At 31.1% G+C, this 71,675-nt stretch overlaps 8 protein-coding genes and 1 long non-coding RNA gene across 13 annotated transcripts in view; 5 read left to right on the top strand and 4 right to left on the bottom strand.

Moving 5' to 3' along the window:
* LOC107916962 (28 kDa heat- and acid-stable phosphoprotein) overlaps nt 1-4,553 on the top strand; it is a 5,102-nt gene extending 549 nt beyond the window's left edge. Inside the window, exons 2-9 of one of the 4 annotated variants that reach the window (XM_041075202.1) lie at nt 68-105; nt 1,091-1,153; nt 1,274-1,357; nt 1,449-1,483; nt 2,494-2,579; nt 3,508-3,573; nt 3,771-3,832; nt 4,218-4,553. In XM_041075202.1, the coding sequence (XP_040931136.1) occupies nt 68-105; nt 1,091-1,153; nt 1,274-1,357; nt 1,449-1,483; nt 2,494-2,579; nt 3,508-3,573; nt 3,771-3,805 (407 nt within the window). In that variant the 3' untranslated portion in view covers nt 3,806-3,832; nt 4,218-4,553. Of the gene's footprint in view, nt 1-67; nt 106-1,090; nt 1,154-1,273; nt 1,358-1,448; nt 1,484-2,493; nt 2,580-3,507; nt 3,574-3,770; nt 3,975-4,214 lie in introns of those variants that run through there. The other 3 variants (XM_041075200.1, XM_041075205.1, XM_041075203.1) reach the window with 3 other exon arrangements.
* A 4,969-nt stretch (nt 4,554-9,522) lies between these two features.
* On the top strand, nt 9,523-13,028 carry LOC107917750 (probable E3 ubiquitin-protein ligase ZFP1). 2 transcript variants are annotated; one of them, XM_016847046.2, is made up of 7 exons: nt 9,523-9,669; nt 9,826-9,873; nt 10,748-11,582; nt 11,701-12,062; nt 12,182-12,283; nt 12,372-12,539; nt 12,670-13,028. In XM_016847046.2, exons 3-7 carry the CDS (start codon nt 10,784-10,786, stop codon nt 12,799-12,801), a joined length of 1,563 nt encoding a protein of 520 aa, XP_016702535.1. In that variant the 5' UTR covers nt 9,523-9,669; nt 9,826-9,873; nt 10,748-10,783; the 3' UTR covers nt 12,802-13,028. The 2 variants fall into 2 exon arrangements, with proteins under 2 accessions (XP_016702535.1, XP_016702536.1); XM_016847047.2 differs by lacking the exon at nt 9,826-9,873 and having other exon boundaries at nt 9,542-9,669.
* Nucleotides 13,029-13,187: 159 nt separating this feature from the next.
* LOC107917751 (UDP-glycosyltransferase 79B2) lies at nt 13,188-14,702 on the bottom strand. The gene has a single exon (XM_016847048.2). It carries the CDS (start codon nt 14,666-14,668, stop codon nt 13,250-13,252), a length of 1,419 nt encoding a protein of 472 aa, XP_016702537.1. The 5' UTR covers nt 14,669-14,702; the 3' UTR covers nt 13,188-13,249.
* Nucleotides 14,703-30,113: 15,411 nt separating this feature from the next.
* LOC107917231 (UDP-glycosyltransferase 79B30) lies at nt 30,114-31,477 on the bottom strand. Its single transcript, XM_016846603.2, has 2 exons — nt 30,712-31,477; nt 30,114-30,568 (listed from the first exon to the last, which is right to left on the bottom strand). Exons 1-2 carry the CDS (start codon nt 31,475-31,477, stop codon nt 30,114-30,116), a joined length of 1,221 nt encoding a protein of 406 aa, XP_016702092.2.
* A 1,995-nt stretch (nt 31,478-33,472) lies between these two features.
* On the bottom strand, nt 33,473-35,065 carry LOC107917753 (UDP-glycosyltransferase 79B2-like). Its single transcript, XM_041075193.1, is given in 2 exon segments — nt 33,473-34,790; nt 34,793-35,065. Coding segments are annotated over 2 exon segments (1,416 nt in total). The 5' UTR covers nt 34,976-35,065; the 3' UTR covers nt 33,473-33,557.
* An 8,134-nt stretch (nt 35,066-43,199) lies between these two features.
* On the top strand, nt 43,200-45,033 carry LOC107917073 (uncharacterized). The gene is made up of 3 exons (XR_001689685.2): nt 43,200-43,509; nt 44,288-44,378; nt 44,488-45,033. It is a non-coding gene; the product is annotated as an uncharacterized lncRNA (long non-coding RNA).
* Nucleotides 45,034-46,720: 1,687 nt separating this feature from the next.
* Nucleotides 46,721-49,227, bottom strand: LOC107917977 (ras-related protein Rab11B). Its single transcript, XM_016847437.2, has 2 exons — nt 48,764-49,227; nt 46,721-47,445 (listed from the first exon to the last, which is right to left on the bottom strand). The coding sequence occupies exons 1-2, from the start codon at nt 48,982-48,984 to the stop codon at nt 47,016-47,018; spliced, it is 651 nt and encodes a 216-aa protein (XP_016702926.1). The 5' UTR covers nt 48,985-49,227; the 3' UTR covers nt 46,721-47,015.
* A 612-nt stretch (nt 49,228-49,839) lies between these two features.
* Nucleotides 49,840-53,223, top strand: LOC107917989 (homogentisate 1,2-dioxygenase). Its single transcript, XM_016847456.2, has 9 exons — nt 49,840-50,229; nt 50,436-50,666; nt 51,026-51,105; nt 51,375-51,542; nt 51,683-51,858; nt 51,959-52,028; nt 52,134-52,288; nt 52,469-52,552; nt 52,784-53,223. Exons 1-9 carry the CDS (start codon nt 50,009-50,011, stop codon nt 53,018-53,020), a joined length of 1,422 nt encoding a protein of 473 aa, XP_016702945.2. The 5' UTR covers nt 49,840-50,008; the 3' UTR covers nt 53,021-53,223.
* An 8,795-nt stretch (nt 53,224-62,018) lies between these two features.
* On the top strand, nt 62,019-65,286 carry LOC107918240 (basic leucine zipper 61). Its single transcript, XM_016847781.2, has 4 exons — nt 62,019-63,374; nt 63,457-63,547; nt 63,647-63,773; nt 64,271-65,286. The coding sequence occupies exons 1-4, from the start codon at nt 62,794-62,796 to the stop codon at nt 64,432-64,434; spliced, it is 963 nt and encodes a 320-aa protein (XP_016703270.1). The 5' UTR covers nt 62,019-62,793; the 3' UTR covers nt 64,435-65,286.
* The last annotated feature ends 6,389 nt before the right edge of the window (nt 65,287-71,675 follow it).

Below are 71,675 nucleotides of genomic sequence, written 5' to 3'. Positions count from 1 at the left end.
TTTATAACTTTTATTAATTTCATCTGTTTTGTTTTTTTGTTTTCCTTAAATGTTCTAATGGTTGCAGTTGCTGGTAGCTCTGCTCGTCCCCGTACTTTTAAGAAGGTAAGATTTTTATGCTAATTTTAACAAGTTGATTCACACATGAATTTTGTTGATTCTTCTTGTAATTTGTTTGTTGTTATCATGTATTATGTATCGTTGCTGTATATTGCCTGAAAAGAAGTGTATATGTATATGTATATGTATATGTATATGTATATGTATATGTATATGTATATGTATATGTATATGTATATGTATCTCAATCTTAATAGTGATATCTGTGAAGGAGAAAATACTTAAAACTTTACTTTGACAAACCAAAATTGATGATTTGCTTGATTTTTTGTGCAAATTATGTTGGTTGTCTTTTCATGTAGGGTGGATGCAGGGGCGAAGCCAGAAAATTTGTTTAGAGCAGGCCGAAATTAAATTGTAATTTGTACGATAGTAAAAATATAATTTTTAAAAGATTAAATTAAAATTTTTTCTTTTTTAGGGGGTCAAAGTGCAATTTTGCCTTCACTAATTTAAAATTTTAAAAATTTTCAAGGGCCAAAATGGAAAATTTTCCATTTTGGGGGGGGCGGGGCCCCTGCCACCCCCCTAGATTCGCCCCTGGGTGGATGACAGGTTTGACTGTTGTAATTTCATGAGTTTTGGCTGTTTGGGCTATTTTAAGTCACGTAATTTCATCTCTTTTGGAATGTATTCTTAAAGAGATATTGATATGGAATTGGAATTTTTATGTGTGAAAACTTATGTTTTGGTTGTCACATTTAAATGGCTGTAATTGTCAGTAAATCTAAATTTGACATATATAGTGACAATAAATTAATATTGAATGATTGCAATAAATTTATCACCTAAGTTGATGATGTTTGTTTTGTTATCTTTTTGATGCTTCACAGTCGGTTATGTCGAGTGTTTAATTGGAAATTTTAATTTTCTTTTTGATGCTTTTCTTTCTTCCCTTTTAGGGATGGGTATCCGTTGTAGTACTTCATTTAAACTTGGTAAATGAGATAATATTTATCTTTCATTCTAGGAACAGGCTGAAGTGGAGGAAGAAGAAGAACGGTCTGAAGAGGAAGTAGAAGAAGAGCCTGAGGTCATTACATTTTGTACCTTTTTAGTATAATATAATGGGCACTGTTTCCATTTGCTATGAGTTCTTGTTGTGTTATTTAACTTTTATACTTCCTGTTTGATGTTGGTGATATTATGGCAGAAACGAAAAGGGACCCAAGGGCTTATTGAGATTGAGAATCCAAATTTGGCCAAACCAAAGAATGTCAAAGCTAAAGATCTTGTTGTAAGTTTGACAAATGCTACTCTGCTGCACAAAATCTGGATTTATATATGAATTTATAACTGTACTGAGTAATTGAAATTATATGTTCCAGATGGGCAGAACAACTGAACTATCAAGGCGTGAAAGGTTTGTAATTCTAGTTCTCTCTCTTTATCAAATTTGACTGATCGTTGCTTTATCGTGTGCATCTGAGTCAACTTTTGATTGCTTGAATACTTTTACTAGTTTATAATAATTGGCATTTTGCTTTAGTAATAGTTATCTGTCGTATCACAGAAAGGAAAAAAGAAATTATTATCATTGTTGATTCATATATAGTTCAATAATTCACTTTGTTGGACCAGTTTTATTTTGATGAAGCAGTGTTAACTCTTTCTGCTTTTGTTGAATCTAGAATTGATATAACATAGTAGTTCTTTTGTTGTGCTAAGTTGCATTTGTGGGATAACTTTGAGGCTGAAAAGGTAATAGACTTTTGGACATTAAATTTTAGTCTCTTTTGGTAGGGGAAAGATTTCCCACAACTAACAAATATATGATGTAGATTTGCTATACGTCTAAATCCTTCTAAGTAACTCTACCAACTGCGGGGTTTAAAATTTGTTACCTCAAAGTTGAAAACAAGTCCCATATGCCTATAACTTCCTGGTGTTTACAGACTATATCTTTTATAGTAGCATCATGTTGAATTATAACATCAATACTTTAAAAGATTCCTTATGTCTTTAATTAGAGACCATAGTCAACATTAGTTCTAGATTTTCCTTAAGAGTTTTTTATGCTTGTTACCTCATTGTTGTGCTTTCCTAGATAGTTTATTCTAATGATTATGTTTTTACAAATCTTAACTTCTGTTGAGATTGAATATTTTGTAAACTGGGTTACCACTTCCCAGTTGGAATGGGCTGAAGTAATGAGCAGAAGCCTTTTCATTACTTTGATTGAAACTGCTGTGGACTATTTGCTTCAAAGTTCAAAGTATGGTGGTTGATATGTTAAGCATGTAATGACTGCAGAGGGAAATTTTGTTTGCAATGGCGGTTGATATGTTAAAGCATGTAATTATATATTTCAAATTGGTTATTTCCTTTGAGACCAGCTTGGTTGTGCTCTTATTTTAATGTTTATGACTGCAGAGAGGAAATAGAAAAGCAAAAGGCACATGAACGATATATGAAGCTGCAGGAACAAGGGAAAACTGAACAAGCAAGAAAGGATTTAGGTAACTTAAATTGAGTGGTTGTACAGTATTGTAACCTAAATTTAGTGTTTGGCAGCCCTTGCAAATATTATGATACTTTGACATGGCTTTTTCTGTGTCCTCTGTGGGACTGATTTGATTCTTTTTGGTTAACTGAATTCAGACTTGTAGCTGAGGTTGAAATTATGTTCATTGACTATAGTTCATTTGGATCTCTGGTCAAGACACCGTAGTTTTTAAACGGCGCCTCATTGTGTAGACAATGGCAATTGTCCACGGACTTAAGTGGTTAGAAATGTTATATGGAGCATTGAGGTGTTGATAAAATACTCATATTTGATTGCTGAGGTGAGTATGTAAAGGTAACATGATTTTAGTACCAGTCTTAAAGGTTGCAGGAATCTAAGGAAAGGTGTGTAAGAAGGATAAGATCTTTTCCTTGGGATTTTTTTAAAAAATAAACTGGTTTCTTCCTGCCATAAGTGCTTAAATTCTGAGGTAGTAAAGTGTGTAAAACTATTATGATCTGCTAATGGTGATGGAAAGCTGCACCAAACAAAAGCCGAGGATGGAAAGTCTCTTGTATGTTAGGTTTTCAAAACAGCTATTTTCTTTAGCAATCTAAACCGTCTCTAAGGATGCATTGAGAAGGAAGAGGTTTAAGAGATAAATATTGCTGGTTTTCATGTATAGTACAACTGAGTTGGTTTCTCCTATTTGGTAAGGGCAAACTTCCCTGCAACTGAGTATATAGTATAATATCACAGTATCACCTTGATGTCTCATAAGCGCTGTTGTGCTTTCGGCTAACAAGCTTAACTCCTTTGTTTTTTCCTTTTCCGATGACTGCAGTGATATTTTTTTCTGTTTTGAAATTTAACTAAATACACACCTCTTGTACAAATTTTGTTCTATTGTTTTACTGATTTTTACTTAATTACTATTGCAGAGCGCTTAGCCCTGATAAGGAAACAACGGGCAGAGGCTGCTAAGAAGAGAGAGGAAGAGAAGGCTGGTATGGTTCTTGCCAATTGTTGTCTCATCTTTATATTATAATACGAACTTTTGATTCCTCTTTGTTATGCTCCGTTCTGGTTAGTTATTTACTCCCCAAGTTTTCTGATATAAAAAATTGGCATCAGAATAGGCCTGCACTACATCTGTATTTGCAATATCAGTCGAAGCTGATACTATTTCTATTTGCCCTTACAGTGAGAGAACAGAAGAAAGTTGAAGCTCGCAAATAACCAAGCTGAGGAATCAATTATGACAAGGTTACCGTCAGTTTTTCTCTGTGGCTTATATATAATATTTACATTTGTATACTGAAGCATTTATCCCATAAAAAATTGTTTTGAAGCTTATACATACAATCAATCTTCTAAACTTAATTCTACCTTATTTAGTTTTGGATCATCTCAATACTTGCTTGTCGTTCATGTTTCATGTCGATAATGATCTGTTTGTGCTCAAACATTGAAACATGCTAAAACATATAAGCAAAGAGCATAGATTTGGCTTATGCTTGGTAGGAGGGTACAAAGAAAGTAGAGAAGTTCTTGATCACCTTGTTTGAATTTTGAACATCTAGATTATCACATCGGTACTGACAACTATTAGTACTTGAACAAAAAATGGTTTCATCTATCCATGCAGCAGTGATTGCATTTGGTGGCTTGTAGTTGGTTACTTGGTTGCCAAGAAGGGTTTCTGGGAGAACTTTTACTTGCCCATGGGCTAGTTCAGCCAGGGCCCAGACGTGTAGTTGATTGCTGAAGACCTGATTTATTGAGCTTAGGTTGTAAAAGTATCATGGAAGACCCTGTATTAAAAATTAGATTAAATTTTATCTTTTTTACTTAAAAATGAATAAATTAGTTATGTACACTAGATCAAAGAATAATTTGGTCTTATTTGTTAAAAAATTTATCCATCTAAACTATTAAAAAATGACGTGATTGATAGAATAATTAAATAATAACATATGATTACGTGTATCTCATGTTGGCATACAATGATAAGTTTTTTAACTATAGAAATAAATATAATTTTTAATAAAACAATTAGTTTATTATTTGATTTAACTTACAAAGTTTAATTTACTCATCTTTTGAGTAGAATGAATAAAATATAATATTCAACTCCTAATATAGATCTTCATGACACTTTTACTAGAATTAATTCTTTTGTTTTTGAAAAATAATTGAAAAATAGAATTACTTTTTGATATATTTTATCGATTAAAATAAATTGAGATGAAATTGGACCCAAAGACTAGGTTGAAAGCAGCCCAAGGAATAATCATAACCCTTCTACGTAAGTCACCTAAACTCATTACAGCACTCGAACTAATGCCCAAGTTCATTGATCCTTACTGAATAAAGGAATACTAAAATAAATACCATAACAATGTATACATACATAAGATAAAATAAAGGATAGATGAAGGAAAGAGGAAGTTGAAGATGGGGGGTGTAGGTAGCCTTGGGAAATGGACAAAATCCAGCACAATAAATCCAGCCTTGGGGTTTTTTTATTAGGCCTTAATAAAGTGAAAGAATCTGGTCTCAACTTTGCACATTGAAGCAAATAATTAGTACTCGAAGGTGGAGAAGGAAGAAAGATACCTTGCTAACTACACTTTCTAGTATTTCATTTCTTCCACTTGTATCCTCTTCTATCTCCTTTTCTTTAGCCATCTGCTTAAATGTAAAATTGTATTTTTAGCTATTTTTCAATTTAAGCCATTTTAACATAAAAATTTTAATTTTGACCTTTCAATTTTTAGAATAACAGGTTTTCATGAGTTCTTTATATCTATTAACACATGTATATATATTATATTTAATTTTTTTTATTAAGGTGGTGAGTTAATTAAAACTCTTCTATTTAAAGAATAATAAATATTATTATATATAAAATCTATAAAAATCAATTTAAACCCGAATAAATTTATAGTAATATAACTTAACACAGAACATAAAAACCTCAAATTTGTCATTTTTAACTAAAATTTCTTTTAAAAAATAATATCCATAAATTTTTTTCTTAATGCATATAATTTAGATCCAACATTTGTACTGGATAAGGTTGAAATTGATGTAGGATAAAGTTGTGCAACAATAGAGATGAAATTTAATAGACTTTTTAAAAAGGTTGAATGATTATTATGAATATATATATATAAATCTTTCTTGTCTTGTAGGGTTTATAATTATAAAATATATATATATAAAGAACCCATGGCCACTTCACCTTTGCACAAAATGGCTTAGCTTTCAATCTTAAAATAATAATTAAGCAATTAATCTAGGAGTTGAAATTAATTTTATCAAATTAGTTTCTGACTGGTGGTCCAATCAGTTCCCACTCTAATTAACAAATGCATAATCCCCCCCCATAGTTTATTTGATGTTCCCATCATTACTTCATACAATATTAAGACCCCCCTTTCCCACCTCCTTTTTCTTTTTTTTTTCCTTTAGCATGTTTTTAAATACAGTATAATCATTAAACAAAATATATCATGTTCAAACTATGAAATATATGATGATTGTTTACTTTTTTTTGTTGTTGTTTTTAAACGAATTTGATAAGTATACTCTGAAAATAGGATAAATGGAAAAATTCTTCATTTGGTCTCTTCATAAAATTTAATTTAAATCTTTTTAGTCCTTCTCTCTACTAGGAATAAGGGGAAGAGTTGTCCATGTTTTGAGCTTAAGACTTGACATCACAAGGACTGAAGTAACATAAGTTTTTTTTGTCACTACATTGATGGTAGATTTGATTACGGGGTGAGACATGGCGGGTCGAGTCGAGCTAATGTAAAAGTTTAAGTCTATTTTCTAAGTTCGGATTTAGTTCGGTCAGGAAAATGGGTCTAAGATTTTACCCGAGTCTAACCTAGATTAAAAATATTAAACTCGAGTTTGATCCTACCTGCCCGTATTAAATTTTTTTAGATTATTATTTTTATATAAAAATAAATTTAAAAAATATAATATATTAAACACACTAAAAACATTAAAATAAATATTTCTCAACAAACTAAAAATACATTAAAAAAGTCTTTATACTAAAATAACACTAAAATAGTTATAACTTAGTAAACAAATACCTCTAAAATAACAATAAAATTAACAATAAAACAATGGTTATACAATATTCAAACAATAACAATAAAATAATAAAATGACAACAGAACAACAATGAAACAACTTATTCGGGCTTGGACCAAAAAGTCATACCTGAAGCTTAGCTCATTTGGCTTTAATTTTTTTGTCCAAACTTATAATTTTATCTAGACTCTCTCACTTTTCAAACGAGTCAAACGAGCCTAGACAAATGACCCGGGAGATCCTGCTTGTTTTGGCTTCTTCATAAAATTTAATTTAGATCTTTTTAGTCACTTTCTTTAGTAGGAATAGTGGAAAGATTTCTGTATATTTTGAGCGACTTCACAGCCACAAGGACTTATTTGTCACTACACTGATGGACTTTTTTTTAGTGATTTAATTAAATAAAAGAAAACTTGCATTTTTTTTATCTTTTAATTAAAGTTTATTATCCCTTAGCTTAACGAAATAAAATTATTTTTAATTCCTCTCGAAAATTAATAATTCAATTTAAATCTTTCTAACATAAAATATCAATTTCAAATTTTTTAAAATTTACAATTTTATCTCTGTTTCAACTCCAAATTCTTGATTTTGTCCTTGAATAATGGGGAATAATTATTAGCATGTATAATTAATGGTACATAATTTAGTTTTTGTTTTGTGGTTTAAAAAAAAAGGGATAAGTAAACAAGTGAGGTTGGATTATATCTATTTTATAGGCCAAGGAGTGCCTACAAAAAGTGGGATCTCCCTTTCAATCTTTTTCCTTTTTTTTTTTATTTTTAAAGTTTATAACTAGGTATTCAATTTAATATATATATGCTCTCGGTTTAGCATTTTTTCTTAAAAATATTTTTGGATTAAAAAGTATTTTTGAATTCTTATTTTTTGCTAAAAATTTACTTTGTAAAAACATTTTTTATCTCAAAAATATTTTAAAGAAACAATACTAAATTGATCCAAAATATAATAGAATTTAGAAGAAAAAAATTGAATATCTTAAGATTTAAATTAAACTAAAAATAAGAAATAATTCACATAATAAATTACTTAAAATAAGAAATAAAAGTTTTAAAAATTGCAGCAAAACCTGGGTATTATTGATTCCAATTCAATTAGGCGTTAGTTGAGGATGGACCCACATCCCAAAAGATGTGCTGAAAATTGAAAGCATAATTGCATGGGGGAATTCAAGAATATGCCTTCTAAATATGCAGCCTTTTGATAGGGGTCCCTTTTCCTCCACTCTACGCCATTTCTCCCTCCCAAAAACCCTGTCCTTTTGCCGCCATTTCTATCCCCTTTTTGTCCACTATAATTATTTCCCTATTTTTATATTTACTTCACCAATCTATTTATTTTAAATACCGCCAAAAAAGTTTGATGATTTGTTTTCATTTTTAAGGTTTCAAATATCAAATAATTATAATCATAAAATAAAAAAATGCAATAAATTTTAAAAAATTCACACGATTTTTTGGATAAAATTCAATCCTATTTTTTTATACAATACAAATTTCTAGTTATAACTTTTGACACGAACCCATAAACAAAAAAAATATTTAAATATGATTAATTCATGTTCTCCTTATTATTGTAATAAAATTATATTAATTGAGTTAATGTCAGAAGCAAAACTTAAGGGTTGACAGTGAGCCAAACTTGCCCTAAAATGAAAATATTTTTATTTAAATCTTTTAAAATTTTAAATTAATAAAAATACAATTATATTTTCCCCTAAAATTATAAAAAAAAATTAATACTTTAAAATTTATGAAAACATATACTATTAAAATAATAAATTTATATTTCAACCCAAAATAATTTTTTGATTTTATTCCTAGTTAAAACTAAACACCCATTCAAATAAATATTTACTTCAAATGCGACACGTTTTAATTTTCTTTTATTTTACGCTACACCATTTAATCTCATGAATATCTCTATTTAAACACAGAGCCCAAAAGGAGGCTAAATCAATTAATCGGGTGACTTCACCTCAACCATAAGAGGACAAAAGTTGATGAATAATTAAATAAAATAGTAAAAAGGAAAATAAGGAGGCTTTTTAAATTTGGTCAACAACAATGCACTTGACTTATGAGTTGGACCAACTGCATTTTGGACTTGGTCATTCGGTGATTCACGAGGTCCTTTTCTTTTTCTATTACCAAAGCTTTCATGTTTAAAATCCATTGGTTCAAGTTTTTTAAAGGGAAAAAAGTTTTTATTATTTAAATATTCTTAAAAATATTAATAATTTTTTTATATCAAAATTCATAAATATTTATGAATTGTGTGCTTCTCGAAATTAGGACAAATACAATTAATTTGATGAGTTTTATTATTGTTTTGAATTAATATGAAAAATTACAAAGCCGCCAACATCCCTTAACCTATTTTTATTTTTTAAAATTAATATAATTAATTTAAATTCTTTTAAATAATTTAATGTTTTCTAAATAAATAATATTTAATTTATTATCCAATTAAATACAATATCAATTTGCACCATAGATTTTTGTTTTTGGTTTAATATCACCTGAATTGCATTTTCTTAATAACAGAATTGCCAAATAAATACGAATTTAAAGTTTTAAAAACGTTTAAAGCGTTTAAGAATATTTCTATTTGCAAAAATAAATAAATATATTATTTAATTTAAATTTCTCAGGTGATAAATTGTAATAAAAAAAAACTAAATTCTGTAAATAGAAAAAACACCCTAATTTAAACATGGTTATTATCATTATTACATATGTGTAATAAAAAAAAGGAATTATTACACATGGTATTTTACTATGGCGGTTAAAAATAACCTTAAAAAATTTGTTTATAAAAGTGGAAAATACGTCTTTGTTCATTTCTCTCTCGCTTTTCCTCTCAAATTTCTCTCTCTTTTTTTTCTCTTTATTTTTCGTTCTCAATTATATTAAGTCTCTCAGTTCTCTCGATCTCCCGTTGTTTTTCCCAAATTTTGCTTCGATTCGGTTAGTCTCTCTGTTTTTTGTTTTTATTTTTTTTATTTTGAAGATTGTACGGAAATCATTGAATTCCTAGGGTTCTGCATTGTCTAAATTTTGATTAATGCGGTTTTAATTAACTAAAAGGTTAACATTATTTTTCTTCCTTTGGATTATTTCAAGGTTGCTTTACTCATTCTGGGCTGTGATTTTTTGGTTCATGATTATAAGGTACGGCAAAGTAAAAAAACCCATCCTTCTTTGATTTTATTTTTTTCATTTTTTTTAAAAATTTTGCATGCTGTTAAAGAATTTGGGTTGGTAATTGTTTTCTAAATATTGGGTATTAAAAAATTTGACGAATTTGTTGAAATTAATGTGTGTGTATATATATATATTTCTTTTGATTCGTTAGAAGTACTAATCAAAGGAGGAGCTTGGTAGGATGATTTGTGAGGTTCTCCTTAGGATTGGGATAATTGTGAACAAAAACTTGAAAATATTTTTGTTTTTGCTTTTAAATTTAATCAATAATTAGGAATTTTTATGAACAACTTCAATGTATTTGTACAGGAGGGTAAATGTTTGAAATTTCCCCATTCTCATAGCTTGATATATACGATATTACTGGTGGTAGAAAGTTTTTGATGATTGGTAATTATTTTGAGCCTATTTTGATATTGTAGATTTTCTTTTTCCAAGTTATCATTCAGGGAAATTTAAGGTTAGATCATGGTGATAATTTTTTTTCTTTTTTCTTTTATTATTTTTGATGATTTGAGGAAAGAGATTTATGATACCTTTAGAAGTTTGAGAGCTGGGGAGTTGTCAAAACACACACTTGTTTTAAGGGAATGCTTGTTGACATGGAATTTACTATTTTTGAGTCTCTTGGCAGTGGTGGAAAAATAGTTTTTAGATCATATTAAACTAGTGGATTTGTAATAGCTAAGAGAACAATCTAGGCTAGTTTGATTTTCTCGTCTTCCTTTTCATTATTCGAATTTTATGGATTTACTAGCATTTTCATGTCATGTACAATTACATGGTTTATCATTTTGAACCGAGCTGAGTTTTCTTTTTCTTAATTATTTTCACTCTGAAGCTGCAACAAATTACAACAACAATTTATTGAAGCAGCATGGGCCAAAGGAATATGCGAAGCCCTATTGATTTAGAAATCGATCAACAAGCCCAGGAATACCTCCAGCATGAACCTTGCATCTATTTGGGTGGGACGACGAACTACCCATCACCTGATATCCCAATGACCATCACAGCTCCAGGGAACACAACTAACCTTGATGCGCATCCCTTACCTGAGCATTATGACAACAGTATGTTTTATGGGATCCCCATGTACCCTGGTGTTCAGCATCCTCATCATTCCCCAAATCTTGATCTTGGTATCGGGAGTGCCTCGAACTTTTATGTTCCCTATGTGCCTACCCCTTCATCCAGTGTTCCTATAAATCATGGAATCCCAGACCAGATGCCATCATCCAGCAACTATCGTATCCATGGAGTTTCTGCAGATGAATATGCAAGGAATTGCCACTTCATGGATAACGTTAGAGGCTTGTATAAGAGAAAGAATTCTGAAGGGATCCCAGGAAATTTTCAGCAGTTTAATGCCTCATCAAGCTCTAGCTCCTCTGTTACACCATTAAATACTAGGAACCCTGATGGGGTTGGCACGGTGGATACTGCATCCTTTACTAGGTCTCAATATAGGGGAAATGGCCTTCCACCAATTAGAGAAGCAGGACCTCAAAGAAGTGCGAGGAACAGATTAGGGGCAAATGCAGTGGATCCTGTTTTGATGCAAAGTGGCAACCCTTATTTTCAAGGAAATTACTTGGGTCAACCTTTTCAGCCAACAATAACAGATGGAGGTGCCTCAGCTTGGACTCAGGCTCCTGGTGTTCCTTATATGCATGGTAGTTTCTCCATCTAAATATGTACTTTTTATTTAAAGCAGCATTCATGTAAATGAGCTTGTGTAGGAATATGTTTTCACCTCGAAACTGATTGCCTTGGACTTGTGGTTTTGGACAGGTAGCAATATTGGTGGACCTATGGAGACTAGGCACAGAAGTTCCTCAAATTTCTCACATTCTCCCCTTGACTTTCTGAACCCAAACTTTCATCATCATGTGCCTCCTATCGAAGGAGCAAGAGGCCATGGCATTAATGTCCATCCGCAAGTAGCACCAGTTCCTTATTGCTTTCCAGGAAGTTATGCTTCACGGAGCACCATGAATCCCTCACAGGATGGTTTGGATGTGGGGCGTAGGCATTTTGGACCAGTTCCACCTACTGGTTTTAGGATATATCATTCTCGCCGGGAAAGTGGTGCTTTACCTGAGACATCTCTGAGACCCCGCAATCTTCCTCACCTGAGAGTTCTCCCACCTGATGTATGTACTGATTTGTTTTCTTTTCTGAGATAGGAGAAAGGAAATCATATGTATCCGGCTTTTTTTGGCTATTTTTACAGTTTATAAGTATGCTAATATGTTTTAACTGACTTGGGCAGGGAGTTGCCGTACTTGAGTTCCCAGAATTTTATGAAGAAGTTGGCAATCTTATTGATCATCACAGAGATATGCGCTTGGATATAGAGGATATGTCTTACGAGGTACGATGAAGTCCATCCAATTTTCTTCTGCATTAAATTTTGTCTTAATTTTTACCGACCATTTCCTCGAACTTCAAAATGACCACAGGAGTTGCTTGCTCTGGGAGAGCGGATTGGCAATGTGAACACCGGTTTATCAGAAGAAATGATTAGACGTAAATTGAAAACAAGATCGTATTCGACATTTGCTACAAATATTAATCTGGAAGAGGCGGCACCCGTTGAACAGGAACCTGATTTTTGTACAATTTGCCAGGTAATTAAGAAATCTTACAGCTTAGCTCACGTTATAGCCCTTGTTCAAGTTTGAAGCAAAACTGTTGGTTCATGGCGTCAACATTCACTCCTAACATATGTTATTTTCTATTTCTCTTGTGATTTTGCAGGAGGATTATAAGAACCAAGAGAAAATCGGAACCCTTGATTGTGGACACGAGTACCATGCAAGTTGCTTAAGAAAGTGGCTGCTCGTGAAGAACGTATGCCCCATATGCAAATCAGAGGCATTAGCCACATAATCCAAGGATGTATAAAGCATGGGGTTGACTTAAGTCCAACAAAAGTAATAAACTACATAAAACGGTTGATGGTCTGTTTTAAATATAAATCGATATTTGTCGAGTATTTTGTACATGAACTTGCAGATATCTAACAGACAATCATTTATTTGTTGGCTCTGTAATTATCAACAATTGTACAGACTCCCATTATGAAGTCTCATGCTATTATATTCAACTTTCAACTATATTGCCTTCTCCATTATTTTTCTTTTTCATGTCGAATTTGTCGTATATATTGAATATGTGCTTGAGTATTTGCAGGTCCAGAGTGCTATGTTTCTTGATCTGTGTTAGTTTGGAAATTAAATTTGCTCTTAGAAAGAAGCAGCAATCTTAACATGTTCAGAATAACGGTGATGTCAGTTTTCATGGCAGAACATTACATGCAAGAACACCTCAAAACTATTTACCAAACATCATCGGGTTTAATCATTTTGTTTTGCAACTTGGACTTCATATTTGACAAATCTTGCAGAGCTTGAATGAAATTGTTGATATATCCTTCTTGAAGATCCCTGTTAGATAGCATTTGCTTCAGCTTAGCATGGTTTCTCTTCATCAGATTAGCTGTTTCATTGTCCTTGTCCATCACAAACTTGATGGCTTCACTCAATGACTCCTTTGGAACCTCCCTGTTTTTACCTCTCTCCACTTCCACCCCAATCTTGAGCTCATTCGCCATCAACCTGGTGTTCAAAATTTGATCCCCAATTTCAGGTATCAACACCACTTGGCAGTCACTAAGCAAAAATTCCCACATCGTTCCATACCCACAGTGGTTAACGAAACACCCGATGTTAGGGTGGTGCAATAGCTGCTCTTGTGGAACCCAACCTCCATACACCAACCCTCTTCCTCCAACCCTATCTTGAAATCCCTCGGGCAGTGCTTCTTCAACAGTTGAGCATCCTTGGGGTGGCTTTAAAGCTACCAAAAATGGTAGCCCACATAGCTCAAACCCAAGTACCAACTCCTGGAACTCGTCCTTCTGTAACACACTCTGGCTTCCTAAAGAGCAAAACACAACAGAACCTGGCTCGAACTGGCTTAACCAACTAACCCATTTCTCATCAAGCTGTTGGGTCTTTGTTTCAGGCAAGCAAGGCCCTGACAACAAAACAGGCTTCCCATATCCTCGAGCAACATAGTCGCAAAATGGTCCCTCGGTTTCACGGCAAGTCCTGAAGGCAATGGCATCACTTCCACTCACAGCAGTCCTTATCCGTTCCCCAAACGACAGTCCACTCCCGAAATCCTCAGCCTCAAACAACAAAGCAGCAGCCTCTTCAGCTTTGAATTTCACAGTGGAAGAAGGGTAATCGGGAGGCAATTTCGTCACCTCTTCTACAGTCATTTCTTTGGTTAGCGTCCTGATGTTTGATCCTAACGACATGATCATCGAGGAAACCACTACATAGCATATGGGGTGGATCCCAAGTTGGCGAGCCAAGTCTGGGATCCAAAACCAGAAATCATAAAAAACCATATCAGGTTTTAAAGCCTCTAGGATGCCTTCAACTTGGTCCCTGGTTTGATCTACAGCAAAAGCAAGGTACTTTTGTTGGTTCAGAGTAACAACAGATGTAGTCTCAGCTCCTGGAGGGAGGCCATCGACATGGGGTATAACTAGAGGGACGAATTGAATCAAGTTGGGGTATTGGTTCCTGTTTTCCAGCTTTGGTTGCACTCCTTTAGGCAAAATGAAGGAAATTTTATGGCCTTTATGAGCCAACTTATTTGAGAGATGAAGGAAGGGGATGAAATGACCATATGCAACCCAGGGAAACATGGCGATGTGAAGCTTTGAGTAGCCTGATTTTCCCATCTTTTTTTCTTTTGCTTGCACAATGTGATCCGAGAGACTAAAGATTACAGGGATTCTTAGACTACATATGGAATGTGGATTAGTGCATGCTCCCAACGTGGCAAGTCACAGAAAACAATCCAATGGCTTTTACATGATGGCGAACTGCGCTGCATGCTGACCACGTGGTTAAAAGAAAAAGGGAAAAAGGAGAAAATTTACTCTGTAAAAACAAACTTGGAGTTCTTTATTTTGTTTCCACCATGATAGTTCAAGTCAAGCTTGAAGACGGGGATGGCTAGAGTAATTATATGATCATTTTCTCTTCTTTTCCATTGAATTTTATAAGATGTCGTGCTTGATTATATGCTTTACTTTGGAATAATGAGATATTTGGTCTTTTAATATGTTACTTAAATTTTTAAATAATCGAATTTTTAGTATTTGAATTTAACACCATTTATCCTATGACAACTCTAGCTAATGGTTCTAAAGTTTGACTTGTAGACATGTGAGTTCATTATAAGTAGTGATTTTGGCCCCCAACATAATAATTCTTTTTAACCTCTTTAAAATTTATAAAATTAAAAATAAGTATAATAATAAAATTATATATTTTTTGTTCTCCAAATTAATTATTCAATTTTGATCCTTTTAAATAATAATCTAAACTTTTTTCGCCTTTGTTTCACGTGGCACAATTTGCCATCACATTTGCATAGTCTACCAATTCTAAAGGACTAAAAAATAATTAGCTGAATACTTTTTATTAGCCAAAATAAAAATAATAATTAAACCATTAAAAAACCCCCCAAAATACTGAACGTTTTGAGTCCAAAAATTTTCTAGAAAAAATTCCGTTATTATTATTATTTTTTTATATTACGTTCTATCTTCTTCATCTAAACTTTTAACTTAGAATTTGCGCGCGTATACAAAATTTATTTAATAATAGATTAAAATCAAATATTATATTTTCAATACTCAATATTAGGGGTGCTCAATAAGTTAATTAATCTGAATTAGTATTAATCGAATTAATCGAACTTTTTAAATCTTTAACCGTTAACCAAATTGAAAATTTTTAAAAAGAAATTAATCGAACTGAACTTTTTCGATTAATTCGGTTGATTAACTAAATTAACTGAAATTTATATTTTTTTATTTAAACAAGTATAAAACATATCAAAACTTAACCGAATTTAATATATGTAAAATGTATATAAAAATATAAATTTTCGGTTAATTCGGTTAATTAACCGATTTCGAATCGAATTAACCGTAAATCAAACTTTCAAAAAATTATTAATTGACTCCCGACCGAATTAATTCGATTAACTGACCGATTAACCAAATTAATTTAGTTTAGTCGGTTAAATTAATTTTACCCGAAATTTGCACACCCTACTCAACATGAGTATAAGAATATTTCTAAGACTTTTACTTTTCTTTTTAAATTATTTTCTCCAAGTCAAACTATTCACACTAGTATTTATTTTATGATTTTCATATTTTAACCTACTTTTACTTCAGTTACATATTTAGTCTTTAAGTTTTAAAATTTAACAACTTAAAACAGTGCAATTCACTGCGCAGTAGTCACTTTTTTATTTATATCTCATTCATCAGAATTGATAATCAAGTTCCATTGAAAAATTTTGAAACTAGACATCTCGTCCTTAATATAAAAATTATGACAAAAAATTTAAATCAAACCAATTAATACAATTTTTTTTTCAAATCTTCCACTTTTCTGCTATTAGGTAGCTCTGATCCTTTTCCACTGAAAATTATTTATTTTTCAATACAAAATTTGTATAATGTTTTGGTTTGTTACTATTAAAATTAGACTCATTAAGATTTTTATACATATAAATTTTATCTTCTAATTATTTTTGTATAATTTTTAATGATTTTTCAAATTCAGAGTAGGAGAACCTGAAATCAATTTGATCTTGTCTCACTTAAATTTACTTATCTCATAATCTACAATTCCATTACTTACACCATTTTTTCTATAAAAAAAATAAACTCAATAATCTTGAGTTTCATGTTTGGATTAACCTCTAGCTAAATTTCTATAAATTTTGGTAAATTTTCAAAGTTGGAACTGTTTAGTAAAACCTTTAACATTTACTCTCTTTTATGACTTCCATTACATACCTCTACTTATAAATTCTTTTCGTAAGAAGGATGTAGAAACATACATTTACATGTACTTATCAATTTCATGTAATTATCCTGAATAAACTTAGCATTCTTTACAATCTAATCCTTAGGTAACAAATAGAATTCAAGGGTATTTAGTTTTTTCTTACTAAATCTCATTTCTCTTGCTTCTTTTTACTTTCTTTCACATCTTTGTCACTTTCTCTTTCTTTTTCCCTTCATGAACATGTTAACAACATAATACTTTATATAAGAAAACTCTACTTCAACGTCATTTTCATGCTTTTCAAACAAGATTAAGCCCCAAAAAAAATTTTTTGATGAAACCTTAAGGCTCTTATCTTGTTTTCTTGATTTTAGATCCTAACTTAATTTTCTCTATCCTCCAACTTCTGTTTTCTTGAGTCCAAGATGATATTTATATTCACCATAGTCTTCTTATTACTTTTTCTTCTTGGTGGCTATGAAAATTTATTTGATTTTTGGGTCAACATGGTGAATTTTGATGGAAAGAACTAAATTGAATAACTTTCAAAACTTCTCTCTTTCATGGTGGTGGTGTGAATGATGGAGAAGATGATGATAATGTATTTTCATCTTTTCCTTTTTACTTAACCATTAATTAATAACAAATTTCTTATAATAAAATAATATTTCAACCAATAAAATCTCAACAACAAATATTCACTAAATATTATCATGATAATACATGATAATTATCTTAATTGAGAAATAACCATTTTGACTCTCTAATTCTCTACAATTCCACTATTGACCAATTTTCACTTTTGGCAAAATTATAACTTAGTCTCTTTCATTTCTCCACTTATTCCATTTAGTCCTCATATACCAATTTATTCCACATTTTGGACTTTCCACCTCTAAGGTATTTGTACTTCTGTTCCCTGAACTTTTCTATATTTATTTTTTTACCCCATAAATTTTAAATATTTATATTAGATCCACAATACTTTTCACATTTTTGTGATTTAGTCCCTAATTTAAATTAATACATCATAGTATAATTCTTTGATTCAACTAACTTTGGGATCCATCAGCTTTTTCTACTGATAAATTCTATTTCTATTTCTTTCGAAAATTCTACTATTTACGATTAAGGGAGTTTTAAAATGTTACATTAACTACTAATTTTTAATGTCAAAATTTTTCATAACTACAATTAACCAATTCCATTAATTAAAATTTAGTTCCTCAATTTAACAAAAGCACACATACTCTAAGTAAATAAAATTCAAAAAGTACTTACAACTCTAGCACTTGAATATCACAGTTTCTTTTACTCTATTGCTTTCTCCTTTCATTTTTCACTTGATCCAACATCCAAGTTCCTCCTTTTTTGTCTTCACACACATATATGAGTAGATTCCATAATTAATTCTGACCTTCTTTCCTTAATTTTAACATAAAGTAATTGAACGAGAATGTAATTATTGAAGGGTAGTAATTACACTCTTTTGTACCTTAGATGCGTTTAACTGACAGAGTGTAATTATATTATAATTCCCTGTGTCATATTTGGTAGTACAAATTGTAATTATACAGTTACATAATTTATATTTTTTAAAAAATTATTAGTATCATAAAAATAATTTCTAATCAAATAAAAAAATTAAAATCAAACCATCATATGAATTATGTTAGTCTAAAAAAGTAGTTAATAATACGACTACTATCAAAAATAGCAAGAAAAATAAATATCATATGCAAATCTATCTTATTGTTCTAGTGCGTATTTGTTGAGTTATTCCCTCTTTAATATTTAACATATGCTTTTTACTTTGTTGGTCCTTGACCGAGTTCATTATCATTCAAATCAGAATCTAAATCTGCATAATTAAGATTTTCACGATCTCTTTTTTCCATATACTTTTCGAATTATGGATCATCTCAATTCTACTTATGATTGAAGTTATGAAATATGCAACCTGTTAGTATGATCCGATATTATTTTTTATGCTATACTAAGGTGATGTTGTTAATATGAGAAAATTATTTTTGAGAACAATAAATGTCTTCTCAACCATATTTGAAGCTTTGAATGTTTCAAATTAAAGAGTTTGAGAGTTGCCTAAGGTACTTGCGTTTAGCATCATTCTCTCAAATAGTATCATACCTCATGATATGGTGCAAGAAAATATTTTCTATTTGCATAATTAGCATTGACCTTATTGTAACACCCCTAACCCATATTCGACTCCAGACTGGAGTTACGAGGCATTATAGACCAAAACACGTCTCAGAACAAATTTTTTTCAATTTAAAATCATGTACAAACTTATAATACATAAGCAAATCATGCTTTAAATTTAAACATGCCAATATTAACTATTTAACCACATATTCGAGTTAACTACTGTGCAACAAAGCCATGTTACATGTACTTAATACATATTGTAACAGCCTAAATTTCAGTGGTGTCGGAACAGTGATTCGAGATCACTAAATCCGACAAATGAGTAGAAAATATTATTAATTTAGTGAGTATAAGTTAAATGTGAAGTTAGGAAAAATTTTGAAATAGTGAATAGTGTACTAAAAATATATATATTAAAATAATTAGAATCGAAAACGAGGTATCGAGACATCGAAAATTTTAAATCGAGCCATAAATATTTTTATAAATATTTATGGAGTGTTAATAAGTTAGTATTAAAGTTTCGTCAAGAAATTTTAAAGTACTGATAGCTAATTGAACAAAAAGGACTAAAGAGGGTTTAAAAGGCAAATATACCCAAGGTCTATTTGGGCTGGACGGCAAGGGCATGAAATCAGCAAGAAAATAAGGGGAATTAAGGGCAAAATTAGAAAATTACAAAATTTACTTAATAAAGCTAGGACTAAAGTTGAATTATCTAGATTTCTCTTTATTTTTCTGCATTCTCATCAGCAAAAACACCATGGAAGAGTTCCCTTAAGCTGTTTTTTTATATTTTTACTACAAGTAAGTTAAATTCTTGATTATTTCTTGAAATTTTTGTGTTTTTGTAACTTTTACAACTAGGTCCACTTGTTGAATTCATTAGTTCTTGATTCTATGAAAGAAATTGAAAGTTTCTATGAATATGTGCTGGAAGTATATGATGATTTGGCATGGAATTAGAGCTTTAAATTGTTTATATGCTGATTTTATTGAAAGAATTGAATAGAAAGTGAATGTTTGGGACTTAAATTGTAAAAGAGTTTGAAGTTAGAGTTTTATGTGGAAATTCTGAATTTCAATAGTTATGAAATAACTTATAATTTCTAGGAAAAGTATTAATTGATAAAATTAGCTTAATTGAGGGGTTAATTAAGTAAGGACTGAATTGTATGAACTGTGAAATTTGGGGCAAAATGAAAATTAACATTTTGCACTAAAACAGTTTTGGACAGCAGCAATAGTCTAAATTTGAAAAATCACCAAAAATTGTAGAAATCGAATTATAGGATGAATAAAATATGAAATTAAAGCTTATTGAGTCTAGTTTCTTATAGAAGAAATGGTGTAAGCAATGAAATTGTAAATCATGAGATATAATAAGTTTTATGAGACAATGTCAGAATGATTTCGGGTTCCCCTGTTCTGACTTTGGAAAATCATCAAAAATTGGATAAAAATAATTAAGGGATTAAATTTATATGTTTAAAATATTTAAAGAGTATATTTTCAATAGAAATAAGCGGGAACATCATCCGAATCTCGTACGATGAGATAATTAATTCTTAGTAAAGAAGGGTCGGAACTGTCATGCAGCAGAACAGGGGTAAATTTAAAGAATAAATTGTATTTATTGGCTAAACCAAAAATTATGAAAATTTTATGGTAATAAGATATGTAAGTCTAGTTTCAAGGAAAATTAGCGGATCTTAATTTTGAGTTCTGTATCTTAAGATATAAATAATTTAGTAACTATGACGCAAATGGACAGTTTTGAATATACATATAAGTAAATAGTGAAATTATTGATAATGTTACTTGTTGCATGTTATATAAATTAAGGATGTGGAATGGAGAGGAGGAGGAGGAAAATATGTATGAATATTCAGCTAGCATGGCTAATTTACATGTTTTAGGCTCATGGATTAAATTGAATAAAAGTAAAATTTTATGGGCAATTTTGTAAAAAAAATGTTAAAATGACCAATTTGCATGAAATGGATTATTTTATTATTTAAAATTACAAAATTGAATGAAATTAATAATTTAGCTCAAGATCAGGGAAAAACATGTTTTAAGGATTAAATTAAAAAGTGTTGAAATTATGGAAAATTCTGATATTTTATAGAATTCATGGGTTGTTATCAATTTGTTTGAGAATAACGGCTGGAAATAAGGATTAAATTGCAAGAATTTTATTTTATTTTAACCTAAGGATGAAATCGTCATTAATTAAAAGTTTAGGGGTAAAATGGTAATTTTGTTTAGAGCATTAGTTGAATGTATTATAACATGAAATAAATGAAAATGACGATCAAATTTATTTATAAAGATCCGGATGACTCAAATACGAGACTTGAACGTGGAAAAGAAAAGATATCGGATTAATGAAATATCTGATAAATGAATCGGTAACTCCGGTAATGCTCCGTAACTCTATTCCGGTGACATATTTAGGTTAGGGGTGTTACACATATCCAAACATATATCTTTACATTTCATGCATCGAATATATGCCAATACATTTATTTCGTTAACTAAATGTTAATCATATCATTTTTATAAATTTCTGTACATGCACATATTAAAAACAAAATTACAACCATATTACATGGCCTAATTTTTCATTCACATATACGACATTAATTAATTTATAACATGATCAAATATACTTTTCATACCATCCATATATATATGCGTATAGTCACCTTATTATCAATAGCTATTTCCTAGCTCAATTGTTGAACCAACATACAAGACCCATGTACCAATCAATATGTCAATATTACACACACATAACCAAATCATTTCTTATCAAATAGGCTAGCTAGATTAATAACACGGCACATGATAAAATAACATTATGACAACAAAACATGATCATTATTAGCCATTACCTAAGTATCCAAAATGACCAACCAATTAACAAGTAAATCACATTCATTATTTATCATCACAAATCTTACCCAAATAGCCAAACCACAAATGATCATATCATAGGCATATACATTTATTTTACTTAAGATTAGTCGAATATAAACAAGCATTATATAACTTAAATTTTATCTCACAAAACAACCAAAGTAATTACATACGCTTATGAAATTAACATCTAACTAAATAATCATCTTCATGTCTATACCAAATTTTTCGAAATACAAGATTGAATGTAAACATTGCTTCCATTTATCAATTCACAGAATAAGCTCATTTGCATAGCCAACTTACGTAATAAAACCACACCCAAATACACATCTATCAACCACATTAGTATCATTCAAACCGATTTTATAAAACCAAACATCACACAACATATACCATGAAACATACTTCACAAAATGAGCTTATACCGTGATTGAAAATACACAAAAATAAACATCATTAGCAAGCCATTTTTGCATGGCTACATATATACAAATCAAAATGAACATTATCGAAACTAATCTATACATGCCATAAATCATAAATACAAGTTTTCAAAGTATCGAAATAGCGATCGATAGTGTGACGAAGTTCCTTGACGATCCCCTAACTCGAGCTAGCTTTATAAATCTATAAAACAACGAATAAACACACAAAGTAAGTTTGGAAAGCTTAGTAACCCATAAGCAAATAAATCATCACAAGAACATTCATAATTCAATTCGAAATAGTTGAATCTAGTTAGTTCCATACACATATATAATCACATTTCTCATGTAGTTCATATGATCACATTAAGTACTTTACTTACCTTAACTTTCATAAACATAAAAACTTCACACGTACCTGATCCATTTAGCTCAAATTTCACATTTGGTCCCGACTTGACATTGCCCGTTGAACCATTTGGAATTGTTAAGGATACACGAAAATCATATAAGCTCGTACAATGCCATATCCCGGATATGGTCTTACATGTTATCACATATCGATGCCACTGTCCCAGACAGGGTCTTACATGAATTATATACGATATCAATGTCCCAGATAGGGTCTTACACAAATTATATACGATGTCAATGTCCCAGACATGGTCTTACACATTTTCTCACTTCGATGCCAATGTCCCAGACATGGTCTTACACGAATCACACATCGGAAATCCTAATGTCATGACATCAATATCCTACACATTTCCTAAGGTTCATACGGGGCTTTTTATTTTGTAATTCGATCAATTCATGCTTATAACAAGTCAGCCAATACTCCATTTAATTTCGGCAACATGTGTATATATATACAATTCAATTCGGAAAGTTATTTAATATATACATTTGAATTCAAGAACACTTATTATTTATGAACTTACCTCGTACGGACCAGAACGACTATTCGATAGCTTTTGATTTCCCTCGATCCAAATCTGATTTCCTCTTTTCTTGATTTAAATAAATTCAAATTTAACTTAGTTAATTACAAATTCATTCAATTTCATCCAAAAACACATAAATGGGTAATTTTCATTTTATCCCCTAACATTTCACATTATCACAATTTAATCCCTAATTTAAAACAACACAAAATACTCAAAATTTCAATAAACCATGTTAGGCCAAATTCTCATTAGGTCCCTAGCAACCCATTTATTTCATTTATACCATATTTTGACCCCTTCAATTTGCAAATTCCACAATTTAATCCTTAATAAACATTTTTATTAAAAGTCACTTAATTAAACATAATAATCTATCAACAAATATTTATTTTTCATCATCAAACAACAAAAACATCAGGCTATCATCAATTGCAAATCATGAATACATCAAAAATTTTGAAAATTCAAGCATGGGCTAGCTAGTATTCAAAGCAACGATCTCAAAAACGTAAAAATTATCAAAAACCGAACAAAATCCATACCTTAATTGAGCAAAATGAGTGCCGAACCTAAAACCACATTCAAAGCTTTCTTTTCTTCTCAACTTTCATCAATTAGAAAGATGAACATGCTAAAATTTTACTTACGTTTTATTATATTAACTTATATTACTAATTTACAAAACTAACCTTTATAATTTAATAAGAAAACCATATATTATAAACCCAAAATCGTCCACTCAATTAACTAAGGGTCAAATAACCACTTAAGGGCTTCATAGTTAATTAATCATAGCAAATAAATACTTACACAATTAGTATGCCACTTTTACAATTTACGCGATTAAGTCCTTTTTATCAAATTAAGCATACAAACGGTAAAATTAATTTATGAAATTTTCACACATATCAATTAACATGCTGTAAATACCAAAAATAATATTAAAATAATTCTACGACTTTGGATTTGTGGTTCTGAAATCACTGTTCTGATTTAACTAAAACCGGGTTGTTACACTTATAATATTTGAGATCATGGTCCAAATAGTCTATAGCTTTAATTATATGAACATATATAAACTTAATTTGGAGAAAGACTTATGCTAAGTTATATATATTTTTATAATACGTAAATTAAATAAAAAATAATATATAATCTTTATAAAAAAAAATTTATAAATTGTCCAAAACTTTTATAACATTTCTTATAAATAATATAATTTTTTGACATAACTTTAGAAAGTTATTTTTTTATATAAATAAGTTACATAATAACCCAATTTTCAATGGTTTCGAAAAAGGCAATTCTGAAACCTTATTTTCGTAAATCGAGTCCATAAATATTAAATATAAATATTTGCGGAGATGATACAAGAATATATTAAAGTTTGGTCTAGTAATTTTTTCAAATTAATAGTTAATTAAGACTCAAGAATTAAATTGTAAAAGTTCAATCGCTAAGAAATTTTAATTGACAAAAGGCTTGAGAACCTAAATAGCAATTAACCAAAGGCCTAATAGCCCATAAATAAATACGAGTTAGTGGATTTTGGTGCCATATCCCATTAAGAATTAATAATAAGTAATTTTTAAGTTAAAAAAACTAAGTTAAAGTAATTAGTTAGATTATCTTTAGTTAATTAAAGTATATAAGATTGAGATAATGAAAAATTCCACTATCTTCTTTTTCAAATGACCGTCCACCATAGATCAACAAAAGAGAAAAACCCTTCCAAGCATCCAAACTTTCGGCCTAGGAGAGATGAAGGTATTTAGGACTTTTTCTTGAAATTTTTATGTATTTGAGTTCATGGGAATTTAATTTAGCTAACCTTGTACCAATTTGTAAATATGTTAAAGAAAAGTTGTCATTGTTGATTTCTTAAAGAATTAGTTTTGAAATTGATACATTTTAAGCTTAGATTATGAAAAAGGACTAGATTGTAAAATTAATTTAACTTAATTATTTGTTTCGAACATAAGAACCAAATTGAATAAAATACAAAATTGTTGTGAAATTTCGATATGGATAGGAAGTGGAGGGTACCTAATGAATATATGTGAAATCGATTTTTAAATTGAGGCTCAAAATTTAAAGTTATGAGTATTTCGAATTGAAAGACTAAATTGCATAAAATGTAAAATTTTAAGGGTATCGAAAAATGAGTTTGTGTAGATTCATTCATTTCATGGTGTAAAATGAGAATGTTTAATATTTATTGATTTTATGAAATAATTTTATAGATTAAGAATCGGATCAAAGCAAAGTCAATCGAGGAAAAACTAAAATTGTTAATTAGTCCCTGAAGAATCAACTTGTTTGTGTTTTGATTAGGTAAGTTCATATGGAGCTTACTATTTCATTTGGTAATATTTGTGCATATTGTATTTAATTAATATATGAATATTTGTATATAATTGAAATATCTTGGAATTTGGTATAACTAGCTAGTATCTGACTGAATTGGAATGTTGTATAAAGTTGGTTATTACGTAATAATACAGGATACAAATGCATAAATACGAATGATTACATAATATAGAAATGTCATATGTAACCCTATTTTATAGGTTTGATATTGAAATAAGCGAAATCGATGCCCGTATGAACTTAGTAAAAGTTAGGATTTGATTGACATGCTGTTAGGATTGACCCGATTAAGCAACAAGTAAAAAAAATAGTGGAATAAATTGAGAAATTGAACACACAAATTTAACGTGAAAAAACCCTTATAAAGAGGATAAAAAATCACGGGTAAAGATAATTTTACTATAATGGCAAAAGAACGAAGAGTACAAAAGATGGAGATAAAAACTAAACCCTGAAAACCCGAAAACAAAGAACCTCAAAACGTAAACACAAAATTCTCTAAATGTGTTATTAGTTCTAATATCTAATGGGTGTATTTTCTAAGGCTGTAAAAGAGCCTATTTATAGGCTAAATTTATAGGTCAAATATAATAAAACAATCTAAACTAATCAGTGTTTGATTGAAACAAATAAACAAAGTTTAACTGAAAGATTATTTCTCAAATTTAACTGAAAATAGGAGTCATATTTAACAAATCTCCACCTTGACTTATATTTCCACAACACCATCTTTGAGAAAGCCCGCCACGAACCTATCTTAAACTATGTAGGGAGTTAATTGAGTCAAATTTGTGCTTAGAAATTGGAAGACTTCTAGCCTTGGACTTGTACACTACCAAATCAAAACTAACTCGAGTCTAATTTTCACGAACACAGTGCCCTAACTTTTCAAAATCTGCATCCAAAATAGAACCTCTCTTCAACGAAACGGTTATACCTTTTTCCCTCCTATGACCAAGTTGCCTCTGCTCCAAATGAGTTGACTTCGACTCCATAATGGACGAGGGACGTCCGATTTCACCAGTCACTGTAGAACATTCCAGAATATAAAGACTGCCGATTCTTTTACATTTTAAGAAAATGAGAGCTCCACGAGATACTTTAATGCCGCTTGACTTGATGTTGATTCTGCATCCTTTCAAGTCTAAAATACTCAATGAGATGAGATTCTTTCGTAAATCATGTACATACTTGACATCTGAGAGTGTCATAATCGTCCCATCGTGTATCCTAATTTTAACAGTACCAATACCAATTATCTTACTAGATGAATTGTTTCCCATGAGCACAGCTCCACCTTCAACCGAACTGTATGTGTAGAACCATTCTCTATTGGGACACATGTGGAAAAAACATCCCGAATCTAGGATCCACTCGGACTTGAACTTGGAGTTATCGCTCTTTAACACTAACAAGAAATCATCACCGTCTTCATCGGCCAAATTAGCACTAGTTACAGCTTCCTCGTTACTCTCAGCAGCTCTTTTATTTGGTAGTTTATAACAATCTGCTTTGACGTGACCTAACTTTTTACAATAGTGACACTTTCTGTCTCGTTTCTTTGATGCTACCAAAACGGAAGCTTACTTATCTATCTTGCTATCCAAATGAAACTCATTGTCGAGTTTGTCTCTACTAAACAAGTGACCCTTCACATCTTCGAACGAGAGTTTGTCTCTGCCATAAATCAGGGTCTCTCTAAAAGACTTGTATGAAGGGGGTAAATAGCACAATAATAGCATAGCATGATCTTCATCGTCAATATGAAACTCAACATTCTTTAAATTATTTAAAAGAGTAATGAATTGACTGATGTGATCTCTAAGAAGCTCACCTTCATTCATGCGAAACATAAATAGACGTTGTTTCAACACTAAACGGTTAGCCAGAGACTTAGTCGTATAAAGAGTTTCTAACCTTTTCCATAAGGCGGATGAGGTTTTCTCTATCAATACCTCCTGCAATACTGTATTTGCGAGATACAACTAGATTGCAGACAAAGCCTTTTCATCAAGCTCTTCCCATTTTGTTTTATTTAGATTCTCAAGCTTTTTCCCGATAACAACCTTTTTCAAGCCAGATTGAACTAGAATTGCCATCATTCGAACTTGCCACAGATTAAAATTTTTCTCACCATCGAACTTCTCAATTTTAAACCTTGTTGTTGCCATCTCTGAATAAGCTGATCTATGAAAATTGAACTAGCTCTGATATCACTTGTTAGGATAGACTCGATTAAGCAACAAGTAAAACAAAAAATAGCGGAATAAATTGAGAAATTATACGCACAAATTTAACATGGAAAAACCCTTCTAAAGAGGATAAAAACCCATGGGCAAAGATAATTTTACTATAATGGCAAAAGAACGAAGAGTACAAAAGATGGAGATAAAAACTAAACCCTGAAAACCTGAAAACAAAGAACCCTGAAAACGTAAACATAAAATTCTCTAAATGTGTTATGAGTTCTAATATCTAATGGGTGTATTTTCTAAGGTTGTAAAAGAGCCTATTTATAGGCTAAATTCATAGGTCAAATAATAATAAAGTAATATAAACTAATCAGTGTTTGATTGAAATAGATAAATAGAGTTTAACTGAAAGATTATTTCTCAAATTTGACTGAAAATAAGAGTCATATTTAACACATGCCAATAGGGTTTAGTGCGTGCTTGTACGAGATTTATTACAAATGTTATCGAGGTCCAGCATTTATTGCATATTCTCATGTATTATGTGACACAGGTTTAGCTCGAGTGAGTAATCTGATGTGTTGTTATAAAGGTTTAGCCCAGATGAGTAACTTGATATGTTTATATTTAACTTGGACGAGTAACTGGTGTAGTATAGTTTACACATGTACTCAAGTCCGTTTACTAGGGTTCCATCAAGCGAAATAAGTTACTCAAATCTGGAAATTTAAAAAGGAAATGGAATGAAATTGATGAATCAAATGATTGTTGCATTGAAATGAATAACACGTAAATGATATGATCTTATAGATTGTTAATGGATTGTGTCATTAAAATGAGCTATGTGGATGCGGTATAAGTTGATATGTGTTGTGTTTGTTTTGATGCTTAGTTGTGTATGATTATTTGAGCTTACATTTTTGCTATCGAAAGTGCCATGTTCTAGCCAAATTATGCCAACATTATGGTATATAATTTTTAAAAATTATATAAAAATGATAAATGAAAATTCAAAACAATTTATATATGTCTACTACACAAATTTATATAAATGATAAATCAACATTCAAAAAAATTTATATGTATATGCTACATAAATTTATTTTTTTTCTTATATCTCATTTTTTTTAAAAAATTACGCACATGTTTAATCATAATAATATGTGTTGCTTGACATTGCATTCTTATATCTTGTATTAAAATTAACAGCCGATAGATAAAATGACCTTGAAAATATATCAAACACTAAAGTTACAATAAACAAATTAAATAAAAAAATCAACAAGAATAACTTCAAAATCTTATTAAAAATGATATTTATCTCTCGTGAGAGAAGTAAAAATCAACAAGAATAAATATCAAAATTATACATGAATCTTAACTTAATGGGTAATGCAATGCATGAATATTGACCTTATGCGATTTTATATAAGATATTTTTATTCGATTCAATTTCTTAAATCACTAACAACATTATCGAATAAGTACAATTTTATGTTTATATATTACATACACAAACCATTCTATTAATTCAATACAAAAATAAATGTATGTATTCTTTTATTTAAATGTACAACTGAATCAAAATCAAAACTTCATGTATATATATGAATCACAATTCAAGTTTTCATGCATATGATTATATCAAATTAAAGTTCATCTATCAAATTGCACATTGGAGCAAAGTTCATGTATAAATTTAATATTTATCTCATAATTTTAGTTTTTTAAAAATTTTAAAAAAATTATTTTAAAAAAAAATATTTTTGTTGATGTGGACTTGCCATGTTGGCATCATAATAGTCTATTCAGCTGTCATGAATAGCCACATCAACACATTAACTATCAGAGTATAATTGGTATGCTTTTATTGTTTGAGAGGTTAATTGAGACTGAATTGAACTTATTTAACCCTTAACGCAAAAAAGAAAGATAAATAAATGATGACATTTTTAAGTGTAGATTAGGAACAACATTCATTCCAAATTACATTAGCCTATTGGATGACTTATTTGCTAATGTTCTTGAAATTGAACATTTTCATAGCATCAGTGATGACATAAAGATGAAGAAAGGGTGGGTAATCTTCCACCCACATAGTGGCAGTATTACTATTCAGTCCATTTTTGGCTAGAAAATGAGTAGCATCATTAGATGTCGTTTAACATGGTGAAAGAACCTTGACCAAATCCTTTTGAGAGCTAACCTGCGAGGACTACTCTTCAGTTCATTCCAAATAATGAAATGGATATTTTCTTCTTGTTTTGCAACTTGGACCCTCTATTTGACAAGATCTTGTAGAGCTTTGATGAAATTGTTGATATATCCTTCTTGAAAATCCTTATTAGACAGTATTTGCTTCAGCTTTGCATGGTTTTTCTTCATCATATTAGCTGTTTCATTGTCCTTGTCCATCACAAACTTGATGGCTTCACTCAATGACTCCTTTGAAACCTCCCTGTTTTTACCTCTCTCCACTTCAACTCCAATCTTGAGTTCATTCACCATTAATCTGGTGTTCAAAATTTGATCCCCAATTTCAGGTATCAACACAATTTGGCGGTCACTAAGCAAAAACTCCCACATTATTCCATACCCACAGTGGTTAACGAAACACCCGATGTTAGGGTGGTGCAATAGTTGCTCTTGTGGAACCCAACCTCCATACACCAACCCTCTTCCTCCAACCCTATCTTGAAACCCCTCTGGCAGTGCTTCTTCAACAGTCGAGAATCCTTAGGGTGGCTTTAAAGCTACAAAAAATGGCAGCCCACATAGCTCAAACCCAAGCACCAACTCCTGGAACTCAGCCTTCTGCAACACACTCTGGCTTCCAAATGAGCAAAACACAGCAGACCCTGGCTCGAACTGGCTCAACCAACTAACCCATTTCTCATCAAGCTGTTAGGTATTCGTTTCAGGCAAACAAGGCCCTGATAACAAAACAGGCTTCCCAAATCCTTCAGCGACAAAGTCACAAATGGTCCATCGATTTCACTGCAAGTGCTGAAGGCAATGGCATCACTTCCTTTCACAGCAGTCCTTATCCGTTCCCGAAACGACAGTCCACTTCCGAAATCCTCAGCCTCAAACAACATTGCAGCAGCCTCTTCAGGTTTGAGTTTCACCGTAGAAGGAGGGCAACCAGTAGGCAATTCCATCACCTCTTCTACATTCATTTCTTTGGTTAGTGCCTTGGTGTTTAACCCCATCGACATTGAGGAAACCACTACATAGAATATGGGGAGGATCCCAAGTTGGCGAGCCAAGTCTGGGATCCAAAACCAGAAATCATAAAAAACCATATCTGGTTTTATAACCTTTAAGATTCCTTCAACTTGGTCCCTGGTTTGATCTACGGCAAAAGCAAGGTATTTTTGTTGGTTCAGAGGAACAACAGATGTAGTTTCAGCACCTGGAAGGAGGCCATCGACATGGGGTATAAGTAGAGGAAAGAACTGAATCAAGTTGAGGTATTGGTTCATGTTTTCAAGCTTTGGTTGAACTCCTTTGGGCACAAAGAAGGAAATTTGGTGGCCTTTATGAGCCAGCTTATTAGAGAGATGAAAGAAAGGGATGAAATGACCATAGGCAACCCATGGAAACATGGCGATGTGAAGCTTTGAGTGGCCTGATTTTCTCATCTTTCTTTTTTTGCTTGCACAATGTGATCTGAGAGAAAAAACCGATCTAATTATAAAGCCTTCCATTAACAATTGCACAACAAACACCTTTTTTCTTCATCATGTTTATCCATATTGAAAGTATTTTATTATATTTATCCCAAAAGAATTCAACCATTGATTCTACTCATAATTAAGGTGAGGTTGAATCTCCAATTTCTTTTTGAAAATCTCGATTTGGATGAGAACCAAATGGCGAGAAGTTTTTGGTAGTTGTTGGAGAATTTTTTTAGTTGGTTAATTTTTTTTCCATAAAATGATGTAAATGATATCATTATATCAAAATAACAAATAAAATAGATGAAACGTTGCGTTAGAGAAGGATTATGTTTGGCCATAATTGTATTACCTCTTTTTTTCATTTTCTTCTCTAATCATTTTTTTCTCTCCCCGTCCTTTTTCCTTTCAATTTGCAATTTCGTCTGTATTATCAAAGCTAAGATTTTACCATGGTAGATGTTACAACCACCCGACTACAAAAAAAGGTGAGTCAAAATCTAGAACTTGCAAGATTGCAAGAGGTCCAACAAATTGATAGACACATCGATGACTGATTCAAAAGGTTCCATGATTAAAGGAAAGTGAAAATAAATGATTAATTTTAAAGGTTCCATGGATAAAGGAAAGTGAAAATTAAAGATCTCTTTGAGATTTTATCATGAAAAATTGACAATGACATGGGTGACAGAATCTTGATGACATCTCCATTGGTGAATAAAACCCAAATGGGAAGCCATAATTAGAAAAGCCCTCAAGCCTAAAAAGGACTATGGCTCCATTCATTAGTGTTCTTAGGAGTAAGGGGAGAGATTTTTTAAGCTAGAATGCTCAAAGTGTTAAAATGAGGATTTCCAAGGGTAGTGGTGAAAAATGGTCCCTGGATGTTACGAAGATCCAAACTACCATGCTCCACTTTGAGGGTAAGTGTAACGAGTCAATAATTAATTTTCTCAGATTGTAGTTATGGTATTTGACTTGATTAATTTAATGTGACGCCAAAAAGAATATTGAATTTGAGTAAATAGTCAAATTGATGGACTAATTTGTAAAGGAGATTAAAGTAGCTAGCTAAATGTAAGAAAGAGGATTAACACATAAGTAAAAGAAAAGCCGGGCTTATAAGGAGATTTTTCCAAGGACTTTGTTATAAATAAACCATGATTGAAATTATACTAGTGGAAAGTAGTGGAAAGTATTGCTAATGGTCGTTAATCTTCACTAGTTACGCCAAGAAATCATTCACTCTGTTGGATGTCCATGTGACGAAGCCGTATGATAAGCTGAGGCTATGTGTTGCTATGAGATATAGTTGTGTTGTTTCACCGTGTGTGATGATTAAAACCATGTAGGTGGAGGTACACAGCCATGTCTCCAGATCATATAAAAGACTGTGGCCATGTATACCAATTAACACTTAAATCAAATAGAACACACGACTTTGTAACATTCCAATGTAAAGCACAAAACCATGTAGTAACCCGTGTACGCTTAAAAATACCTTCAAATGTAAGTCATGTATATTCATTCATAATTAAGCCACAAATATACCATTAACAAATAATTCCATTTTATTATATCATACCAAAAACATACTAAATCATGTCATTTATCTAATTCTAACTAATATGCCACAACACACCATCACAAACAATAATCATACCTATGATTCACATTCATTTTCTAACCAATTGCTTGGATTTTGCAACTCTATTTGACAAGATCTAACAGACAATCATTTATTTGTTGGCTCTGTAATTATCAACAATTGTACAGACTCCCATTATGAAGTCTCATGCTATTATATTCAACTTTCAACTATATTGCCTTCTCCATTATTTTTCTTTTTCATGTCGACTTTGCCGTATATATTGAATATGTGCTTGAGTATTTGCAGGTCCAGAGTGCTATATTTCTTGATCTGTATGTTAGTTTGGAAATTAAATTTGCTCTTAGAAAGAAGCAGCAATCTTAACATGTTTAGAATAACGGTGATGTCAGTTTTCATGGCAGAACATTACATGCAAGAACACCTCAAAACTATTTACCAAACATCATCGGGTTTAATCATTTTGTTTTGCGACTTGGACTTCATATTTGACAAATCTTGCAGAGCTTGAATGAAATTGTTGATATATCCTTCTTGAAGATCCCTGTTAGATAGCATTTGCTTCAGCTTAGCATGGTTTCTCTTCATCAGATTAGCTGTTTCATTGTCCTTGTCCATCACAAACTTGATGGCTTCACTCAATGACTCCTTTGGAACCTCCCTGTTTTTACCTCTCTCCACTTCTACCCCAATCTTGAGCTCATTCGCCATCAACCTGGTGTTCAAAATTTGATCCCCAATTTCAGGTATCAACACCACTTGGCAGTCACTAAGCAAAAATTCCCACATCGTTCCATACCCACAGTGGTTAACGAAACACCCGATGTTAGGGTGGTGCAATAGCTGCTCTTGTGGAACCCAACCTCCATACACCAACCCTCTTCCTCCAACCCTATCTTGAAATCCCTCGGGCAGTGCTTCTTCAACAGTTGAGCATCCTTGGGGTGGCTTTAAAGCTACCAAAAATGGTAGCCCACATAGCTCAAACCCAAGCACCAACTCCTGGAACTCGTCCTTCTGTAACACACTCTGGCTTCCTAAACAGCAAAACACAACAGAACCTGGCTCGAACTGGCTTAACCAACTAACCCATTTCTCATCAAGCTGTTGGGTCTTTGTTTCAGGCAAGCAAGGCCCTGACAACAAAACAGGCTTCCCATATCCTCGAGCAACATAGTCGCAAAATGGTCCCTCGGTTTCACGGCAAGTCCTGAAGGCAATGGCATCACTTCCACTCACAGCAGTCCTTATCCGTTCCCCAAACGACAGTCCACTCCCGAAATCCTCAGCCTCAAACAACAAAGCAGCAGCCTCTTCAGCTTTGAATTTCACAGTGGAAGAAGGGTAATCGGGAGGCAATTTCGTCACCTCTTCTACAGTCATTTCTTTGGTTAGCGTCCTGATGTTTGACCCTAACGACATGATCATCGAGGAAACCACTACATAGCATATGGGGTGGATCCCAAGTTGGCGAGCCAAGTCTGGGATCCAAAACCAGAAATCATAAAAAAGCATATCAGGTTTTAAAGCCCCTAGGATGCCTTCAACTTGGTCCCTGGTTTGATCTACTGCAAAAGCAAGGTATTTTTGTTGGTTCAGAGGAACAACAGATGTAGTTTCAGCACCTGAAGGAAGGCCATCGACATGGGGTATAACCAGAGGAACGAATTGAATCAAGTTGGGGTATTGGTTCCTGTTTTCCAGCTTTGGTTGCACTCCTTAGGCAAAATGAAGGAAATTTTATGGCCGTTATGAGCCAACTTATTTGAGAGATGAAGGAAAGGAATGAAATGACCATATGCAACCCACGGAAACATGGCGATGTGAAGCTTTGAGCAGCCTGATTTGCTCATCTTTTTTGCTTTGGTTTGGATAAACAAAGGTTATCTGACTCGAAAATTTCTGACCTAAAAGTCCACACTGAGACTACCTACGCCATTCATTTCCTGACATGTTTATCAATACACACAAATTGTTGTCGGCCATAAAATAAATTTCACTTTATTGATCTCTTTCCAAGAAAAGCTTTCGTGTCAATCAATTCCTCCCCCTTTCAGGATATTTAAATGATAAATAATTTAAATTCAATTTTTTTATTGATTTATACATCAAATATTAATCTTAAATTATTTAATAAAATTACAAAAATAATTTAATTTATTAATCATCAATATCACATATACATATATAACAAGCTTATATTGAAATAAGTGTCCCTCTTTTATTTTTTTTCATTTAATATATATTTTTTATCTAATAATTTTTATCAATGGGGGCAAATCAATATATTACAATTATTTTTTTATTTATCTTAATATAATTATATATTTATTTAGGAACGTAGATACAAATTATTTATGAACGTAAATTAATTTTTTATTTATATTAACATAATTTTATATTTATTTATGAACATAGATACAAATTATTTATGAACACAAATTAGTTATTATAATAATTATTATAATATTTAAAATTTAGTTATTTATGAACAATTGTTATGGACGAAAATTTATAATAATTATTATTTACAATAATTTGTAATTTACGTCCATAATAACTATTATAAATCAAAATTATCATTTGTTTGTAAAAAAAAGTATTAGAAATATACAATTTAAAAAATTTTGAATATTAAAAACAATTTGTATCAACGTTCATAAATTAAATTAAATTAAATTGTATCAAATTATCCTATAATTGCTATATTTTCTCAAACAAAACAAATTAATTTAAAATATATTTTAGTTCTTAAAACAAGAATTTTCCAAAAAAAATCATGTGATGATCTAATATTAAAAAAAAAACTAAATTGAAATACTAGGTTAATCCAAAAATATTACTTTTTAAGTTAGATAAAATAAATAAATAAACTTGAGAAGTTAACAAATTTAAAATAACAATTAACTTGATAAATTTGAAATAAATTTAAATAAAGTGATAAATATAATATTGGTTTGATTCCTCCTAAGAAATTTTATCTTTGAAATTCATCTGAGAAAATGTTAGGATATTGTGATATCATAGTTTGTTCTGGCTCTCACGTAGCCTCTTTCATACTATGACGATGCCATAGTACTTTCACTAAAGATATTTGTTTGATAGTTGTTATTATATGCAAACTCAGCTAGTGGTAGAAATTTATCATGTTGCCCTCAAATTTAGTAATATAGCATTGCAACATATTTTCAAGTATCTAAATCACCCACTCAGATCGTCCGTCAGTCTGAGGATGAAATGTTATACTGAAATTAAGTTTCACACTCAGAGCTTCGTGTAATTTACCCTAAAATTTAGAGGTAAATTTAGGATATCAATCTAAAATAATAGGTAGTGGTATACCGCACAATCTGACAATATTTGAAATATATAGTTTAACCCACTTCTCGAATTTATTCTGTTTGACCTTTGTGGCGTGATCTATCATGTAGGTCTGGTAAGTTGTGTATGTCTGTTTTTATGGTTAATTATGGATAAATTCTGTTGATTCTAAAATAATGTATGGCTATGATAAGGTATTCATATATGCTCAGGGTTAAGGGTTGAGTAAGGTTTGTAAAATAATTGAATAAATTTTTTAAAAGAACTGTGCATCTGTATGTTAATAAAACTATACGATATAATGGTCTGATAATGTTGGACATGGATACATTCGTAGCTGTTTGTGACTTAATAACTGGACAATGTGAGTTTGTTTCTGTTATGAAATGGGTGAATTAGAGTTATCTGGAATATGTTTTGTCTGGGTTTTCTAATGACTTCGTTTGTAACCATATGAAGGTCTGATTATTGATTGTTTGAGTGTCTAGCATTCTGGAGTAAAAAGGCATGGAAGTCATCTGATTAGTCTATGCAGTATATTATCAGAATGAGTTATGTGGTATTAGTTCAGGGTATGATTTGATTAGTAGTTCGTTGGTACTCAAATTTGCATAAAACTGAATCCGTCTATGATTAATGTTATCAAAAAACTATTTTGAAATAAGGGCAAGTATTAGGATATGGTCTGAAAGAAACGGTTTCTGTATGTTAGGCTAAGAGTGTAACATCATGCCCGGTGTAGTCCTAGTGATTCGATTACTGTTTGTTGAAGTATAGTGTTTAGAGCATGTTTTGAGTGGGTAAGGTATTAATTGTGACTTAGTATGTAAGTCTGTGAGTGCACCCTTGGGCGAGCTTGATAGTTTGGCGGGCTCTTTTGAAGAGTATACACCATCCCAGCTGTTAGACGAATATGTTAAGTCGTCAGTTTTATAAAATTGTTTATTTATATTATTATTTTATTATTCTGGTTAAACAATTTAGTTGGAAAAATGGGAATTGGTTAGAATAGAACTAAGTTACCGTAGTCGATAAGACTCACATTTAGTCACAAGAATCGAGGAGGTTAGTGGGATAATCAGATTTATCCACTAAACCTAGCTTTTGTGTCTATCTGTATAAGGTTGGTATTAGCTTCTTGAGTAAGCTTTTACGTGTTCTCTTGTATTCACATTTTTCTTCTTAAACTTTCTCTGCACTTTTCTCTCGAAAAACCTAAGATCAAAGACCTACTTGAAAATTTGGGTTCGTTGTACTCATCCAACTATATCTTTGTTTTAGCACCTAGTAAATGTCAATGAACCTTACGTTATTTTCATAGTTACATACATGACTTTAGGGCTACATGCTTAAGCGTCAGTTTTGAGTGTAAGGAAGGAAATTTCCTGAATCTGGGTTTTGTGATTATGTTACTTGCAAATTTGTTTAGTTTTTCGGTATATAGTATGGTAAGTTTAACTATTTATGTTATAACTTAAGACAATCCTGAAGATTCTCGAGTTAAGGGCAAGAGTCCTACTGTTTAAACTTGCTGCATTTTCTGGTGAATTTCTTCTTACTTCATGTATGTGTAATGCCCTTGTTTATGGTTTGGTTTAAGGTAAGTGTACATATTCTATGAAGAGGAAATATTTGTACAAAAGTGATGAATGCTTGTTGTTATCAGTCTAGTTTGGTCTATTCATGTTAAGATGTAAGAACCTTTTTTTTAAGCCATTATCACTTGCTTCTAAAATGAATAACATGGTCTGGTACATGGAAATGAATTCATGGCGTTGCCTTCAATGAAATGAGTATTGAAAATGCAGATCATGATACATGAAAATGGTCGTATAGCCTCTGGTAGGGCAAGTGTTATTGTAAACTAGATTGGAAAATCATGACAAAGGAAAATGAATGAAAAATGGATATGGCTTTGTATATGGACTAGGGTTTGTGGCTAACACAAAGAAGGTAGTTTGTATGATTGCATGGGCATTGTATACACGCCAAAGGAATAGTGTCCAATGTATAGCCTATTTGTGTTTGGTATGCGCCAATTGGCAAACTGCGTGACTTTGTTGAGTTGGAAAGGCTTACTTAAATTATATGTAACTATTGCAATGTTTTCTTCTGAAAGTCACTAAGTATTTTGAACTTACTTAGTTACCTTTCATTCTCAGGGCTACTGATGAAGTAAAGGAATCTCTAAAGATTATGCCACAGGACAATCGTTACCGTGAGACTCATTGTATTTTATATTATGCATACCATGAGGGTGGTGTCAAAATGTCCTCAGTCGAATAACAAATTTTGTATCTAAACTTATGCTTATGAAACTATGATTTCAATGAAGTTTCAGTAAAATATTTATGGGTTTTCAAAGTGTATAATCTTATTTATCTTCGAATAACAAATAGTTTATGTTTCATACTAACTTAAATTGTAGTAAATTGGTATACGCTAGAAATGGTTTCCAAGAAAGTGATTTTAAGGCAGTGACACGCTATTCCTAGATCCTGCTTAAGATCGGGTATAGAGTGTTACAGAGAGGTACATATGTAACAAAAATAATTAAAAAATGTTCGGAAGAATCTTCAATTAGTTAGATAAAAAATAATTAGTATTTTAAGAGTATGATAGTCAGTGTATATGCATATAACAAAACTATAGTGGTGTCCGCTTGATATTAGTGGTTCAGAATGATAGTTGACGCGTTGATGTCTTTCAAAAAATAAAAAGTATCCGCCAAGGTAATTTATAATAATGCTCACTAATGATTTACAAGTCATCAAAGACCCATCTATTCGTAGCTTTAATTGAAGAAGTGTAGAGTTTAATGGTGTTTTGTGGGTACATTCGAATGAAAAGGGAAAGGAATGAAGGTTATTTCTTATACAACCGTAGTACCTAATTGTTCAATTTAGATGTTTGATTTGTGAATACATTATAACTCTGAGGCTATTTTACCCATTTGTCCCAAAAAAATTATATTTACAAAAATGACTCTAGTTTAAAAACATTTACCTAAATGACTTGAAATGAACAGTAAATTTGGGTTATGGGAACCCAATACCCAATGGTCAGCACCCCTTTGAAATTTGACCTAATGATTGCCTGATGATTGTGTCAAGCTTTAAAATTTTGATTTTTTTAATTTATTTTGAGACTTCAATGGCTAGCATCAGGGTAATTTTTCCAACACCGTATCATACTAGTATACGTTTATACCAGTATTTGAAAAAAATTGGGTTTTGGCCATGTAATGGCCGACACCAAGTACAAGAAGAAATTTTTTGGGTTTTGGTCATATAGTGTATAACTGAATTTCGGAGTTGAATTATATACTGTCATGTGAACCGTAAATGTTATGCCATCAAAGGTTGGACGACTTTCTATGCCATAGATGGCTAACCGAGATGTCCAATGCAGATGGACATTATCTACGCTGCAATAGTGTTTATTCCACAACTTGTAGGTGGGGTACTAATGCAACGTAGACCTGATTCAAGCAAAAGACAACTAATTGTGAAGAAACTACTATTCAAAATTTTTGTATTATTTTTGTATCTGTAAATCAAATTTTGTCTGTATTATTTGTTGTTCGAATTTTATATTTTCGTGTATTAATTTTTTAGAAAGTTTTTATTTTCTTGTATCTATAAATTTAATTTAGTTTGTATTATTTGTTGTTCGAATTTTATATTTTTATGTATTAATATTCTAGAATGTTTGTATTTTCTTGTGTTTGTAAATTTAATTTGTTGCGTATTATTAATTTTCTAATTATATATTTGTTTTATTAAATATTTTGAAGTCATTTATCCAAACAAATAATTATTTTAGAAAAAAATAAATTTATATTGAAAAATAAAATAATTTATTCGACGTCGGAACAGTGGTTTTAGAACCACAAATCTGATGTCAGAAAATTATGTTAATATTATTTTCAGTATTTACAGCATGTTATTTGATATGTGTGAAAATTCCTTGAGCTAATTTTATTGATTGGTTGGTTAATTTGATAAAAAAGGATTAAATCGCGTAAAATGCAAAAGTTGCATTCTACTTGTTAAAGGTGTTTAATTGCTATGATTTAATAAATCAAAGGTCCTTATAATGTTATTAGTCCATGATTAGTGTAAGTTGACATTAATGGACATGAAATGGATGATATAAATGTTTTATCATTAAGGTTAATTTGGTAATTTGTCTAATAAGGTTAATTAAACAAAACAAAATGAATTTTGCGTCCATCTTTCTCCCTTTTAGCCAAATTTTGCAAGAAGAAAGCCAAGGAATTAGGTTTTCCATTCGATCACTTGAAAGCTAGATTAAGGTATGATTTTAGCTCGGTTTTTAATGATTTTTACATTTTTGAGATCGTTGCTTTGTATTCTAGCTAGCCCGTACCTTAGATTTCAATATTGTTAAAGATTTAACATGTTGCCATTGTTGAGTACTTGAGTAATTTGATGGTTGATGATGGATTTTGAATAGTTGTTAATAGTTAAACTAGTTTTGTAAAGTGATTTTTGACAAAAATGTCAAAAAGGGATTAATTTGTGAAATGTACAAATTGTGTGGTTGAAATGTTAAATAAATGAAAGTTTTGGGCTGCTAGGGACCTATATATAATTCGGCCAAGCATGGATTTTGTTGAATTGTGTGAATTTTGTGTATTTGTGAAATAGGGACTAAATTGATTAAATGTGAAAGTTTAGAGGCTAATGTGTAAAAATGCTCAAATGTGTATTTTTGGATTAATTGAATGAGTAGATGAATAAATAAGTTAATTTTGAATTCATATAGATCAAGAAAGAAAGAATTCAGATTTAGATCGGGGGAAAAGCAAGGTTATCGAGTAGTCGACCCGATCCGTCAATTTAAAATACGAGGTAAGTTCGTATGTGATGATTACATTATAAATGTATGTTAAAATGCTTTAATATTGCATAAATTGTTAAACGAGATTATGGATAATGTATGAATTGTGAAAATGACTCTATGAATGCATTCGATAATAGAAACGAAAAGTGTGAAAGCCTGGTTGAACCTTAAGAATAGTTTTGGATACTATTGACATGTCAATAAGTGATTCGTTGAGTTGGCTTCGGGCCATGATATTAGCACTTCAGGTGCGTATTTTACCGATTTGACTTCAGGCCATGCATATTGGATGATTTGGCTTTGGGCCATAATAATAATTCTTTGGATAAGTTACATTGATTTGGCTACAGGCCATGGTATAGGTACTTATCATACGAGACCCCTGATTATCCGATTTCTATTCCAAATGGTTTAACGGGTAAACGAATGATTGTGGTTGAGAAACAGGTTAGTACGAGGCGATACAAGTATGTGCAAAACCTATTCGAGTATTAAATAGTGAAAGTTCGATGAGTTTGTATTTGATCATGTTTTGAGACATGAGAAAGGTTTGTAGTTAATGTGTATATGGTTTTTCATGTGTAATTGGTTGATTTGCATTTATTCGATAAATTAAGTTATTCACATACGAGCTTACTAAGCTATGAAGCTTACTTTGTGTTAATTTTCTATGTTTTATAATGAATCAAGGCTAGCTCGGATCCAGGAGTCGTCGGGAACATCATCGCACTATCAAACATCTAAGTTGGTACTTTTGAATTATACATTTACGGTATATGGCATGTATAAGCTAGATGTGGTATTTTGGTTGTGATTATAGCTATGAGATTTGGCTTGTAAATGATGTTAATATTGATGTGTGTTTGGTTATTAGAAATGGCTTGTAAATGTATATATTTTGGTTTGTATATATATATAGCCATGAGTGATGGCTTATTTTGGTTTGTTTTGGCATGGTCGTAACCAAGACATTATAGAAGTTAAAATGGTTATGTGAATTATGATAAATGAACCATATTGTTTGATATTGTTTTGGCATGTATTTGGCTAGGTAAATGGTAGTGATTTGAGAATTGGAATAAATGAAATTTTAATAATATGAATTGTGAATTTGGTTGCCTAATTGTATAACGAAATGGCACCATTTTGCCTTGTGTAGGTACATTGAAGTTGGGGTGGCAAATTGACCTTACAAATGGCCTATTGTTGTCCAAAGAGTAGAGACACGGGAGTGTGTCTCAGCCGTGTGCGACACACGGTCATGGTATACGGCCATGTGTCCCCTGATGATGCTTAGAAATCATGTTAGTAAGTTACACTGCCTAGACACACAGACGTGTGGTTGGCCATGTGGCCAAGTCAGTATACCCTCCAGTTTTCACACAGCCTGGCACACGAGCATGTCCTCTGCCGTGTGATACAAGTCAGTATGTATGCCCTGTTTCCACACGGCCTAAGACACGGGCGTGTCTAGAGCCGTGTGAGGCACATGGCCTGTTCACACGGGCATGTGACCCCTGTATGGTTGAAATTTTTCTAAGTTTCCAAAATTTTTCATATGTTATCAATTTAGTTCCAAATCACTTCTAAAACATGTTTAAGGCCTCGTAGACCCTTATAAGGGACAATGTGATTATGTTGAATGATTTATGAGAATGTATACTATATGTAAATTGATTGGTAATACCTCGTAACTCCATTCTGGCAACGGATACGAGTTAGAGCGATTACAGATAAAATATAACTAAGGAATATGTTTTTTATCAGTAGGTTGAATCGATCATTAGAAGAAGAATTAGGTTAAAAATTAGGATAGATTCTTAGAAAATAAAACTTCCATAAAAGAGAAGCAAATGAAATACTTTCATAAAAATTCTCATAAAAATTCTCATAGAATTAAAAATGAAATTTTCATTCAAATTTACCCTCACCGTTATCCTTTGTTTCTCACGTCTAAAATCTTTTCCTTTTCTTTTTCATGCTTCTTCATTCCACTGTAATATCAACAAATTCCCAACTTATCAATTTAAACCTTTTTTTAATCCCTTTCCCTCCGAACCCAATCTGCATTTTCTCTTCTTCTTTAACTCTTTTTCTCTTCAATATATTGACAAAATTGGAAATTATTGATAGCTTACTCCATTGAAAAAAATAGAGTGAAACATTTTTCGGGTCGTCTCGCAGGATCGAAGAACTGGTAAGTTTTAATTCGAACCCAAATTTTAAATGTCCTAGATCTGTATAGGTTTTAAGTGGAAAATGAAAGGGAGATTTCAAATAAAACTCTCTCTCGCCTTTTATACGTTCACTATCTAATTAATTTCCGGGAAGGGTTTCTATTTTGTATTTTTGGGTTTGCTTCTTTTTCTGGGTATTTTATTATTTTTGTCTGGTTTTGGTTTTAATGCCCTTTGGCTTGTTTAGAAACTCCATTTGGTGTCTGCTAACTTAAACTTACTATCATTTCGGATTCACAAGATCTTCGTTTTAGTTTTATGTATGTTATGGTGTCGAATTATGTAATTTTAGCTGGAGTTGTTAATGCTTTAATGTTCTTTGTGTGCTTAAAACAGTAATTTGTTCGCTTTAAATTATTGATTCTGAACTCTGTTGATCTTTCTAAGGTTTGATATGTACTTTTTTTTTTACTATATGTTTCATTTATATCATTAATTGCATCTATAGAATTGATGTTTCGTAGTATACATGTTTCCTGGTGTTGGAATCTTGGGTGTTCATTTATACCATTGATTGCATCTGATTTTTTTTTTTCACTGGTTCAGTTAATTTCTTGTAAGAATGGTTGCAACCAAAATGCAGAGAACAAAATATTAAAACAAGGGTATTTAGTTGCTTTTATTTTACCATTAACTCTACTTAATTTCATAATATCTAACCAAGGGCATTTAGTTACTTTTATTTTAGTTTGTGTGGTCCATAGGTCTGATGTAGAGTTTTAACTTCATTTTTCCAAGGGTATTTAGTTACTATCCTTATCGAAAAGGAGTGCGGCTTGTGGAGTTTCTACATAATGTGCCTAATCTAAAGACCCTTATTCTAGATCTGGTATGAAAAGTTCTCTAAGTGCTCTTATTTATTTACCAATAATTACATAAAAAAAATTGCAGCATGCAAACCGACTAACATTTCTTTTTAATTTTGAATGGGAGTTTAGGCTGATGGTGAAAAAGGATTGAAGTCACTACCTATACTTTCTTGTTTATCATTTCATGTCAAGGTGACCAAAATTTCTAGAGTTGATGAAATCAGATATGTGTTTAAAATGATTAGTTATTTCTTGAACCATGTAATGGTTCTGGAGAAGCTCAGAATGATTAATCTGCTTGAAAGAAGTAAATTGTGTATCTTCAAAAAGCTGTTGAGGTTACCAATGAATTCAAAGAAATGTGAAGTCCTAGTACACTAGTATTTCTTATGTTATGGTTGGAACTGTTCACCGTCTCTATAGGTTTGGTTTTGTGTAGCACTTTGGAGAAATTAAATGCCATATGGTGTTATGGTTAAATTGTTCATTGTCTGCTATTTGTGTATTTGATTTATGTAACAGAGTTAGAACAGTTTGTTGAATGTAGTGGGTTTGATTTATATTTGGTTTTTTGGTCATTTTATAATCATGGAACACCATTGATGTATAATAAGTCACATTGGAATGGTATCCCAAATCATAGAGCAGCAGCGCTTACTCTTGGATTCTTTGGTACATTGTTCATTAGCAGATTGAACATTCACATATTACCCTGTGTAATCAAATCCATTCAAATGAATGTCAATGATGCTAAAATCATTGTAATTCAGAGGAAGTTCATAACAAAGATTAATTTCTTGTCGGCTATTTGTTTGTTCTTCTTAGATTTCTTTTACTCGTAATAATCATTGATCCCAAGGTTGTTTGTATTATTTAGTATAATTTTTTTTTTTGGTGATAAGAAAACATAACATAAGAATCACATAATCCTAAACAAAAACCTTTCCTGGAGGTTGTTCAAACAATTGTAAAGCGTCCTGAACGTAAAATTTTATGTTTGGATAATCCGCTAGATAATTTGCAAGTTAATGTATGAACATTATGTTTGGATGTAAAAGATAATTCTTGAGCTATTTATTACTTTTAATCTTTTACTTTTTAATTTAAAAGATAATTAAATTATTTATTTTGCTAATGATATTTTAACACATTACATATGCATTGCAGTTTTAAAATAATAAAGTAGGTTATATATTATTTTTTTAATATTATATATTATGATTTTTATTAATTCATATTTTAAAAATAATTATATTAAGAATGTTATTAAATTGTATTTAATAATAATTATGTTAAAATATGATTAAATTATTTGTTATTATTATTTTTATTAAATTATATTTAGTAATAATCTTATTAAAATTTAATAACAATAATAATCATCTATCAAAAAAAATTATGCTAAAGGTAATTTGATCATTTAAGTTATTTTCCTTATGTTATTACAACATTTATTCTATTCAACCAAACACAAAATACTACTACAATTTTATTTCATTCTATTGAATCAAACAATTGAATTACTGATTACAGCTCTATTTTAATGCATCTCTATTCCATTCACTCTAACCAATTCCATTCACTCTAACCAAACATGCCCTCAAGCTTCTCTCTCGCTCGAAAACTATCTTCTACACTCTAGTGTAGGGTGTGTTCTTTTTTTGGCCTTTGGTTACCCAAAACTAGAAAAAAATGAGAGGAAAAAATTGGAGAGAGAGAGTGTGTGTGTGTGAGAATCGGGGAAGAAATGTGGGGAGCGATGGATTTGTGTTACGGGATAAAAAGTGTGGCTGGTTAGGGAGAGAATTTAAGTTTCTGTTATGTCTGTTGTGGAAATAATGGGTAGGAAAGGATTGTTACAGTCAAAACGGTGGGTTTAATCAAATAGCTAAAGGGGTATTTTTGTCCATTAGTTATCCGGTGCGCTTTGTTTTAGTCTTCAAACGGTGAGTTTTGGCAGGTGTATTACCAGTTGCTGAAACTGTTAGCTGTTAGTTTCTTTTCATTTCAGCCAAAAAAGGGAGGTGGTTGTACACAAGAAAAACAAATCTGAATTTTGATCAATCTATTGACTTTCTCCTAGATTCTTTTCTGCTCTCTGTCTTCTCTCTTCTTTCCTTCTTTTCTATCAAATTTCTTCGAGGACAAGAAAAGGAGAAAGACAGACGAAAGAAAACAGAAGACAAAGAATGAAAAGAAACGTTAGAAAAAAAAGGGGGAAATAAACAAACGAGACAGAAGGAAAAAAGGGGAAATAAATATAATTTACACATTCATTTCAGATAGCATGCATATTAGTTATTACATTGTTAACAAAATTTTGAAGATTACGGGTCTTGGGGAAAAAATAGATAAATAATAATTAGGTAATTCAAATTTTATCATCCATAACAAATGAAAATTATTTTAAAGTACAAAACTAAACCTTGTCTGATCAAACTATTCTAAAGTGATCAAATACAACATCAGAACTATGAACTGCAACATTGCATGAGGAAATAAGATACCCTAAAAGAACCATGAAAAAGGAAATGATATCAAATCTAGTAAGGATTTTCTTTTCGTTTTTTTTTTTTTGGGGGGGGGGTGGGGTTGGGGGCGCTTAATGAGATAAAAATTTTGAGGGGGGAACTTTGACACTCAAAATCATCTGACAGTTAAGCAGAACAGCAGCCAATTTTCTTGAGGGCTGAAACATCGTCCTTGCCGACATTGATGGTTTGTCCCTTCGGCAATGCTGCAGGATCATCCCCTACTTCGAGTGCTTTTCGACTTACCACATGGTATATTTGAGTTAGTACTTCAGTGAATGCATTCTCTACATTCAGGGACTCGAGGGCAGATGTCTCCATAAAGTAGGTTTTCTCTCTCTCGGCAAAGGCCTTAGCTTCCTCAGTGGAAACGGCACGCAAGTGTCGTAGGTCTGCCTTGTTACCGACAAGCATAATCACGATATTGGAGTCTGTGTGATCCCGTAGTTCCTTCAACCATCTCTCGACATTCTCAAATGTGATGTGTCGAGTGACATCATAGACAAGCAATGCACCGACAGCTCCTCGGTAGTACGCACTTGTAATCGCCCGGTATCTTAATTTGGAAGAATATAACAAGAAAACAAGTCTCAAAAAGCATATAAAATACATCTATTTGTAGCAGAAACCGTATATTAAGCATTCACAATTTAAATGTAGGTAGAAGAACTATTTATATTTCCTTTTCACACCAATAAAACCTTACCTTTGGGCAAGCCTTGTTTAATGCCTCTCAAGCAAAGGCATCGATTTCTTATACTAGGCAATTCAGAATCTTCTATCGAGTTCATATCATCATGATCCCCCTTGACTAAGTCATGGCAATAAAAAAATTTTGATCGAGCAATTAAAATAAAAAGTTGCACAGCAACCGGAAACTCGGGCACCAAACATTATCTATGCATCTATCGTAAATCATCAAAGTATGCAACACAAGCCCCTTTTTAGACTCGTGCATGATACAGAGAGCTAAAGAATAATAGAAAACATGCCCTCTGAAGGCATGTGATGTTTTTCACATAAATCCAAGCTTCAAAGTTTACAGATATTAATTACAACAATGTCCTAAATTTATGGACGTCGTAAAGAACTTCAAGACTAGAACAAGGTTAACATATAGAACTGATAACATCATATCCTTCTAAAATGAATGACGAAAAGTAAAATGATCTATAGATCGGAGATACAGATGATATCCTCTTCAATGAACCTATATTCTAAAGATGTATATTTGATGATTCAACTAGGACTTCTATAAACAGTAGGTTTAATTCCACCTTTTCATCAGTTAAACAAGCTGTAACATTATCACTTGGACCCAAATGTACATGGTTTAAGTAGCTTATGGTATATAAGCTAACCAATCAAGACAATTGGCCTTTCGCATATGCTTAAAATTTACATCAAATACAGCAATCCAAGGAAAATAAAATATCTACTTTTCACTAAATAACCAAAAGCCAAGACCAAATGCTTTAACATTAAAAGGAAATTTTCTGAAGGCACCTGGCACCCATATTTTCTTAGCAACCAAGCAATCCAAAACAAAGAAAAAGTAAATCACATTACTTACTTCACCAAACCAAATACTGTAGTCTAGACGCAGCTTCTTTTCCTCAAATCACTAAAAAGTTACAAAAATTACCCCAAAATCCAAAAAGAAAATACAGAAACAGACAAGCAATAAGATAAGAACTACTTGAACATAATTCTACCACATTTCCTCTGCTACTAAACAGCTCCAAAAATACAAAATCCCAAATACCCATTCTACCAATCCGACCTATCAACTCAAAGAAGACTTCATTTTCATAAAATGATTAAAAAAAAGAGTAATGATAAAATATATAATAAAAAACTTGAAAAAACCATACCTTTCTTGTCCAGCGGTGTCCCAAATCTGGGCCTTAACGACCTTATCATCGACCCGAATACTTCGGGTAGCAAATTCTACTCCGATTGTGGATTTTGACTCCAGATTAAACTCGTTTTTCGTGAATCTCGACAACAAGTTCGATTTCCCAACCCCCGAATCTCCGATCAATACTAGCTTGAACAAATAGTCGTAGTCATCATCTGCTCTATACGCCGCCATTTCGGATCACCAGGGGTTCTTCTATCGGATCTTGAAAAAGAATAAAGATTTGAATTTATGCGGAAAATTTTATCAAGTGGCAGAGATCGGTGGCATCGATTTTGAAATTGTAATAAGATATTTAAAAAAGAAAAAGAAAAAGTGGGCATAGATTTAGGAGGGGGCGTACATGTCGGCTCGGGTCGGGTCAGGAAATTGGATTTGTTGTTGGGCCCCTATTTTTGTAACCCGATTTTAAATTTGTCGATATAGAAGATAAAAAGTTGGAAAAAGATCGCATCTCACATCTTAATTATTTAAAATTCATCTTCAAATTTTAAAAAATTGTATTTGAGTCCTCAAAGTACTAAGCTTGAAATATTTCATAAATTTATGTACTCTTTGAAAATATAAAAGGTATTCATTGTATTTTTATTTTAAAAAATTTAATCTCTCTACTTTTTTCAATTCAAGTTAAACTGTTAACAATGTTAATTTTTTTTGTTAAATTTATTGGTGTAACATTTTAAAATAAAAATATTCATTTGATAGTCAAAAATACTAAAACAATAATATTATAATGAGTCTAAATTTAACAAAAAAAAATAAAAGTGATAACAATTAGACTTAAAGTTTAAAAAATAGACGAACTAAATACTTGAAAATAAAAAAGATAAAGACAAAATTCTAATTTTTTAAAAAATATAAGGATTTTTGGCATATTTTAACCAATAACTAAACTAATGAAAAGATTGAATCAAAAACATTTTGAAGTCTAGGAAGTAATTGAAAATTTGAAGGATAATTTGAGATGTTAATGGAATTGACCTTTGCCAATTATATGTAATTAATTGACTAACATTCAGTTCTTGAATTATAAGACAAAAAAGGTAGCTTAGGACAGCACGACTCTCCAGCCGATGAAACTGCCACGTCGATCTCTTGATCTCAATCTCTTGCTCTTACATCATTTAGCTCATTGTCTGTCATAGATTTACCCGTACAAAATAAGGGGGGCAAAATTTAAAAAAAAAAACCGAGAAAGATGGAGAAACCGGCGGCGGAAGTTATAAAAGGCGAAGGTTGGGGGCGTTTTCCCGATGATTTGGAATATCATTCAGGATTTGGCAATCATTTTGAATCGGAAGCGATCGCAGGAGCTCTGCCACGTGGCCAAAATAGTCCTCTTATTTGCCCATTTGGACTCTATGCTGAGCAGATCTCCGGCACTTCCTTTACTTCTCCTCGGAAGCTTAATCAACGCAGGTGCTTTTCTTTTTTCAGATTTTTGAATAATTTGTTAGTAGTGTTAAAATTTGACTAGCAGTGTATATGATAATTCGCTTGAGTTTTTAGTAAATTAAATTTTATTTTAAATTTTGATTAAAGGAAAATTGTTTAGCGTTCATGTTATTGATTTTGTCTTCTTCTTTCTTTTTCTTTTTTTTTTTTTGAATTTTTTGTGTTAATAGTTGGTTCTATAGAATCAAACCATCGGTTACTCACGAGCCGTTTTGGCCTCGTGAACCGAGTCACAAAAAGCTTGTGAGTGAATTTGATGGGTCCAACACGGTAGCAAACCCGACTCAGCTCCGGTGGAAGCCTGTGGATATTCCCGATTCGCCGACGGATTTTATTGATGGTTTATACACTATATGTGGAGCTGGCAGCTCATTCCTTCGCCATGGATTTGCTATTCACATGTAATTGGTATTTTAGTTGTCATTTCTTTTTTTACATGAATGATGAATCTGATTATAACTGCTTAATACACCTGCTATCTAAGAATTATGGGCAGATTACTGTAGTAACTTTTTTCATTACTGAAACGAATGTAATGTGAGTTGGGTCTGTTTGCAATTTAAATTTTGGCTCGATATGTTCACCAAATTGTTCATGTGCTTGGTTGAGATGAGTTTCACCCCCATTACTATCTTGTGTCTCTTTCATGCATTCAGAAAGAACTTTTGTTGCATTGATCCTTTGCTAGGAGAGTCGGGTTGTGCTCAATTGTTTAGCTTAAAGGTATGCGTGGAGGTAATAAAATTTTCCTCACATGTAGGTATACTGCCAACAAATCAATGGACAATTGTGCCTTCTGCAATGCAGATGGTGATTTTTTGGTAGTTCCCCAGCAAGGAAGTAAGTTAAAATCCTTTTATCTTTGAAAGTTAAAATCCTTTTATCTTTGAAAAAAAGTTTATTTTCTGCTTGTTTGGAGTCTTAGATTTCCTTTTGGGGCATGGATACTCGTATAATTGAGAAAACTTGAGGTCTTTTATCAGGATATGTGTTTTCTTTAAAACTTCTTATTCATTTATGAGCAAAGATTACATGCAGTACTGGTTAACTTAAAACTCTTTTTGTCACAAAGGAATATGCATACTAAAGAACCGTGTTTCTGATTACAGGGCTATGGATCACTACTGAATGCGGAAGATTGCAGGTATCTCCTGGTGAAATTGTTGTCTTACCCCAAGGCTTCCGCTTTGTTGTAGATTTGCCTGATGGCCCATCACGTGGTTATGTTGCTGAAGTTTTTGGTACCCATTTTCAACTTCCTGATCTTGGTCCTATAGGTACCTAATCTCTTTTTCAAATGTGGCCTATGAGTGAATGAAGTATAATATTTTGTTGTCCGTGTACCGTTAACAATAAGCCACTTTATTGATCATGTTGGATAGATATGCCCTTAGCGTATGATTTTCATCTTGTGTAGGTGCTAATGGTCTTGCTGCTTCAAGGGACTTCCTTGCTCCCACAGCCTGGTTTGAGGATTGCCCCCGACCAGGGTTTACTATTATACAAAAGTTTGGAGGAGAACTTTTCAATGCAAGACAAGATTTTTCTCCTTTCAATGTGGTTGCCTGGCATGGTAATTATGTCCCATATAAGGTGGGTGCAATCAACCTTCAAACTAAAATAATTAAAAACTATAAGATTTTGACTATGATCCATTAGAGCGATCTGATTTTCTTGAAAATGTTGGATTCAGTATGATCTTAGCAAGTTCTGCCCTTACAATACTGTTTTAATCGATCATGGTGATCCATCAATAAATACAGGTATGCTGCTAGATGATCTCTGTCTTCACATAGTACTTCTCCTAAGACATTTGGGGTTCAATTGTACTTAAATTATCTACATTTTATTTGAGCAATATCTTGCAGTTCTGACGGCACCAACTGATAAACTGGGTGTGGCATTGCTTGATTTTGTCATTTTCCCTCCCCGATGGTTGGTTGCTGAACATACATTCAGACCTCCATATTACCATCGCAATTGCATGAGTGAATTTATGGGCCTAATATATGGTGGATATGAGGTGTGTCCTATCACAATCTGGCTATTTTCTTTTTAGTTGATAAAGTTTAAGCATGTTTCTAGTGGAACACTGGATCATATGGTTGTATCCCCATTGATATCGATGTTGGCTTCGAAAATAAAAATCAGCCTTACTTAAGTTTTCTGATTGAGAATTTTGGCTACCATGTATTGGTTTCAGGCAAAAGCTGATGGTTTTCTGCCCGGTGGTGCTAGCCTTCACAGCTGCATGACTCCTCATGGTCCTGACACCAAGACATATGAGGTAATTATCTTGAGCACAACATTGAGGTCGCAAGTCAATTTCCATTATGCCATTTTTGTTCTTTGGGTTGTCTGATCGGGTAGTCGATTACCATGAAGTTTTAGGGCTAGGAATACCCAAAGCTAATAAGACTACCCAGTCCTGTTAATTAGTTGATAATGCCCGTTTATTATTCGGAACTGCTTGCTCTTAGGATCACTAGTCTGTTCTGACAACTCTTTTGAGTTGCAGGCCACTGTTGCACGTGGAAATGAGGCCGGACCTCACAAGATCACTGATACAATGGCCTTTATGTTTGAATCATGTTTAATGCCTAGAACCTGTCCATGGGCTCTTGACTCCCACTTCAGGGATCTCGATTATTACCGGTGTTGGATAGGGCTGAAATCCCATTTTTCACACGACAAAACGGATGTTAAAAGCAATGATTTGCAGAATGGAAATAAGAGTGGGTGTTTCGAACATTAACCTCGGGCCTCAGCTCTGACAGAGTTAGCAAGTACGTACATACACAGAATAAGCAAAAAAGGTATGTCATCTCACAGGGTTAGGAAAAGGGGGGAGGGGCGATATCATTGTTCCTTAGCTCTTATGAATGTGCTATGGACTATACACGAATGTACAAACTATGATTGGCATGATATGAAATAATATATGTATATATTATGTAATATAGTCTCTTGATTCTTAAAATATCCTTGTGATATCTTTGTCCAACATATCTGAGAAAATTAGAAAAGAAAATATATATAAGCTGGATGAGTTTTAGATAAAGGTGTGGTTGATATTTTAGCAGGTTTAATACAACAAGACAAGTGCTATATCATCCAAAAACCGATGAAAAAGACGACACAAACAAGTGATATCTACCGGAAAATCTGATGTGCATCTCTATATACATATAAAAACAAGAAAAGAATTGAAAAATATTTGAACTTGTTTGTTTCACTCTTTAGAAAAATGATTTTTCCAGAAATTGATAGCAAAATTTTCTTATATTATAGAACATTTATTACTATATATTTGTAAATATTAATATAAAATTTTTAATAAAATATTAAGAATATTATTTAAAATTAAAAATTATTGTTAATTGAAATAATTTATATAAAACGAATACAAAAAATGCAAAAAATTAAAAACAAAAATTTGTAATTCATTTTCTTAAACAAACACACCATTAATCGTTTTTCAAAACAGATTTTCAATAAGGCTCTCTTTTGATTTTTTGAGGGAAATATTTAAAAGATTTTTTTGAGAAATATAAAATATGGGATGTAAATAAATTTGGTCCAATAGTTGACTTTGACTTCACCCACTCTCTTAGACAATGCAGAGGTGGATTTGAGCCTTTTAACTCTTGCAAAGAAGCCTTGGGTCTATTCTACATCTTGAAAGACTTGCTACCAAACTATATTAACTATGCCCTAACTGTGACCCACCTCGGTCCCTTTTTTTTTTTTAATAAGAAGAGGAAAGTAAAATTTATAGCAACATCGCAATTAGTCTCTTGAATTTAGACCATACTTATTAATCTGTTTAATTTTGATATTGTTGTTGATGCAACTTTTGAAATTAAAAATAAGGGTTAAATTACAATTTAAGCATAAACTCGGCAACAATTTTTTTGAATAATTTTCATATTAGAGTTTAAACTTTTTTTTTGTGTAAGTTAGTCTTTAAACTTAATAATTATTTTTATATTAAAACCTAAACTAGGTAATTGTTCCCACGTTGAGGTTTGAAATTTTTTATCTAAGTTTTTGAACTTAATAATTATTCTTATATTGAGATCTGAACTCGATAATTATTTTCATATTAAAACTTGAGCTTTAAAGTTTTCAAACAAATATTAAATGCTAACTAAAAAAAACTTTTTCCTCTGACAAATAATTATGAAGTTTAAGCCCAAAAAAAACATTTAACAAGATTCATAATAAATGTAATACATTAAATATGTAAAATATTTCCATAGTTAAAATCATGATTTACCAACTTAATTTTAAAAAAAAAAAAAAGCCAACAACGAAACTATTTTTTCCCAGTTTTTGCGGCTTGAAAGGTATCTTTTCAATAAAATTGGTTTTATTGTCTTATCTAATTAAATTAATTTTTATTTTCAACTAATATACGGATTAATTGTATTTATTAATTATATATTTAATTATTATTATAAATTTAATTAATTTTTATAATTTTTTACTAGTAATTTGATTATAAAATTAAACCATGCTGATGTGTTAGTAATAGGTGACAACTATTTTATAATTAGTTTAGAAATAATTATTATTAAAATTATTCGAAAATTTTATTTTAGTATATATATGATATGCATATGTATGTTATCATATATAATATATATATATAATAAACAAAAAAAATAAAACAAGATTACTTCTTTTTCCTTTTTTTAAATAAATGTTATATTTATATTTTATTCTTAAATCAATTTAAATGAAATTATGATATGATGTCATTAATACTGAAATATAATATGGTAATTAAATTAGTTGTTGAATAATGTGATTATATTAAATTGAAATCACAAAATTAAAATGTTGTATAATGTAATTAAATTGAGTTAAAAATGGATCTCATATAAAAAATTTCTTTTTTTTCTTCAAATCGTGTGCTTCATCTCCTTGTTTTGTCTAACATCAGTGCTAGCCTTTCAGGCAAGCTATCACTCACATTTCTCTCTCTCTCTCCCATCAACTCTTTCTTTCATTTTTTTTTTCTCATTCACTCCATGTATTTTCTCTTTCTAATTTATAGATCTATTTTGTAAATATATTTATTGTCTTCACAAGTTGTGATGGACAAATGATGGTGTCTGTTGTCGCTGAAACTCCACTAGCCACCATCAGTTTCTCTTGGAAAGTTGGTGGTATTTGTCGACTTCTTAATCTATTTTTATTTTGAAATACTTTCAAAATAATAAATGATTTCATGAGTCGATTTAAACATGTGTTGTCTTGAGTTTTATATTTTTTTTTATATATTTCATTACTTAATAAGTCTTCACTTTTAGAAAGTTTTTCTGTTCTTGTATCACATTTTTTAGTCTTGTTTATGCATGTAGTCTTACTTTTGCATGTCATTTTAGAGATGATTTTGTTTCGTCCTCTCTAGTTTGATGGATGCTCGATACTTTTGCCGAATTTGCTCACCCACCGCTTTGAACCTTCCAAGACTGATTTCCTTATCATAATAGTTGCTTGCAATCACTCTAGATATGTTGTACTTGAGTTATGACAAAGTCGATTATCAACGTATCATAATGTTCTATTGATGTTGAGGACGAAGCATTTGTCATGGAGCTTATAACAAAGAACTTATAGCATATTTTAACATTTTAAAAGAACTTATAGCATATTTTAACATTTTAAATACTTTAACTTAATTTTAAAATGTATTCAATACTCATAGAAAAGATTTTTTCGATTTTGTGCTATAAATTAAAAAAACAAAAACAAATTTAGTTTATCAATTTTTTAAAATTATATGTTTCACCTAGTATAAATATGCCATAATCTAATTTAATTAAACACGTACCAATACCAAATACTAGATTCATCTTTTCAACTACAATTACAACATTAATAAATACTGAAATGGTTATATCTTTGAATCACTCGAGTCCCCCCTATCATAACAAAGCCTACAAGTCGTGGTCCAAGTTGGTTCCTTAGCCTGCTGCACCCTGGCTAAGGACGGTTCCATATTAGGGTCGCCAGAATCCTAAAACCCCAAGGGGGACCGACCATAAAAATTGGTCAGTGGTCAAGCCCCCAAATATCCATGATGACTCACACCCTGGACCATTCATTAAATAATTTGAACTGAAGTTGGATTCCAACTTTTACTGATACATTTCATAAAATCGTTAGTCTTAATCTATTTGTTCTTAAATTCCGACTTTGCCGGTGGGCCTTTTTTCTTATGCCCCATTAATTAATGTGATTAAATAAATGTGATTTCAGACTTCCAAATTCCATCTTTTCATCTTTCAGCTCTCAACTCCTAATTTACCTATGTTTTTCAGGTTCCACTCAACCATCAAATTTTGATCAAATTACTTTGTTTTTAAGAAAAATTTTGATTGACGTGAATTCATTGTTAACATTAATAATTTTGAAAATAAAATAAAATAAAATATTTATTTTATGAATTATACGTGAACTATTGTACAAGTTATCAAGTCAGTATTGTTAAAACGTTAACAATTCAACTAATTTTTTTATTAAAAAATAATTTAACTAGAAATTGAAGACCGAAGTAATTAAAAAAAATCAGGGTCAAAGTGATAAAAGAGATAAACTCTAAGGGCTAAATTTCTCGTTATGTTTTTATTTTATTATTAAAATTCTTTTATTGAGTTAGTGTCACAAATATACGACATAACTGAAATGACATAATCTATTTAAAGAAAATATACCCATTTCTCACAATTATTTACATTGTATTATATACTTCCAAAAAAAAATACATTGTATTATATTTGTATACATATCACCTATTTTATGTTATTGTTGTCATGTTTTATTACATATCATATCACACACATTCCATGTGCCACAATTTCTAATATATTTTTAAGTAACTTATTTATACATATTACAATTTTTTACAAAAAAAAAATTATGCTTGTAATTTTTTGTAGAACCGGGTATTTTAATTTTCTAACTCAGTTTGACTCTTTTTATTCCAGTTATTTGTGCTCACTTTGACAGTAAATGAATATTTATTCATTTTTAAATTACTTTTAAACCCCTCAAACCAATAATTAATGGATAAATTATAAAAATTGTCACTTTTGTTTGTTTCATATTACATTTTAGTCACTTACGTTATTGTTTTGTTATGAAGTGGTCACTCTACCATCAAGCTCCGTTATCTCCCTAACGGCAGTCCTACGTGGCAGTTCAAATGGGTTTTAAATGCCAACTTGAATGTCTTACGTGACAGTTCAAATTAAATTTATTTAGTTAAAAACATATTTTCATCTCAACTACTGGACATCCAAGTTGGCATTTAAAACCCATTTGGACTGTCAAGTAGGACTGTCGTTAGGAAGGTAATGGAGTTTAATAGTAGAGTGACCACTTTGTAACAAAACAATAATATAAGTGATTAAAACGTAACATTTCAAACATAAATGACTAAAATATAATCTGAGGTAAATAAAATTGACTATTTTTATAGTTTACCCATAATTAATTGTAGTTACACGAGAAATACATTACACGCCTTATAATGCACCAAACTTACCAGGGATTAAGGGCCGAGCAAGGAAGAACCATAATATATAATAGTAGGGTGTGGCCATTAACTCAATGGAGGAGAAATAAATTTTGATGAACTCCATTGGAGGTAATGTTGGCCCTGAGAAAGGAGGAAGATATTGAGATTCTTGAAATAGATGTCTTAACAAAGTGATTGGTGGAATTCTATCGATTAAATTTTAGGGGAATCGAATTCATGAGTTTTACTTGATCAATTATCTAACAGTGCAATCTTGATTGATGGATTTCCGAATGCCATAAATGTATCCTAATAATGTTGTGGCAAGTATCTACTTTTATAGAACCTTGTTCAGGAATAATTTTCACTCAACAATTTATTCTATATCATTATTGGTTTAAATTTAATCTATTCTTTCATAATCGGTAATTGCAGCTTGAAAGTTAAACTTTAATTGTTATAAATCATTCTTTTAAATATTCTTACATATAAATAAAATGTTGATCATGAAATATCTCTACATTTACTGTTTAACGAGGTTTAATCAAAAGTCAAACATGCTAACACAAGAACTTTTACAATTCCAAACTAATTTATTTAATTGTTGTTTGAACATGAGATCGTACAAACAATACATGTTGTCAAAGTTTCCAACAAATACAATCGAGCTTTTATGAGGTGTGATTCAAGATACAATCGAAAATAATATGATAACTCAACTCAAAAAAGTTCGAATCTATTAAAAAATGCTTTGTAAATTAATTAATACTTTAAACTTGAAAAATAATAACTTCAATAAATTTAATTTAATAATTTCCATCTTATCTGTGTATATATCATTTTTAAAACTTAAATAATTTTACATTCGTATAATATTATTTTTAAAAAATAAACAGATTAGAACTCAACATCTATAATTTTTTATTTTAAAATTACTATTACTTTTATTTTATAAATAATATAAATGGAATAAAATCACAAGGCTAAACTGAAAATGGATGTAACTGTACAAAAGTGGTCACCACCTCTGAAGTCTAAACTTTTTTTTTCCTTTTATATTTTTAATTTATTACTTTACTGCAACGTGTTTACGCGTCCCCTTTTCTAAGGCTTTTTATTATTACCTGAAAAGACCAAGTAGGCCCTTACTGTATTTCTGTTACACTAATTTCTAATATTACATGAAATTTATTTCATTAATTTATTTTAATAATTAAAAATATTAGAAAAAATTGAATCATAATTAAAGTCAAAAAGTAAATAATAATAAATAATAATTTGAACTTTTTAAATGTTGAATTTAATTTTATATTATTGAAATAGCAGTAAAAATGTAACTTAAAAATAAATAATTTAAAGCTAATAAAGTGTTGGTTAGTTAAGGCTCATGTGTGATTTTATCAATTTTTTTAATTTTTCGTTGAATATATATATAATTGTATTTACAATAATAATAATAATAATAAAGTAATTTAAATTATAGTGAAAAGAGTAATTTAATTTAGATATATAAACTGTAATCTCAATTTTAATAAATATTTTTAAATAATAAAAATAAATCTTATTTTAATTCTAATGTAGTAACATAATAAACAATAGATAATATTTATTTTTATTCGTACAAAATATTATTTTTTTCAAGGATTTTTCTAAACTCATGATTATGTATGGATTATTATGTGTTTAGAAAAATTTTGTATAAATTTTGATATAATATCCTATTTAAATCTAAATTTGCTCCATCCACCTACAATAATGCTTGCTTCTCCTTCTCCTTCCTCATCACCTCCATTATAGTAGTCCTCATCACCTACAATAATGTTTTCTTCTCCCTCTTCCATCCTCTTCTGTACGGCACTTGAAGAATTTCTGGGATCCGACAAATTATATCCAAAATTAATAATTTACAACCAAAAATATATATATACCATTTGCTGTTATCTTGTATTAAGTCATGGTTTGCACATGCAAATCCCTTTTTCTTTAAAAAAAAATCATGGAATATTTGGTTTTTGTTCATACTTCATGATTGTTTTAAAAAAGAGCTTGAAAATGATGCCAGATTTTCCCTACCTTTAGAACCTCATATTCATCCATTCATTCTTTTTTTGCCTCTTAAAATTCCTTTACTCTCTTCTTTTTTTTCTTATTTAACTCTGTATATATATATTAAAAGAATTAAATAGGACATAAAATTTAAAGTGTAATAAGAAAAGCAAACATGGTATTTAATTTTTGTAGTTGTAATAATGTGAAAAGGCATTCATTTAACTTTCTCTCTCACAACACTATTCAATCATTTGATCCAAGCCAGCTGGTCCTCTACTTTTAATTATCTTAATTATTAATTAAAATAATAATAAAATAAGAATCCAGTAAATTTGAGATTCAAATATCAACCTCGATAATTGGTTTTCGTATAATTCTTTTTATATAAAAAAATAAAAATTAAAGTATGATTAAGCGATTATTAAAGTGGTTAAGTTACAAAATTATTTAAAAACAAAGAATTGGATAAAATTAAATAATTGTTAGACAAACTTTTACTTGCCAGAGGGGTTTACTGAACATGCCTTATTTATTTAGATTATTATTTTTAACTAATCATGATTAGGGTTTCTTTTTTAATTTTTTTTAAAAAAAATCCCAACATAAATGCCAACATGAGATGATGGAAGCTACCAAGAAGCTATAGAAAGAGAGAGGAGTGGGGAGTTAATAAAAAAATAAAAAATAAAATGGAAAAACAAATAAGGTCACATTAGAGACCATGTGAGTCTGATTTGGGGACAAAGCAAAGCAAAGGGAAAAAGAGTGGGGGCTCTTACAAACAGTTCACATGGGGAAGAAGAAAGGACATGATTCTTACAAGTTCCCTTTCTTTCACAGCTCATCTCCCTACCCCAAATTCCCTACATCTTCCCACTACTTAAATCTTTATGTATTATTATTTTCCCATATATATAATATGCATATTGTATAATTCACTTAAGTCGGTATAAAACTGATAAAATATTATATGTTATTTTTGTCTATTTTTATATAATGTGTATTCGTTTAAATTAATTATTGCATTTTATATTTCATGTAGGTCTATATGCATTAAAACTACCCATATTTTTAATATCCAACTCTTAAATAGGAGGAAAATATGTTTCAGCACACTCAAACATACTTTCTCTTGCATTGACAACAATACCAATACCAATCAAACTAATACTCAATCGACAACGCATAATTTTTTTTTAAATCACTTATAAAATGAAAAAAAATACTACTAATATATTAAATACTAACCCGTATATAAAATTAATTTAAATTCAAAACCAACCATGTAAAATCCCTAAACGAAGAAAAAAAAGCAATGTATTAAGCAACTTACATTTATATTCATCTCTCCTCCATGAATATTCTTCTATTAGATTTTCTTCCAATGATCTGTACCCAATTTGCCATATACTTAATTATAGGCACATGCATTTACTAACGTAGAGAATATAAATGGAATAAATTAATACTTTTTTTTCTTGAAACCCTTTTAATTATAATAATATTTTAGTAGGCTTCTCGTTTATGTTAAATTAATTTTTTTAATAAATGAATTAATTTAATTTATATATTATTAATTTTAAAAAAAATCGCATTTATTGTTCATAAAATGTTATTTACTATTTAATATAGTTAATATTTTGAAAGTTTTTATAATACTATAAATAAAATATTTTTATTATTTTTTAAATAGTAAATATTAAATTTATTATAAATTAATCTTATTTAATTTTTTTAATAATAAATAGATTAATTTGATCCAATCCCTAAATAGAGGGACTTAACAAATATTTTCACCTTTTTAATTATTATTACTAGCGTGAGCTTAACATATAGGGCTCTCTCTTTTTTTGTTAATTTTTTTTATATAGGTATTGCTATAATGTATATATATTGAAAGGTATATTTATATGAACTTTATACATTATAAAGATGATATTTCTGTTCTTGTAACCTAAGTTTATCAGCAACTTTGAATAACAATGGTTTACCAACAATTTGGTACCATAATTCATTGAATGGTTCTGAATATGTAAAACTTTTTCCAATCAATATTTTTCCTACAAAATGGACCTATATCTAATTGTTCTTTTAACAAGGACTATATTTGTTTGCTACACTGCTAATTTAACTAAGTCACTGTGTAGGAATATTTATAAGTATGATTTATCATAATGTAGGAGAGCTCAATTGATATAAATAAAATTGAACACAAAATTTTTCATAAAAAAATATTTTCAACTTAAATAAATTAGTGAATTCAATCAGAGACATAACCTGTTTATGGATTCAAAAATGATGATATATAGAGATATAGAAGCAATATATATATATTAAATATGTGTGCAAGTGATATATAGATATCCATCAGCAATGAAAACGAATATCAAAGAACTTGTGGATGTGTAGGGCTCATAATATATATATATATTTAGAAAAAAGGGCATATAATACACAAATGCATATACCATATGTTGGAAAGGTTATAAGATAATGTTTGAATATAAAAATATAGAGATAGTTGAGGCCAATGAAAGGGGTCACATCGGCACGTGGTGGTGCTGATTCCACCCAGTTATTAAACTCACACTGCGACTTTCCCATCGGAAAAAAGCCCCCAGCTGTTGCTAGCTGTCCCTAATCTCCCCCCATGTGACCCACCTCTCTCTGCCCCTCCCCCTTAATAAAAAATCCCCCCATTGCAAAAAGGAAAAAGAAAGAAGTGTGTAAGATTATATCATTGGCTTCAAAGGACTTATATCATATGATGTTGGTGTTTGGGTTTGGGTTTGGGGGTTTGAGTTGATATATGTGTGTCGTGTAATATTTTTGTGTGTTTGGTTGTATAGTTAGTTGTTGGTTAGTTTAAGATTAGCTTTGTTTTTCGTGCTCTTTTTATTTATTTATATATATTTTTGAGTTTTTGGGGTTTGTGACATTGGCGTAGAATGGCACAATTACCTCCAAAAATACCCAACATGACCCAGAATTGGCCTTCTTTTCCACATCAAAGATTGCCTACAATGGCAAACTTCATTTCCACCACTGCCAACACCGCCACTATGAACGCCTCCCACAACCACCAGCCTTCTTGGGTCGACGAGTTCCTCGACTTCTCCTCCGCACGCCGCGGGGCTCACCGCCGTTCCATTAGCGACTCCATCGCTTTCCTTGAGCAACCATTGGTGGAGGAATGCAGGGACTCCAACACCAACCACAACAACAATGCCATGATAACGGAAACCAATGTGTTCGATCGTCTCGACGACGAACAGCTCATGTCTATGTTCTCCGACGACGTTGCCGTCACCATGGCTGCTGCACCGACGTTATCCTCGTCCAACCCTTCCACTCCGACGTCCGATCAAAACAGCAACAATGACGAGAAACCAGTGCCGTCCCTGGATCTGCAGCAGCCCAAGAACGAACCAGGAGAAGTCGAGAGCTCATGCAAACCTGAACCACAAGCTGCTCAACCTCCATCAACCTCTAATGGCGATCCCATCGTTGATCCCAAAAGGGTTAAGAGGTAAAACAAATCAAAACCCTTTACTATTCAACATTTTTTACACCATTATAAATATTTTAATTTTATTTTGGGTGATGAACAGAATTCTGGCAAACCGGCAATCAGCACAAAGATCAAGAGTTAGAAAGCTGCAATATATTTCTGAACTTGAAAGGAGCGTCACAACATTACAGGTGCAAAAATATGATAATATATATCTTCAATATGTGTATGATTTTTTTTTCTTCAAATTTGTTTTAATTTTATTTTCTTTGATATACAAAAAAATGAAGACTGAAGTATCAGCATTATCACCAAGGGTTGCATTCTTGGATCATCAAAGACTGATTCTCAATGTTGACAATAGTGCTTTGAAGCAAAGAATTGCAGCTTTGGCTCAAGACAAGATTTTCAAAGATGGTAAGACTTGGTTTTTTCTTTCTTTAATTATAATTAACTAGTACTATAATATGTGTTCAGAATTTAGTTCAATTGGTTTAATATATTTAGGCCACACAATAAATGTTACTTACCATTTTTCTCCTCAATCATGATATATTAGTTTGCTAGTTTAAGAAATTATTAGTTAATTATCTTTAAATTATTTCAAATAAACCTTTGTTTGCTTTGATAATTAGAATCCCCCCTCCCCTTTAATAGAATGGTAGAATAAATTATAATATTAAGCAATATTTGTATATATGCCATAACAGTCTATGCCATATTTTATTTTCATATACATGCCAAATTTCCTATTTTTTCTTTGTTAATTATTGTGTAGGACATTTTAGTTCCTTTTTTAAGTGAACTTATTTTTGGGTTTTTTTATATGTTTATTTTTATTATACTTTCAGTAAATGATTCTATACATTGTGAAGCAGTAAAATTTACCTATTATTATAACATTTATTTTTCAGCTCATCAAGAAGCACTGAAGAAGGAAATTGAAAGGCTAAGGCAAGTGTACCAGCAACAACAAAGCCTCAAGAAAATGAACAGCAACAATAGCAACAACCACCATGCACCACCACAACAACAACCATCACAGCCGCAGCCGACGAAGAAAGAAGAACAACTATAAGTTGTTCAGAGAAATAGAGAGAGCTAGAGACGGCAGTGAGAAGGTCTTGGTGCAAAAAATAAAAATAAAAATAAAAATGCAATAAAGCTATCTAACAAATGGGGGGGTTGGGGGGCTAGTTTTTTTCATGTTATGTGTTTCCCAATTGCTGTTTTTTTATAGTGTAGGGTCCCCCTTAAGACAAAAATTTGAAGGGCCAAAGAGAAGGGAACATGTGGGTTGCTAAGATTAGGAGGGTGACAATTTAATTCTTTTTTCATTTTTTTCCTCTTTTAAAAATTGATTAATTAGTATTATTGTGTGGGTTTTATTTTGGGAATTTGGTCTTTTTGAAAATAATTTAACTTTTCTTTCCTTTAAAATTTTTTGTAATTAAATTTGGAGGGCAAAAAAAAAAAGGGGGGGTGGGGATTTTAATGTGTGGGGTTTGTGTTGGGAGGGATGAAATTGAAAAAAGAGAGATAGTATTGTCAGAGACAATGGTAGTTATGTCTGATTTGTTTGTCAAAGAAGAAAAAAAAATAATTGTTGGTTTCTTCTTTATTTTTATTATTTTTAATCACATTCTTGGTTTAAAATATTAATTGGTGTAGAAATATGGAAATGATAAACTAGAAGCAAAAGGCAAAGGGTAATTGTCTTTTGTTTTTGTTTTTTAAACCCAACCCACTTATGATTGGCTTAATAAGTCTCTTTCCTTGAGCCCCTTTTGTCTTTATTATTAATCTTTATATTCTCTACTTAAACTATGGTTGAAGATATGTATGATGTTTAGAGGGCTTAAACTAATGGATTGTTTTTTTCAAACTTGTCTATTTATTGAGATGAATGAAACTTGTTAGAAATTTGAGATTTATGTTCACTTGAAACAAGGATTCATTTTAGAAGTAGAATAATTGAAAGCTTCAATATAAATTTTTTTATCAGATTCCTAAAAGGAAGAAAATGATTGAAAAGGAGTGATTGTCATTTTGTGTTTCATTTAGTAGAGAAGTAAATGGTATAGGTAGTGTTGTGGTGAAAGGTTGATATGTTGATTCCAATGGTGGAAATGTTGTGAGGTTTTTCTTACTATTATTACATTTGATAATTTATTTGGTAGATTAAAAACCAAGACTTGTGGTGGTTCTTGGTCTAGTAAAAATTTATTCAACATGTATGTTTAAATTTTGAAGACAAAATTATTAAAAATGATAATCACGAACTTCGAACATAATTTGATAATATGTATGAAGCATACCAAAAGAAAAATAATAAGCTCGAAAACCAAATCAGCATATAGAGTATTTCTTCGACATTGTTAACATTCCTTGGGCCAGCTTCTGATTTCAGCCCAATGTTCAAATGTCTTCTGTCACTGAGAATATGGCCCTAGAACCATGAGAGGCTCGGTCCAATAAAATTAAGGTAACGTTTAATGTTTTTTCATAATTTAAATGGTTTGAAATATGAATTCTTAGGAATAGGGGTGAGCAAAATCCGATTCGATTCGAAAAACTTGATAAAAAATTTAAATTTTGAATTAAATAGTTCGAGTTATTTGAGTTAATCAAGTTATTTGGATCAACTCGAATAAAAAATTAAGTTTTTTGGTTTAACTCGAATATGAATTACATAATTCGAGTTATCCGAAAATCCTAATAAGAAAAGACAAATCTACGTAGTTTTGATAAATGTTTACTTTTTTAAAAGTTAAAATTCAAAATAATTAAGTTAAAAGGTAAAACTACGTCGTTTTGATAAATGTTTACTCATTAAGTTAAAAGACTAAATCATTATATTGTTCATGTATTTAAATAATCTTGTACTTCATCTACTAGTTAAATAATCGATCCATCTAAACACAACATTAAGTATAAATAATAGGATTCGTTAACTCGACTCGATTTGACTAGAGATTTTTTGACTCGATTCGATTCAATTCGAAAAAATTTCAAATTGAGTTCGATTGCTAAAATAGGATTTGTCAACTCGACTAACTCGAAAATTTTTTACTCGATTCGACTCGACTCGATCGAATACTCACCCCTACTTAGGAATATGATTTATGGATCGAGTTGAATTCAATTTGATCTGGTCAGGCTTGATTCTTTTAATACCCTGATAGAATCTACTTACAAAATAAATACTCGATATATAAATATCAAATATACATTAAAACCCAATTATAAAAAAATGTAACAAAAATAAATACTCGATATATAATTTGGTTTGGTTTAATTAATTTTTATGCTTAATTTAGTTTATTATATAAATTCAAATTGTACGAATACACGACCCTAAATAAAAATAAGTAAAAAATAAAATATAATATAATTGTTAATCTTACTAATTTTTCTATTAAATTTATTGATGTAATATTTTAAAATTAAAAAAAATTTATTTAATAATAATCGAGTAATAAAAAAATATTTTAACCATTTTAACGTTTAAACTTACATTTTTAAGTCGTAACAAAAATATAAAAATTCAATCAAAATTTAGTATATTAAAATATTAAATGAAAAAGAAAAGTACGTATCCTTCTAGTCTCATTTATTGTCAATACATGGGCTGCTATGACATTGAAATCGTGTCCGCCTACTTTAAGGTCTAAGTAGTAATGCCGCGTATCAAAATTTAGTGCCGACGCCCCCCAAACTGTTCTTTTTTTTTTCCCCTTAATTTGGGTGAAGTTTTTTAAACCAAATCATATTAATCGTGTTTAAGTCATTTTATATACTTATATGAAATTACAGTTGAAATATTTTTAAATTATTTAAAATCCATTGTGTATAATTTATATGAAAAGGAGATTAAATAAAATTTATTGTATTTGTTGTTCAAAAGCATATTGCAAATAAATATCAAATTAATGAGTAATGTTATTCCATATATAAAATGTTTGTCAATTCTCATGTATTACTTTTTCTTTAAGGAATGGTATTGAAGTTTGAAGTGGCAGTTGGAGACTTGGAAATGTAAGGGAGCAACCCACCACTATTTCCTTCCAATGGTCGAAGCCCACAAAGTGGACATTTTTTTTTTCTTTTTTAATTATTAGTTGCAATTGAAATTTTAAAAAAAATTCACCCACAATCCACACCTACCCATATTCTCTAATCCTCTTTTTTTTTTTTCCTTTTTTTAAGGATATTTGCTTGATTTGTTTTTTTTTTCCCTTTCACTTCTTTGTGAGATTAATTGACAATAAAATTTTAAATGTCTCTCTTGTCAAAAAAATTAAAAAAAAATGCTTTTTGTATCTTGTAATTTTTAAATTCCTGAACAAAATTTATAAGATAATATTTAAAATATTAAGAAAAATATAAGAAAAATACCAAAAGTAACTACAAAGTTTAGTATTTTAAATATATTCTAATCCATACTTATTATAAAATTCTCAATTGAGTTGTTGTTAGAGGTTAATCCTTTACCCTCAATTGGGAAAAAAATAATATTTTATTTCTTATAAATGATATTTAATGTTATTATGATAGTATTTTAATATTTTCATACTTTTATATATTTTTTAAATAAAAGAACTAAAAACCACATAATTACAGGTTAAATATGTGTTTAATAAAATTTATTTTTAATTTTTGATGTAAATTAGCTGGCTCTCCTTATCACATTCTGTCGCGCTCTGCTTCGTCAGTTGCAAAACCAAGGTTGCTTCCCTTTATTAGATAAGTATTCTCCCCTATTCTTATTCCTTCTGTAGCAAGAAGATGTGCTCAACCATTTGCTTACCTTGATGCATGTTCAAAATTACATCTATCGAACCTCTTATTCAGTTCCTTCAAATCCTTGATGTAGGCTCTTATAGTAGGTCTATCCTCTTATCCTATTTGCAGTTTTCGAATAATCAAGCGGGCATCCCCTACAATTACCATTCTTCAAAATCTTAGGTTGTGTCCCATTTGCACTACCTAGAGATAGCCAATGCTTCAACCGCAAAAGGGAAAAGTATTTATTTATTAAGTCTGATTCTTGAACCCAAAACCTATCCATCTGAATTCCTACATACCAAACTCGAACATGATTCTTTTGTGTAATTCTAGTAAGTTGCATCAAAAATTATTTTAATAGAATCTGGATTTGGCGGGCGCCATCTTTCCGCCATAATCTTTTGACAGCGTAAATGTCTATCAATATCATTTATTTCTTTGATATATTCCCGCATGAAATAAGTTTATTCATACGAAGATTTTCTTAATCTCCTAATACACCTTTTTATTCCTTGTTGTCTATATGACCCAAAAAAGCACAAAACACCTTCCTACACTTGCGTGTTGAAATGGTAGAAACAATACCCATTAACCAATCTCTAAAACCAAACCATGTTCTTTCCTGATTCCATGTTTTTTCTAATTGTTGTCATATATCTTTTATAACTATTGAGTATTGGAAAACATGCTCTACCGTTTCGGTTCCATCTGAGCATCGAGGGTAGACTACTGAACTCCGAAGCCTTCTATAATGAAGATTGATATGCGTTGGAATGTAGTTATTAAAGAACCTCCATATTGTAATCTTTATTTTAGATGGCAAGTCTGTCTGCCAGAGTTTCTTATAAAATATGGTGTAATCATTATTGTAGGCCTAGGCTTAAGTGTATCCCCTCCATGTAATAAGCGTTTGTAACTACTCCTCACTATATACTCACCAGTCATCTCAGTGTGCCAAATCATCCTATCTTACTGAGGGTGCCGGGACAGCGGAAAACAAATAATGCACTTAGCTTTTTCCAGGAAGAAATATCTAGTAATAAGATCTTCCTTCCAACATCTTTGTCTTTGATCGATTAGGTTTGAAACTTCATTTAGTTAACTGTTCCAACACTATTGTGCACTTTAAAATTCACAGATCTTGGTAGCCACGCATCATCCCAAATTGAGATGTTGGTCCTTGCTCCCACTTGCCAACACATACCCTCTTGCAATACTCATTTGATGGCCTAGATACTCTTTTAAGTATAAGATGGATTGTTCCCTAAAGTCAATATTATAAAGATAGTTTTTGGGTAATAATTTACCTTTAACATGCGCACCAATAGAGAATTCGGGTAATTAACCAAATGCCATCATTGCTTCGCAAGTAAAGCAACATTAAACTTCGCTAAATTCCTATAACCTAACTTCCCATCCTCTTTTAACTCACATAGGTTCTTCCATTCACACCAGTGTATGCCTCTTTTTCCTTTAAAGTTTTGCCACCAAAATCTACTTATAAGTGTTCTATTTTCGTATAAAGAGAAGCAGGAATTAAGAAACATGACATTAAATAAGTTGGTATGGCTTGCAACACACTTTTAATGAACATATCTTTTCCACCTTGAAAGAGGGGCTTAACACACCAACTATTAATTCTTTTAATCAATTGATGCGGCAGTTGAGAGTACCAAAAATATCCGATTCCCTGTAAAATAGTAAAAATAATAGTAAAGATAATAGTAAATGGTAAGTAGGGTCGAATCCTCAGGGACCGGATTATACGAATGCTTGTTTCTCGAAATCTTGGGCAGAATCGTGGCCAAGAAAACCTGCGTGACAGAATAAAAATAAAAATAACAGAATTAAAGATTTGATTTGGAAAAAAATGAAAAAAATAGAATCTAAATTTGACTGAAATTGTGATTACGAAAATAATAAAAATAATAAAGAGAGTTGAAGGAAAAGAAATTCTTATTGGTAGATTCCAGCCTCCAGTTGTCTCAATCCACCTTGGGTTCGATCCTCGGCTTTTAAATGACCCTTCTCAACTCAAAAGCCAGTTATAGTGGAAGAGGACACCTACGACCACCAGCTCCAAAGATTAGACTTACGATTTTTAGGGAACCTGACTTTAGCCAGTAATCTATGCTAGATCAACGCTTCTCAATGGCGAATCCCACGCCATTTCGTCTCTTTGGCTTGCCAACCTCTGACGCAGTAAGTTAACGAACCGACTATGCAATCCGTCCAAAACATACAAAGCGGTCGCCTTTGCATATGCTGAAAAGCTTACTTCTTAAGGGCCATGGACGGAAGCGTCAGCCCGTAGTGCGAAGAAACGATGAATACTTGGCGAGAAGGCTAAGTACGGATTCTAGGCCTCAAGAACTCTTTTTGGGGAATATTGACAACTTTTGACTAGATAGGTTTTAGTGGCTCATGATAATGGTAGAAAAGAAAATAAATATAAAAATGGAAAAGAGAATTTTATTGAAAGAAAATATGAAGAAACAAAAGCCTAGACTTTCAAGGGGAGAGTGTTTTCAGAAAAAGATGAACCCAAATAGAATCACTTCACCCCCTATTTATAGTGCTAGGAAGATAGTCTAATTGAACTTAAATTCTAAAAAGATAAATACATTTAATTAAAGATAAATAAAGATAATTAAAATAAAATCCTAAAATTTAAATAATCCTAATAATTATCTTAATATTTAATTATCCTAATATAAATAAAATGGAGTTTTATAAAACAAAATCTCGTCTTTTTGCGTTTTTAGTCTTTGTGTCTCCCATGCTTGCACTTTTGGCACAATCTTTTTCTTGTGTCGCATATCAGCCCATTGTGCCTCCAAATTCACACTTTTGTCCCTTAATTTTGCTTTTGCCTCTAAATCAGTCCCTGAAAGATAAAAAGACATAAATAGCTTAAATTAGTAGGATCAAGCTCAGAATAAACACATGATTAATACATAAAAATACGTTATTCTAGAGCATAATCATCAATCTATCTTTCAACACCTGAAAATCAATTTTCTTTTTCCTTCCAACCATGTTTGGAAGCCTAAGATACTTTTTTGGGTTTGATGAGAACCGAACCTTCAACTTTTGTGACACTAAATGTCTGACATTTTTAGTAACATTTTAACTGAAAAATAAAAGGGATTTATCAAAATTAATACACTGTCTAGAACATATCTCGTATTCTTTTAAAACCTCCTGCAAGACATTAACACTTCCCTCAGTTGTTTTATCAAAAAGGATAGAATCGTCTACAAAAAGTAGGTGAATAACTTCTAATCCCCTCTGACATACTTGTGCACCCCTTACTAGACCTTCCTTTTTTTCCAAACGCATCAGTGATGAAAGCCTTTCACTACAAATCAATAAAAGGTAAGGGCTGAGCAGATCCCCCTTTCAAAGACCTCTTTTCGATTTAAATGAATCACCTCTCTCGCTATTTATTGAAATTGAATAAGACACTATGATAATACATTGTATGATTAAATTTTATTGTTAATTTATTTTATTTTATTTTTTTGTAAA

This window comes from Gossypium hirsutum, chromosome A01 (assembly GCF_007990345.1).
Source record: "Gossypium hirsutum isolate 1008001.06 chromosome A01, Gossypium_hirsutum_v2.1, whole genome shotgun sequence".
Classification (NCBI taxonomy): Eukaryota; Viridiplantae; Streptophyta; class Magnoliopsida; order Malvales; family Malvaceae; genus Gossypium; species Gossypium hirsutum.
This window is presented reverse-complemented; position numbering and strand designations above follow the sequence as displayed.

Excerpts from the sequence above, each read along its gene's own strand:
- LOC107917977 (XM_016847437.2), bottom strand. The coding sequence starts at position 48,984 with ATGGCGGCGTATAGAGCAGATGATGACTACGACTATTTGTTCAAGCTA. Across the intron at positions 47,446-48,763 it reads GACACCGCTGGACAAGAAAG|ATACCGGGCGATTACAAGTG; the intron begins GTATGGTTTTTT and ends TTCCAAATTAAG.
- LOC107917751 (XM_016847048.2), bottom strand. The coding sequence starts at position 14,668 with ATGGGAAAATCAGGCTACTCAAAGCTTCACATCGCCATGTTTCCCTGG.
- LOC107917231 (XM_016846603.2), bottom strand. The coding sequence starts at position 31,477 with ATGAGAAAATCAGGCCACTCAAAGCTTCACATCGCCATGTTTCCATGG. Across the intron at positions 30,569-30,711 it reads GATGAGAAATGGGTTAGTTG|GATTCTCGACTGTTGAAGAA; the intron begins GTTGAGCCAGTT and ends AGCCACCCTAAG.
- LOC107917750 (XM_016847046.2), top strand. The coding sequence starts at position 10,784 with ATGGGCCAAAGGAATATGCGAAGCCCTATTGATTTAGAAATCGATCAA. Across the intron at positions 12,063-12,181 it reads TGAGAGTTCTCCCACCTGAT|GGAGTTGCCGTACTTGAGTT; the intron begins GTATGTACTGAT and ends TGACTTGGGCAG. Across the intron at positions 12,540-12,669 it reads ATTTTTGTACAATTTGCCAG|GAGGATTATAAGAACCAAGA; the intron begins GTAATTAAGAAA and ends GTGATTTTGCAG.
- LOC107918240 (XM_016847781.2), top strand. The coding sequence starts at position 62,794 with ATGGCACAATTACCTCCAAAAATACCCAACATGACCCAGAATTGGCCT. Across the intron at positions 63,375-63,456 it reads GATCCCAAAAGGGTTAAGAG|AATTCTGGCAAACCGGCAAT; the intron begins GTAAAACAAATC and ends GGTGATGAACAG. Across the intron at positions 63,774-64,270 it reads AGACAAGATTTTCAAAGATG|CTCATCAAGAAGCACTGAAG; the intron begins GTAAGACTTGGT and ends TTTATTTTTCAG.
- LOC107917989 (XM_016847456.2), top strand. The coding sequence starts at position 50,009 with ATGGAGAAACCGGCGGCGGAAGTTATAAAAGGCGAAGGTTGGGGGCGT. Across the intron at positions 50,667-51,025 it reads CATGGATTTGCTATTCACAT|GTATACTGCCAACAAATCAA; the intron begins GTAATTGGTATT and ends CCTCACATGTAG. Across the intron at positions 51,859-51,958 it reads GTAATTATGTCCCATATAAG|TATGATCTTAGCAAGTTCTG; the intron begins GTGGGTGCAATC and ends TGTTGGATTCAG.